The 70,138-nt window shown below is 38.2% G+C and overlaps 7 protein-coding genes, 1 non-coding gene and 2 pseudogenes across 10 annotated transcripts in view; 7 read left to right on the forward strand and 3 right to left on the reverse strand.

The window, feature by feature from the left end:
- Positions 1-14,967: 14,967 nt before the first annotated feature.
- Positions 14,968-16,502, forward strand: LOC149378882 (small ribosomal subunit protein eS25w-like). Its single transcript, XM_089604305.1, has 4 exons — positions 14,968-15,094; positions 15,184-15,258; positions 15,536-15,670; positions 16,124-16,502. Exons 1-4 carry the CDS (start codon positions 15,092-15,094, stop codon positions 16,235-16,237), a joined length of 327 nt encoding a protein of 108 aa, XP_089460431.1. The 5' UTR covers positions 14,968-15,091; the 3' UTR covers positions 16,238-16,502.
- Positions 16,503-22,020: 5,518 nt separating this feature from the next.
- Positions 22,021-23,240, reverse strand: LOC149378883 (ferredoxin, root R-B2-like). Its single transcript, XM_089603443.1, has 2 exons — positions 23,090-23,240; positions 22,021-22,710 (listed from the first exon to the last, which is right to left on the reverse strand). The coding sequence occupies exon 2, from the start codon at positions 22,689-22,691 to the stop codon at positions 22,260-22,262; it is 432 nt and encodes a 143-aa protein (XP_089459569.1). The 5' UTR covers positions 22,692-22,710; positions 23,090-23,240; the 3' UTR covers positions 22,021-22,259.
- Positions 23,241-24,151: 911 nt separating this feature from the next.
- On the forward strand, positions 24,152-26,875 carry LOC149378884 (F-box/FBD/LRR-repeat protein At4g26340-like; annotated as a pseudogene). Its single transcript, XR_016294277.1, has 3 exons — positions 24,152-24,512; positions 25,248-26,463; positions 26,547-26,875. The product of XR_016294277.1 is annotated as an F-box/FBD/LRR-repeat protein At4g26340-like (transcript).
- On the forward strand, positions 24,171-24,273 carry LOC149378885 (U6 spliceosomal RNA). Its single transcript, XR_016294310.1, has one exon. It is a non-coding gene; the product is annotated as a U6 spliceosomal RNA (small nuclear RNA).
- Positions 26,876-29,480: 2,605 nt separating the features above from the next.
- LOC149378886 (iron-sulfur assembly protein IscA-like 1, mitochondrial) lies at positions 29,481-30,966 on the forward strand. The gene is made up of 3 exons (XM_089603259.1): positions 29,481-29,783; positions 30,479-30,596; positions 30,714-30,966. The coding sequence occupies exons 1-3, from the start codon at positions 29,603-29,605 to the stop codon at positions 30,817-30,819; spliced, it is 405 nt and encodes a 134-aa protein (XP_089459385.1). The 5' UTR covers positions 29,481-29,602; the 3' UTR covers positions 30,820-30,966.
- A 756-nt stretch (positions 30,967-31,722) lies between these two features.
- On the reverse strand, positions 31,723-33,583 carry LOC149378887 (uncharacterized). The gene is made up of 2 exons (XM_089604500.1): positions 32,964-33,583; positions 31,723-32,197 (listed from the first exon to the last, which is right to left on the reverse strand). The coding sequence occupies exons 1-2, from the start codon at positions 33,505-33,507 to the stop codon at positions 32,016-32,018; spliced, it is 726 nt and encodes a 241-aa protein (XP_089460626.1). The 5' UTR covers positions 33,508-33,583; the 3' UTR covers positions 31,723-32,015.
- Positions 33,584-46,751: 13,168 nt separating this feature from the next.
- On the forward strand, positions 46,752-48,189 carry LOC149378888 (putative polyamine oxidase 5 pseudogene; annotated as a pseudogene).
- A 546-nt stretch (positions 48,190-48,735) lies between these two features.
- LOC149378889 (akuammiline synthase 2-like) lies at positions 48,736-50,043 on the forward strand. Its single transcript, XM_089603896.1, has one exon. It carries the CDS (start codon positions 48,736-48,738, stop codon positions 50,041-50,043), a length of 1,308 nt encoding a protein of 435 aa, XP_089460022.1.
- An 8,918-nt stretch (positions 50,044-58,961) lies between these two features.
- Positions 58,962-60,910, forward strand: LOC149378890 (uncharacterized). 2 transcript variants are annotated; one of them, XM_089603362.1, is made up of 5 exons: positions 58,962-59,163; positions 59,428-59,560; positions 59,704-59,939; positions 60,088-60,236; positions 60,414-60,648. In XM_089603362.1, exons 1-5 carry the CDS (start codon positions 59,048-59,050, stop codon positions 60,503-60,505), a joined length of 726 nt encoding a protein of 241 aa, XP_089459488.1. In that variant the 5' UTR covers positions 58,962-59,047; the 3' UTR covers positions 60,506-60,648. The 2 variants fall into 2 exon arrangements, with proteins under 2 accessions (XP_089459488.1, XP_089459487.1); XM_089603361.1 differs by having other exon boundaries at positions 58,974-59,163; positions 60,088-60,259; positions 60,414-60,910.
- Positions 60,911-61,455: 545 nt separating this feature from the next.
- Positions 61,456-70,138, reverse strand: part of LOC149378891 (uncharacterized) — a 9,924-nt gene continuing 1,241 nt past the window's right edge. The window contains exons 2-16 of the mRNA XM_089602571.1: positions 70,016-70,138; positions 69,512-69,755; positions 68,854-69,119; positions 68,239-68,391; positions 67,296-68,078; positions 67,123-67,217; positions 66,416-66,478; positions 66,196-66,284; positions 65,462-65,527; positions 64,168-64,749; positions 63,992-64,066; positions 63,825-63,895; positions 63,619-63,676; positions 62,587-62,848; positions 61,456-62,292 (exon numbers count right to left, since the gene is read on the reverse strand). The exon at positions 70,016-70,138 is cut by the window's right edge and continues 304 nt beyond it. Coding sequence (XP_089458697.1) covers positions 61,688-62,292; positions 62,587-62,848; positions 63,619-63,676; positions 63,825-63,895; positions 63,992-64,066; positions 64,168-64,749; positions 65,462-65,527; positions 66,196-66,284; positions 66,416-66,478; positions 67,123-67,217; positions 67,296-68,078; positions 68,239-68,391; positions 68,854-69,119; positions 69,512-69,755; positions 70,016-70,138 — 3,535 coding nt within the window. The 3' untranslated portion in view covers positions 61,456-61,687. The remainder of the gene's footprint in view (positions 62,293-62,586; positions 62,849-63,618; positions 63,677-63,824; positions 63,896-63,991; positions 64,067-64,167; positions 64,750-65,461; positions 65,528-66,195; positions 66,285-66,415; positions 66,479-67,122; positions 67,218-67,295; positions 68,079-68,238; positions 68,392-68,853; positions 69,120-69,511; positions 69,756-70,015) is intronic.

The raw sequence follows: 70,138 nt of genomic DNA on the forward strand, positions 1-70,138 counted from the left end.
GAGCTCTAGGGGCTGAAGGACGCTCTTGAAGAGCTCACTCGGATGAAGAGGACGGCGAATGCGGACCGAGATCGGGCAGTGCACGCGGCGAAGAAGGCGACTTCGCTGCGGTACAGGGAGCACATTCTCAAGTACCGAGCTCAAAAGGAAAAGACGGCCGAGGCCATCCTTGTCTTAAAGAAACTTGAGCAGTGCCGGGGAAACAGGGAATTGATCTCGGAGGCCTTGAAGGTTGAGATCTCGGACTGGGCGGGCAAAATGAAGGACACCGAGGATGACATCACCCCGTACGAGGCCGAATATGCAGCCATCGCCATTCCCGAGGTTGAGGACGTCCCCTTCACTCTTTACTCGGACCGATCTCCCGTCGATGCCGGCTTCCGAAGCCGAAGTCGAGACCGCCATCATTGATGAGCATGGCTCCATGCTCGATCGAGTTGACGAGGTCCTGCATTCGATCCTTGAAGAGAACGAAAATGCGGCGGCGTTTACGCATACTCCCGAGCGGACGGACGCCGAGGTCGAGCCCCAAGTCTAAACCCATCACTTTTTAGTCTTGAAGACATCATTTCATTCCTTTTTTTAGGGCCCGTTTGTTTTGGGCGAAATTTTTATTCCTTTGGAGACAATTATAGGGGGCTTCGTGTTGTCAATGGTGCCCACAAGAACAGTTGTAGTGTGTATTTATGTACATTTGATGTCATATAGTCTTACGAAGACTCTTGCTTGTAACTGCTTATTTATTAATAAAAGTTGAAACGTTCATTCAATCTTCCTTGTCTGAAGCTTTATGATAAAACTCTAGTCTTTTAGTCCATAAACAAACTAAACAACTTACGAAGAGACAAATGTAGATTTGCATGAACAAGCTCTTCGTAGTTTTCTTAAAACGATATATTCGCAATCTAAGGGTCAAAGGACTATTGACCTCAGTATGATTGTTAGAAGAATCTATGATGTCTGGTTATGAGACATTGAGAGTTGGAGACTCTATAGTTCTTCTAGGTATCTTCTGAAGGTACTGAGTTGACCAGTGCACTTCTAGAGACAAGATAAGAACAAACCATTTAACCTCTTATGTCTCGAAGTCACTACGTATGAATTGCATCGTGCTTACCTTAATCCTGAAATGAGACATGCCATTTCACACCTTACGTATTCTCATTTGAGAAAGTCAGAGTTCGGACTCACTATGTGATTCCGAACAAGGCCTATTGGTGAAGTACTAAGTTGTGAGAATGTCATGAGTAACTTTGTGAAGTTATCATAGATATGGAATTCATGTACAAGATTGCTGAAATGCAATGTATATCACCTCATGCTTTGTTCCTTGGAGTGTGAATAAATGAACTGGCCAGTGTCCAAATTGAGTCCTGACTCTTTTCGATGAAACAATGTGACTTGTTAGCTCCTCGTCAATACATTGTTTCTAACTTATTCACAAGCGACAAAGGAGTTGAGGAAATAACAGCTAGAAGGGTAAAATGGTAATTTTGTAAATCCCGACTAGCTGATGATATTCATGAAGGGTAAACACTGATAATATTCTGTGGATCCACTCATTACAATTAGGTTGAATTCTTGAGTAGAAAATAAATTCATTTGAACCAGGAGATTTTCAGTGTCAACTCTTTAGTGGAGTCAGTTGACATTAAGCTAAACTTGGAAAAGGTTTGTGAACTTTTGAGTCCAAGTATTTAGCTCAAGCTTTGTTCATTTGGATCCATGAGGTCACTGTCACGAATCACATCGAGTAGGAATAGTTAAAATGGAAGCTATGTCAAAACAAGAACGAAAATTGTCAAAAGGGTATTTTTGTCTTTTGAGACATAGGATGAAATGAATGTCAATAAATTTTGACATGGTCATTTGATGACTCAATAACACTCGGCCAATATTAGTCTTATTGGGCCTTGTGAATTAATTTCATTTCATAAGAATTTTATTGAAAATTCTTAATGGGTCTTTTTCATGTTGTCGTGAACAAATGGAAAAGCTTCTAGAAGCCCTTTCTAGAAGGACTTAGGCGCCCAACATACCCAAAGTAAGAGTGATTATTTTGTGCATAAATGTATCAAGATACTTGCGAAAAGAAAAAGAGGAAACAAATTTCCTCTATGAGGAAACTAGAATTTCGGCCAAATGAAGCAAGGAGACAGCAAAGACTAAATGAGGAAACAAATCCAAGGCTTATTGAAGCCTATGTTGGACGTGCAAAGCAAGGGAAAAAGGGGAAATAAGATTTCCTCATAAAGGCTTGGAAAATAAGAGGAAACTACTTCTTTCCAAGGCCAACCCTTCTCCTATAAATAGGACCCTCATTCCTCTCATTCTATTCATTTCACATAAGTTAGAGATTGAGAGCCTCTCTCTCTAGACCTTGTGGCCGACTCCTCTCTCTCTCTCTCTAGTCAATTTCGTTTTATTGTTTTGGCACCTAGGTCCTCATTTGACCTAGTGTTTAGCTCTGCGACTTCAAGACTCGTTCTTAAGTCGTAGTGTTTAAAAGTGCCCACTCACTAATTCCTTTTCTCTCGAGTGATTTAGTGATAGAAACTTTCGTGGTTGCTCGAGTTGCCGAGGAAGGAAGAGAGACGTGCTGCGAGGAGAGACGAACGTTGTAACCTTTTTCCAAAAGCTTCTCAACGTTCAAGCGTCTAAAAAGGTTAGTAGACTTCTATGCTCATAATAGTTGTATTTACATGTGCTTGCTCTTTGTCTAGGTTAGTAAAAACTGTTTTACTTGTAAAAGAAATTTTTAAAAATTCCGCCGCTTAACGAAGCGTTAAACTTTTTCTTAAACCCTAGATCAATTCCAACACTTCGGTACCCCTATTTTATTTGGATTATTGTTATTATCATTTTATGCAACCTATTTCTAAATTTTCGCAGTCTTTTAGTTCGCCAAACTCTTCTGTGGATGCATGGATGTTTAAATATTTGTCTAAGTTATTCAGGTCACCCAATCGATCTGAGAATTTTCGCTTTGCAATATTTTGTTGGAGTTTTAAGTAATTGAGACTTGCAAAATCTGTTAGTCTTTTAGCTCGCCGAGAATCGATCTAAAATGTTTCCCTTAAGATTTTATGCTGAAGTTGTATGAGAATTTTTAAAGAATTTGCTAAGTCTTTTAGATCATCGTAAATCTAAAACGTTTCCCTTAGATCGAAATCTTGTAGTGGCTTTAAAATCTATCAAGTCTTTCGGATTGCCGGTGATCCGAAACTTTTCCCTTTAGATATAAAGCCGAAGTAAACAAATGAATTTAACCAAGATTTTTTCAAGTATTTTAGATCGTCAGAGATCTAAAAAGTTTCCCTTAAGGCTCTTGGACGAGGTCGAACTTGTCGGAGTACAGCCTCTAATTCAGGTGTTTTACAGGAATGACGTTGTGAAATGTCGGATCTTACCACATGAGTCGTGAGGTATTTTCCCTACTGGCCCTAATCCGAGGTCGGGATTGCTGGCCGAGGTGCGAGCTCAATAGCTCAAAACTTCTCTTTTTTTTTTGCCTTTTATTTGTCAAAAGGAGGTTTAATGGTTCTAAGAGGTTGGGGATTGTGCATCTACCAAAGAAAGGCTGCATACGTACCCTTATGTAGGGATCAAGTCGGATGTAGTTCAATTCTTACTGGTTTTAGCAGTATTACTTTTTAAGGTTCGATACGTTCCATGACCTTAAAATCGGGACTCCGTTTAGTGTTTCAAGTTCATAGATGCCGGGATGTGCGATCTTGATGACTCTAAGGGCCTTCCCAATTTGCGCTCAGTTTCCCAGCATTATTCTCGGCAGTGTTTTGAAATGTTTTCGGACGACAAAGTCTCCTAATTCTAATTTTCTAGAACTTACGCCTTTATTATAGAATCTGGCAATATACTGTTTATAGTGGGATAGCCGTATCAAGGCCGACTCCCGTTTTTTGTCTATAAAATCAAAGGCGTCGCATAGCGATTGTTCATTTTCTGGCTCATCCTCGTGCGTGTGCATCGTCCTTAGAGTCTGCACTTGGTGCTCGACTGGGACGACTGATTCGATTCCATATACTAAGGAGAACGGAGTTTCCCCTGTTTGCCTTCGCGGGCTGGTTCGGTAGGCTCAGAGCACACCTGGTAACTATTCCGCCCATCGTCATTTCTTAGTCGTGAACCTCTTTTTGATGGAGTTTACTATGGTCTTGTTTGCTGGCTCTGCGTGTCCGTTTCCCTGAGAGTATCGTGGTGTTGACATCTTCAGTTCAACGTTATTGTTGTAGCAAAATGTTCTGAATTTTTTGGATATAAACTGTGACCCGTTATCTGCCACGATTTCGTAGGGAGTCCCATGCCGACAGATTATATTTTCCAGATTAATGCTTCGACGTCGACGTCTTTGATTAAGACGAAGGTGCCTACTTTGACCCATTTAGAGAAATAATCCGTTAAAATTTGCAAAAATCTTAATCCGCCAGGGGCGGCCGGCATGGGTCCCACGATGTCCATAGACCATTTAATGAATGGGTATGGAGCCGAGATGGAGGAAAACTCTTCTGCGGGTCTTTTTATGTTAGGTGTGTGGCATTGGCATTGGTCGCAGCGGCGCGAATGTGCCTCGCAATCTGCCAACATGGTCGGTCAAAAGTGCTTGCCTCTTTATTTTGATGGCGAGTGCTCTCCCCCTGCGTGACTTCCGCATTCTCCCTCATGCACGTCTTCTAAGATTCGTTTTGACTCATCTGTTCCAACGCACTTAAGGTATAGTCATGTGAAGCTTCTTTTGAACAGGTTTCCGTTTATCACGCAGAATCTTGCACTTCTCAGTACGAGTTTGCATTTCACCATCTTGTCAAACAGGACCGTACCAATCGTGATGTAATGTATGATTTTATCTCTCCAATCCCTCCCTTCTATAGTTATGACTGCGGTGACAGTGATGGCTATGGAAGGTTGTTTGATTGTTTCGACTGGTATGATCATTTTAAAGTCCGGATCCGAAGTGGACGCCAGGGCGGCCAGTGTGTCAGCCGAGGTGTTCTCACCCCTAGGAATTTGCGTTAGAGAGAATTGGTTGAATTGCACCGTAAGGTCTTTTACAACCTTCAAATAGGCTTCCATTCGATCGTCTCGCGTCTCGTATTCGTCGGAGTATTGATTTGCTACGAGCTGAGAGTCGTAAAAAGCGTGTACTTGCTTTGCTCCGACGGTTGTAACCAATATTAGTCCGGCTATTAGCGCTTCGTACTCGGCCTCGTTGTTGGATGCAACGAAGTCGAGTCTAAATGATTGCTCGATGATATCGCCGTAGGGGGATGTTAAGTGTATTCCTACTCATGCCCATTGTTTTGACGATGCGCCGTCCACTTTTAGTGTCCAGGTACCCTCGTCTTTGCTCACGGCAGGGTCTTCTTGGGAGTTCAACGAGGAAGTCTGCTAAAACCTGGGATTTAGCGCACGTCCTGATTCGATACTCGATGCCGTATTCACTCAGTTCTACGGCCCATTTGGTCAATCTCCCCGACTGATTAGGCATGTGTAAGAAACTTCTCAGCGGCGTTATCACTATTATGGAGTGGGATTGGAAGTACGGTCGGAGCTTTTGCGCAGCAAAAACAATGGCTAAAGCAAATTTTTCCATAATAGGATACCGAGTTTCAGCATCGACTAACGACTTACTCACATAGAATATGAGTCGTTGGTCCCATTGCTCTTCCCTGACGAGCACTCCACTAACTGTCGCTTAGGAAATGGCGACGTATAGGTAGAGTGGTTCTCCTTCCGTGGGCTTTGCTAGGATCGGGGGTGTCGACAAATACTCTTTTAGTTCTTTAAATGCTTCTTCACATTTCTCGTCCCATTCGAGCTTCTTATTTCCTTTAAGGAGTCGGTAGAATGGGAGACATTTGTCCGTGGATCGAGAGATGAAGCGATTGAGGGCAGCGATTCGGCCTGTTAACCTTTTCACCTCGCGTCTGTTACAAGGTAATGGCATCTCTCGTAGGGCATGTAACTGGTCCGGTTGGTTTAAATTCCTTGTTGGGTGACTAAATACCCAAGGAATTTCCCGGAGGATACCCCGAATGAACACTTGGTGGGATTCAGTTTCATTTGATACTTATTTAGTACATCGAAACATTCCTCCACATGTCCTAAGTGGTCATTTTCCCTTAGAGACTTTACGAGCATATCATCGATATACACTTCCATTGTTTTCCTTATTTTCTCTTTGAACATTTCGTTGACTAACATTTGATAGGTGGCGCCAGCGTTTTTTAGTCCGAATGGCATGACCTTGTAGCAATACGTGCCTCGGTCTGTTATGAATGCCATTTTTTCTTGATCGTCTGGATGCATAAAGATTTGGTTATATCCTGAGAATGCATCCATAAATGATAGTATCTTATGTCCCGCGGTTGCGTCGACCAGTTGGTCAATATGCGACAAGGGGAAGTTGTCTTTGGGGCAGACTTTGTTCAGGTCTGTGAAGTCAATGCATACCCTCAATTTTATGTTCTTTTTCTATATGACAACGGTATTTGCTAACCAACTCGGATATTTAACTTCGCGGATTGAATCAGCTTTGAGGAGTCTTTCGACTTCCGTTGACCACTGATGCTCTGTCGGGACCGAGCTTGCGTCTCTTTTGTTTTACTGGTTTGAAACTAGGAGCAATGTTAAGTTGGTGAGACGTAACGTCGAAACTAATCCCTGATATATCTTCCGTTGTCCAGGCGAAGGTAGATTTGTTTCGTTTTAGGAAACAAATCAGCTCTCGCCGTATACTTCCTTTGAGCTCGGCTCCGATCCCTACACACATGGAGGGGTCGAGGCCGTCGAGCTGTATTTGTACTGTCATCTCAGTACTTGGCGAGTCTGACTCATCTAATTTAGAGCTTTCTTTTTTAGTTGGCTCTACGTTCATTAATTGTTATAGTTTCTTGTTGGCCTCTTTGGCAGTTTGCTTTGTGGCTAGTGAGATAACAGCTACATGAGATTGCCTAGTTTCCTATGATCTATCCTATCTCTCCATGCGTGGGAAATCGAATACACTGATGAAAGGTTGAGGGAATGACCCTCATCCTATGTATCCATGGTCGTCCCAAGATGATGTTATAGGGGGAGAGACATTCCAGAACCTGGAATTCAACTATCTTGCTTACTCCGTTTGTCTTTACGGGCAACTTAATGGTCCCTAGTGATAGAGTAATCAATCCATTGAAGCCTGTTAACATGGATTGTTCCCTCTCAATCTCGGATTCTTCAATCCCCATCCTTGTGAAGGTGTCTTTGAAAATGAGATCTACGAAGCTTCCTCCATCAATCAGGACTCGGGCGACCTCGCAGTTAGATACGTCAATTGTTATCACGAGTGCGTCGTCGTGCAGGTCTGTTGCCCCCGAGGGTTCCTTTTCAGAGAACAAGATTTGGACGTCCTGTTCTGCTCTGATCTTGATGATCTTATTCATTAGCTGACACTGATAGCTTTAATCGAGTTGACTGAGCTGTTGCAAAAGTTTGAACCGCCCATTATGTAGTCAACTCGATGTTTTGCTGTGGTCGGCGAGGATTCAGGTTCCCCTTCATCGGTGGGCCTAGATCTCTTAGGTGAGGGGTTACCCCTCCCTCGATTGTTGTTGAAGGCCTTCTTTTTGGGCTAGGGACCCAAATCGATGTTCTTTAGTTCCCCATTCGCATATTTCTCAGCCAAAACTTTGCGCATATTTCATCTCCTATGTTGAAAGCGAAACCCGGAGGGGCGTGTTGTTTTCAGACTTGCGGTACGGCCTCCTGGGGGTTGGCCCTTCGGGGGTTGCTCCCAGCGCTTACAGGCCGCACCCATGTGTTTCCGTGTGGTTTCTTCTCGGTCGTACACTGTTTTGCTAAGGAACTGAATTCTTCCTCAGCCTTAGCGTAGTTTGCGGCCTTGTGGATCGCGTCTTCCAGTGTAAGGGGGCGGTTAACAGTCATCTCTAGTTAGAATCTCGATTCATGCCACAGACCGTTCCTTAGAGAGGTTATGGTAGATTCGGGATCAACGTTAGAGATTTTTTAGAGAACGTCCTTGTAACGAACCATGTAGTCCTTCAAGGACTCGTTCTCATTCTGCTTGACCCCCATAGATCTGCTATCGTGAGTTCGTCCTCTACGAACATCGAATAATGTTTTAGGAATGCTGCCGATAGTTTGGCAAAACTATCGATAGAGTTAGGTTCAAGTCTAGAGAACCACTCCAAAGCAGCTCCAAACAAGCTTTCTGCGAACAGTTGGTAGTACCCCGCCTCTTGTTCTCTCTCTGTCAGCATAGCCCGTCCTATTGCAATTCGGAAGGATATGATATAAGCCTTCGGATTCGACGTTCCATTGTACCGAGGAAGGAGGACTTTCCGAGCGTCACCGATGAGCACGTCAGTGATGTTTTTAGTGAAATGAGTCATTCCCGTTTCTGCAATGAATCGGTCTATTTCGGGGGCTGAGCTGGTCGCACTGTGAAATTTTGAGTGGACTGCTCTTAGTTCGGCCATCACCGATTCCTTGAATCTTTCAAACTCAGTCATGCTGGGTTCGCCCCCTTGAGAGTGGCGAAGTCTCGTGCGCACTGGGGTGACTGTAGTGACTTTGTTTTGATTATATTGGGGGGTGAACATCCGAGAGGTTGTCAAAGGGCGAGGTCCGAAACTTGCTGGAAAGGATCCAGGGGGTGCTGCTGCCGGCGGGGGCGGGGGCAGTTCGGCTGGATCGATCGTAGCTTCAGTGGCGGCCTCTTCTGCAGTCCCTCCGAGCTAGGAGCTCGGACCCGAGGACTGATCTATCCATTGGGAGACCTGGATCCTGGTGAAGTCCAGGCAGACTCTAGGAGGAAAAACTCCGCTCGTCTGCGCGATTGACGCCGCGTTCCGAGCAGATTCCGAGGGGGTCATTTCGCCGGATCCCGGCTGGAGATCTGGAGTATTCTGAAGGGTCGAGAGGGAATCCAACCGAGCATTAAGAATCCGGTTGGTTTCTTCCGAGGCGGTCATTTTTTGTTTAGCATATCCAAGATTGCCCTGATCCCTGGAGAGATTTCATCTCCTGGTGAATTTGCTTTTTTCAAGGTTGGTCTTTCTGAAATTTCCCACAGACGGCGCCAAGTTGTTGATGTCGATTTTGGGATCGCCAACAATCATAAATTATAATATGATATAAATTTGATTTATTTAAATATGGGTCTCAGAAGACTTCGTATAAGAAACAAATATTTTAGCTAGAAGAAATGAATAAGAACGAGTAAAAGAATTACACTATCTTTTTTGATGAACGAATAAATTACAAATGGGCGAAGTGCCGAACTCAAGCAGGCGAACTCAGCGATGAGAAAATAGTTGAGAAATAATGAGAATAATTGCGTAGGCTTGTGTGTGAAAATCGGCGTATCGGCTTCTATTTATAGCAGAAGAGAATTGTTGAAGAGGACACGTGTTGATTAGCTCGGCTCTGCCACGTCGCTAGTCGAAATCATCTCAGATCCGGTCTTCGCGGCGAAATCTTATATCTGATCCGCAGTCGACTCGTCCTTCCTTTGGCAAATCGGGCTGCTGATTGGGCTTGAGCCGACCTTACCTGGGCTTGGATAAGTCATCGAGAGTTGGACTAAGTCGACTGTTGGGCTTTGGTCGAACTAAAGCCCAACCAAAATGATTTTATTTTTAGAAAATTTATTATTAACCCCCGAGTATTTTGAAAAATATTTCAAATATTTTTTAAAATACTTGAGCGAATTTTCGAAATCCCGAAATAAAAATGGGAAATTTTTTGAATTTTCCTTTTTGGCGCGTGGCGCGCATTTTCGGAGTATTTTTGACATGTGGCATCGCGTGGAGATGCATTTCTTCACATGTGGCGCGATATGATTGCAGTTCAGAAGTTGAAGTCGAAGAGTCGCGAGCGTCTGTCGATATCTTCGGAGATATCGAGAGAATATTTTTTTATTTGATTCGATTTTATTTGAAATCATTAGATTTTCACGGGATTTAGTTAAATGTAGAGACGTATAAATAAGCGTGCCGAAGAGTCATTTCCTCTCATTTATATTCTCGTCATTCGCAGTAAAAAGGTAACTCTCTATTTTTCTCGTCTTCTCCGAATTCGAGTTTTCTCTCTAAGTTCTTTGAATTTGTTTAAACTTCGGCTACTTTTCGTTCTCAATTCGACTAGCGAACTGAAACAAGTTCATACCTTCTTTAAACACTTCGTCCTTAAAAATTTTAGTTTTAGATGTCGGACTAGTAGCTCGTCTGTCGGGGTCTCAGTCTTTAGGAACCAAGCTTCAACTGCAGCAGCTACTGGATTTAGGGTAAGTATTTTCGGCTTTAATTGTCCATGATCATATTACATTTCATTCTTTTTTTTTACTAACTATTGTTTTTACATTTTCAGAGAAGCCCTCGGCTTAGGACTCGCCGCAACACCAACAACGTGCGAATGGAGCGTTGGTGACTTTTTCTGTGATTATATTCTATCTATATTATAAAATTTTGATATTATATAGGCTAATTCTATCATTTTGGAAAGCTGTGTAAGCAAACTATATTTTGAGCTTACCCGATAGTTTAAGTATGTTTGTTAAGAATTGTAAGAATGGAACTATGTTGTTTGTGTTTTGTAAGCAAACTATGTGCTTTATATTATGTATCTGTGAGAATTTTGAATTATGCTTTGAATTATAATAGATATATTGTTTGTGTTTGTGATTGTGTTTAAAGTCTTTCTCAATTTTTTTCAGTCAATAATCACTTACTTGTGGTCAACAATATAAGTAATGTTATTAAATACAAGAATACGACATTTTCACTGTCACAAAATATCATTATAACTTCATTTTCAATTCCACTTGATTTTACTTGTTCAAAACCATACATATAAGATGACAATCACACAAAATAGTATCTTTATTTTCAAATATTCACTACCTATCAACATCATCATGTTATCGGTGATCTTCATGTCATTTGCCAAACCTGGTACATCAATCCCGTCTTGAACTTCCGACGACTGTGATGTAAGGGGTCCAACCATTCAAAGAAGCCGCAACCTTGTGAGTTTCTATTCTGATGTACAAGCAATAATCTCAAATATTACTTTCGAAATACATTGTCCAAATCAAGGTTCTAAACGACGGCGAAATTCACCAGCAAAGTCGCTGCCGGAGCACTGACGGCCGACGAAGGCATGTTTTATCATTTCGCCGTCGGATGTCGTCGGAAATCGGTGCAACGATGCGCCGTTCGGCAAAAAAAACGGCCGACAATTTTCGTTGTATTTAAAGAACAAAACTCGTAGGTTGTCGTCGCTTATTCGGGACCTTCAGGGGAAAAAGAAAGTCGTCGGAAAGGTGTGTGAAGTCTGAAACAAGAGAGAGAAAATAGAAGAGAGAATAAAGAGTAGAGAAGAGAGATGTGGGGGGGTAAAATCGGGTGAAAAGAAATAAAAGCAACTGACAGTACTTTTTTTAGTTTATTCTTTTTCATTTTCTTTTTATTCCTTGGCTCATGTTTAGCTATTATTATAATCTTATATATCAACACCACGTAAAATGTTATATTAAAAAATGATGGCATGTATTCTTCAAAAAAAAAAAATTAATGGCATGTATGTATAATATATATATATATATATATATATATATATATATATATATAATGAACGGTATATATATATAATGAACGGTTGTCAGATTTTTCAACTTCTCCCTTGAGGCCTTCCCTTATATATATGTATATATATTTGTTCTATTTTTTAATATCATTTTTCTAATCCTCTTTTTACAAATATATATATATATATATATATATGAAAAATAAAATATTAATTTATAATTTAGTTGTGTTTATTAAATAATTTTAATTTGAATAAAAGATTAGACCAAATTATATTTACATCATTTTTTCATTTATAATTTAGTTGTGTTTGTTAAATAATTTTAATTTGAATAAAAGATTAGACCAAATTATTAAATATCATTTGTGTTATTAATTAAATTTTAATTGCTATCACACTGAATGTACATCCGTCAATGTATACTTTGAAAATTAAAGTATTATACAAAAAAATTAAGTTTTTTTAGTATATAGAGTTTAGATATAAAAAAAACTAAAAAAAAAATACCAATACGTAATACATATGTAGATATTATTAAATCTTAAATATCATATATTTTATATGTTTAAAAATTGAATACTTATTATTTCCGTCTTTTAAATATTTTGTGGTGTGACTTTAAGTGTGAAATATATGTGGTTGATATGTATGATTTGTAGTGTTTTAAATTTGGATTATATTTACAAGTATTTTCTATGAGTTTATTTTGCAACATTATTTTCATTCGGTTTTCCATCGGCATGTCGATTTTCCATCGAAAACGGCATTTGAAAAGACATTTCATTTGCCCATTTCCACATTTTTTCCGTTCGATTTTCCGTCGGCGTGTCGATTTTTCGTAAATCGGGAGTCTCGAAACGGCATAAAAAACGGCATTTCGAACCTTGGTCCAAATACAAAAACTCATTCCTTAAAAAATTAAATACATATTACATCTATAATTGATAATCGGTACATGATTGATTCCATATTCAAATATTTAGTTGCTTTCAATTCTATGAACATTATAGACATTGGCAGGTACTAAGAGTCCTTTCTCTACCAGCAGACATACATACATCAGACATATTGAAAGTTGAGATCATAAAATGCAGTAAGAAAATGTGTCAAAAACAACAAACGAAGCCAGGAATCAAAAGCTCACTCAAACTGTATTACTTCTAGTTTCCTTTTCTTCTCTTTTTATTACCAACTTTCTTACATAGGAATCAATAGCTTTCAACAAACGTAATACACAGACTACATAAATCACAAGCTTTCCGGAAGGACATCCGAGAAATCAAAACTTACCTTGTACAAAGGACATCCGATAAATCGCCTTGAAGGGTTATGCCCAGTCTGTGATATCCTCTCGACGGCACTCAAACCGCACAGACAAGTTGGCCGCAGCACCACCGCCTGGTCAACAATCACACGGCCTTTCTTGCGAGTTGACGCGCTGCTGTGACTACTCTCTATCGCGACCGCACCTCGAACTCGATTCATCGCTCACGCCACGTCACAGAGACCTCCAGCTCGAGTCTGAAAATGAAGAACGAAACCCTAGCTGATTCAATTTGGGGAAGAAGGAAGAAATCGATTTGGGGGAGATGGATTCAAAATGTTATGCACGTGTTATGCGACATAAGGAGATTTTGGTAATATCCTTAACATGTGCATAACATGTGCCATTTTAACTGACGTTTTGGGATTCAATTAGACGAAAGGTACATAATATTGAGGTCAAAAGTGGTCGTTTATGTATATTAGGCGGTGGATTATCAGGACCACCATACACCAGGGGGGCAAAAGAGTCATTAATTCAAAAAACAATGATGATGGTTGATAGAGAGTCGAACTAAATTGTGCCGAGACAATACTATATAGAAACTAGTTTTTTTTTTCTTTTGTAAATTGTGTTGCATTATTTGTGCATGGGGAGTTCAAATAAGTTGTACTGTTTTTTTTTTTTTTTTACTTTTGAGAGTGTGTATAAAGTATTGGACACTGATAATAAGTTATAAGTATGCTATTTTACTTTTGCTTATTCAACTGCCATGTATTTTTTTTTTGAAAGTTTTGGGGGCCATTGGCCCCACTTGGGCTATTAACATCTGCCTCTGGTTGGAAATGAGGAAAAAATTTATCACATTTAAGAAAACTTACTTTATGAGTAGATAGAGAGGGTATATACAGTTTTTAATTTTGGAGCTTGAGTGGGCCTTAGGGGCACTTTGAGCCTAATACCATTTTTGGCCGAGTATTTTTCTTAGTCGGTAGTCATTGTGAAACCATCGGAATGTACACACTTTGCTATTGATTTTGCTACGACAAAATGACATGCCGATAGTTATTTTACGACTATCGGCATGTGTTCGCTTTGATGTTGATTTTGAATTCTTTGATGGTATTACTATTATGATTATCATATATAAAATTTACTTCACGTGTATTTAAAAAAAAAAAACCCTATTTCATACTATTGCTTTCAGCCTCTAATTCTTTTAAGCCGGTTTTGGTCGACGTCTTCGAATCACCACTGGACTACCAACAATACTTTGCAGTAGAAGTGCGTGCCCTTCATTTGACATTTTTACCAGATGACATTTGTTCTCATACATTGACAGTCCGCATTTCTTTTCATATGTATTTCTAGTTAGTTGGCTTTATTTAATGTTTTTGATATTTCTTAAGTAAGGCTTGTAGTCTCAGCATAAGCCTATTTTCTCCATCTACCAACATATGTATTTGAATTTCTTCGCACACTAGCATTTTAACTATATATTGACATCTAAAAAATTATTGACAAACATTTCCTTAAATCTTCAACCATAAAATTTTTCCACATTTGAAAAGACTTAAAAAACATATCGAAGTCATATTTTTAACTTTGCATATCACTTGATTTCGTATATATACTGAGTGCAAAACTCTAAACATTCAAACAATGAAAAAAAGGAAGACCGCAATTGAAGATCAAGTAAATTTGAGAGAGAGAGATAGAGTGGATTTTAGTAAAATTTTTTCTAAATAATTAGTATTTTCAAGAATCTTAGTATTTTCAAACATTCAATGAATAGTTAGTTTTTCAAAGTTTTCATACTATTTTTTTTTTTTTTTTTTTGTATTTAGAAATGAGAATGTGAATAGAAAAAGCTAGATAAAATAAAAAAAAAATCAAAATAAAACTGTATAAATATGTTGATGATATTAGTTAATACGATGTTCAAGGAATTAAATTTGAAACTGAAAGATGACAGGTAATTAATTTTTAAAAAAGTTATTATTGCGTACCCACCTTTGCTGGGCTGGGCTGTATTGATTTAAACGGGTCGGGTTTTGAATTTTGAATCCAATCGTAAGTCTCAAAACCCTAATTCGCATTGTTCAATATATACAATACAGATGTACCATCTCCGTTAAACCTAATCATCCGCATTCTGTGACAGAGCTCGATCGACGCCGTATCACCTTACTCGGCGACCTCAGGAGAACCTAGATCCCAATGGTGAGTTTCTATATTCTCGCCGGGAAAAAGATTTAGAATTTGAGAAAATCTCGGCATCTAATTTTAGTTATTGTTTATTGAAATCGTAGGCGCCGAAGAAGGACAAGGTTCCCCCGCCGTCATCAAAGCCCGCCAAGTCCGGTGGAGGCAAGCAGAAGAAGAAGGTAATGTCATGGTTTGAATTAGGGTTTACATTTATATTTGTATGTACTGTGATTGAGAGGAAATTAGTCTCATTTGTTAGTACTCTCTTTTCCCGTGCTGTTTTGCGAAATTAGATTAGTTTCTGTTCGAATGTGATACTCCGGTGAGTAAAAATCACGACTTTAACAGTATGTGCTTGAACACTTGTTGGGTGGGTTTTCGATGAAGCTAAATATTGTACTTGTTTGGTGATTGGATTTTGGGTCACTTGTTAACTGTGTGGGTTTGGGTTTGCAGAAGTGGAGCAAGGGAAAGCAAAAGGAAAAGGTGAACAACATGGTTCTCTTTGACCAGGCGACCTATGACAAGCTTCTCGTCGAGGTTCCCAAGTTCAAGCTCGTCACTCCCTCGATTCTTTCTGACAGACTGAGGGTATGTTTTCTCACTTGTTACACGTCATACAAATCCTGAAACTATCCGAGCTCTGTATGCTTCATAGAATATTTTATGCCATTGAACTTTGTACCTTTGGTGGGTGAAGTTCTAGAACCTGATAATTCTATTGATAAAATGCTCCGGAGTACGACATAAATGGATAATAGAGAGCTCAAAACTCTCCCTTCCCGAATCCTAAGCTTCACTAAAATGTATTCAGAAGCGTCTGCAAAGGATTATACCTGAAACCCTAAGATCTTGAATTGCATTCAGATGGAATGATGATCTATTTTTTTTATTATGAATTTGGGGCAGTTTGACATTGGCCCCCAAGTGTTATTGGAGAAAGGAAATTCTTGTTTTGCTGAATTCTTGAGCAACAAATTTGAATTTTCCTTTAAATTCTGCTTCTAGTCTTACATTGTGTTGGTTATATTTTTTTTCTTTCAGATTAGTGGATCGCTGGCACGCAGAGCCATCAAGGATCTGATGGCAAAGGGTTTGATTAGAATGGTCGCAGCTCATGCGAGTCAGCAGATCTACACCAGGGCCACCAACACCTAAACGTTATAAAGGTCTAAAAAAAAAAAACAAATGGAGGGTAAATTAGTTTTCATGTTTTGATTTCTGATCTGCCGAAAGGAGATGCTTATGTTCGACCTTTAGCCTTAACTAGTCAGGCTGTTTAGTTTATTCAACGTTTAAAATTTTGGGTTGGTGTATCGCTGCCGATGAGATGTTCCTCAGCAGTTTTAAGATTTTTGACTTGATATTTATGTGTTATGAGTTCAGTTGAGCTCATTGTTATATGCAATTTATTTTTTGTTCTCTTCCTTGGCTCTTTTATAATATTGAACTTCAGTCTATCCTGTATTATAGGTGAAAATCTCTTTCCAAACATACATGTGAGAAAACTAGAAAGTAGTTTCTTTCCTTGGTAGTTTTTGTCTTTTAGAGAACCAACATTGCAAAACAGCACATCCACGTATCATAGGAAAATAAAGCATAGCTATCAACACACACACACGCACGCACACGCACACACAAGGACAGAGATAGAGAAACAATGATGGTCAATGGAGATCAGATTCCTTGTTCGTGTATATAACACAATCTGATTTCGGATAAGAAGCACACATCAAAATGTATCCTTTCTCAATCTGATCCTACACTCTGGGGAGACATTAGGGAACGGCGGTTTTGAAGAAAGAGTGAACCAAGTGCTGGTCGCTTCATTGCTAGCATCATTTTGATTGCGGTCACCTTATATTCCTGAAGCTGTATGTATAGATTGATTAGACAGGATAAGTATTTAGGTTGGAAAGGGGTTACAGGTCAAAGGATTTGTTAGCATTGAAGATCTTAATTTATATGTTGAACTTTGATAAGGATCAATTAGAACTGATATACAACTTAGAAGCCTACAACGATAAAGCTTTAGAAGATACTGTGTTTAACTGAAACAAAGCTTGATAGAGAACGAGGCGCAAGAAAAAATAGAAAAGAAGTGGGAAGTGATGATCAAATAAGAAAATTATTAGAATTTAAAATTAGTGATGTGAATTATTGGCAGAACGTGGTGGAAATGGGGAAATATCTAAAAGTGGATTTTTGACCCAAAATCGGAAAAAAAAAAATTGCATTTTTAGTTCATTTTTCCCTCTTTCACTCTCTCCCTCGTTTTCAGTTGCAATGATTTTTTCTTTTTTTTTTTTGGATTTAGAATTGCGACGATCAACATGACAATATTGGTAAGATTTTCATCTTTATTTCGTGGTGGAATTGTTGTAGGATAGTTTTGATAATGATTATGGTGATTATTAGATTATTTGGATTGATTTTGATCGGTTTTGGAAAAACTAAGATTTTGAAATTGAGATTTTTTTTCCGATGAAATACGATGATTTAAGATGAAATCCTATGCAATTCATAGATTTCTTCGATGAAATACAATGATTTACGATGAAATCCAAGATTTTAAGATGATTTTTGATGATTTCGGATGAAATTCAAAGATTTAAGATGATTTCCGATGATTTTGAATGATTTCCGATGAAATTCAAAGATTTAAGAGGGAAAAATTAGCTTAGAAATTGCATTTTTGTCTGATTTTAGGTCAAAAGTCCAATTTTAGGTATTTTGCAACTATGACGTTTAGTCTTGATATTTCTCCACTTTTGAGGCACATAAAATAAAATTTATCTTTCCTTGCATGTTCTAGAGAAAATCAAGGATATCCAAATCAGCTTAAGGAATTTCGTGGTGGAATTGTTGTAGGATAGTTTTGATAATGATTATAATGATTATTAGATTATTTGGATGGATTTTGATTGGTTTTGGAAAAACTAAGATTTTGAAATTGAGATTTTTTTCGATGAAATACGATGATTTAAGATGAAATCCTATGCAATTCATAGATTTCTTCGATGAAATACAATGATTTACGATGAAATCCAAGATTTTAAGATGATTTTCGATGATTTCGGATGAAATTCAAAGATTTAAGATGATTTTCGATGATTTTGAATGATTTCCGATGAAATTCAAAGATTTAAGAGGGAAAAATTAGCTTAGAAAGTGCATTTTTGTTTGATTTTGGGTCAAAAGTCCAATTTTAGGTATTTTGCAACTATGACGTTTAGTCTTGATATTTCTCCACTTTTGAGGCACATAAAATAAAATTTATCTTTCCTTGCTATGAATGGCAACAGGTACGGGTTTTAGCGGGTACACCATTATCATACCCGTACCCACCAAAAAAAATACCCGTTAGCCCATACCCGTTAACCCGTCTATTTAAACGGGGCGGGTAACGGGTGCCAAAAATATGCACCCGTTAACCCGTTTTTTTTAATAAAAAAAATTGACTCATTTATAAGAAAAAAATTGTCACTACTAAATAGGTTATATAGTAGTATAAAAGCTGAATATGTGTAAGAGTACGTATAAGTTATATCAAAATTCTAGGATTTTTTTTTAATGTTTACGGATCGGGTTAACGGGTTAACGTGTCGGGTATGTTATTTCCGCCACCCGACCCGTACCCGTTAAAAATGATAACGGGTATTAGTCGTTAACCCGTTAACCCATTTGAGCGGGTATCACCCAACCCGTTTAACTCGGATACCCGACGGGTTAACGGGTTTCGGATTAAACTGCCATTCCTATTCCTTGCATGTTCTAGAGAAAATCGGATATCCAAATCAGCTTAAGGAATTATTCGTGGTGGAATTGTTGTAGGATAGTTTTGATAATGATTATAGTGATTATTAGATTATTTGGATTGATTTTGATCGGTTTTGGAAAAACTAAGATTTTGAAATTGAGATTTTTTTCTGATGAAATACGATTTAAGATGAAATTCTATGCAATTCATAGATTGCTTCGATGAAATACAATGATTTACGATGAAATCCAAGATTTAAAGATGATTTTCGATGATTTTGGATGAAATTCAAAGATTTAAGATGATTTCCAATGATTTCCAATGATTTCCGATGAAATTCAAATACTTAAGAAGAAAAAATTAGCTTAGAAAATGCATTTTTGTCTGACTTTGGGTCAAAAGTCCAATTTAAAGTATTTTGCAACTATGACGTTTAGTCTTGATATTTCTCCACTTTTGAGGCACATAAAATAAAATTTATTTTTCCTTGCATGTTCCGGAGAAAATTAGGGATATCCAAATCAGCTTAAGGAATTATCCAAGTTGCAACCATTAGCTGATTTTGCACCTAAAACCTGAAGTTCATATTCCTCACGCGTGTACTTTTGTCGTATAGTTACGCGAGTCATTCGTGTTACAAGTCGAACAAGACAAGAGTATCAAAAAGAAAAGCTTACCATTTTGAGACATAGCATTAGCAGGTGAGACCCACTCAATATTCTTTTTAGAAACATGCCTCGATTAAGCCATGTACGCCATGGTTCCGATATTATATACTCACCCAGACTCGAGTCACAAGAGAGATGGTTAGTGATCAAGAGAGTCCATGTGGGCCATTCAGTTGAGAAGTTGTTAGACTACTCAGTTAGGCAAACAAATCGATGTAACAATATTTATATCAACTGTAATCATCAATGAATGATTAATGAGAATTCAAAAAAGAGAAGGCTTTCTCTCCGAAATCACGTAGATTTGTTCGTTTCTTATCTCAAGACAGCATTCACACCGTTAACTGGTTTATTAGTTAATCGTACCATTTGGTTAATCTCAACCAATCGACTAAATTAGCCTATCAAAATCTTTTGAACGGTAAAAAAGCTCACTATTGTCTATCCATACGTGGCCGTTTCAATTCGAGGGAGAGGAGTTCCTTCCAAGAAAAAACTTTCGCACAAGTTTATCTTAATGTTGTATCACTAAACATTCAAAACAAAAGAGGGTATTCTCACCTATACCCGTGAGTATTATATTGTCATTGGACCATGTCATGGTATCCAACTGAGAAATATTGGATTTTTAGGTATGATAGAGAAATCGAATTGGGAAAACAAGCTCTGAACTTGGAACAAAAAACATAGTGAGAATTTTAATTCGATCCTACTTCATTTTGTACAGAGAATTCAGCTCATATAGCTGCAACAATAAACGACACATACAAGAAAAGATTGAATAAACGACCTACAAATAAAAGACTTGTTGAACGAGACTGTTCAACGATACAACAAGATAATTCAACGACTAATTGTAAAACACACAACTAAGTATAAACCACAGGGTTCCAATACACCCCCTCAAGATGAACTTTCTTAAAAGTTTATCTTGGATTGACATGACACGTAGGCACGTAGGAGACAAACAGCTTGGTGAAGAATGTGAAGAAAGTTCTTCTCGCTGTTGAAGAACAAAAAACAAATCCAAAAACGTCATTCAGTTGAGCTCGTCATCGTATTAATCGCCCACTTGAGATTGGCGAGTGAAGGACAGGTGTTCAACATCGTCAAGAACAAATTAACACGAGCAACCTTCCTTTGATAATCCTGGCCCTGAACACCACGAATTCCCTCACTCTTTTCACCACGGCGGCGCTGATCCTCTCCCGGGCCCACGGCTCCAGACCGCGGTTGAACCACACCAAAAAGTTTGGACATTTTGGTTTCGAAGTGAGATCGTCGGGCTGATATCGATATCGGCGACGAATCGGCGCGGCTTTGCAGGTGAGGTAGGTGGAGCAGCGGAGGATCTTGATGGCATTGACATGACAAGACTCGCCGGAGAAAGATTTTGGCAAGAAGAGTATCCATGGCGTGGGTCAAGGTTGTGGCCAGCAACGGTTTTGATCCTGAACGCAGCGTCGTCAACCTGTCTTGACCGCGACCAAGAGACATAATCGTCTGCACTGAGCAGCTTCGAGACCAAGGATTTCTTTGGCATATCGAAATTTTCCAAATAGAAAAGGTAGGTCTGAACTCCGAGAATGGAACGATGTCTCGTTCCTACACTGGATCAAGAGAAGGGAACGCCATCTCATATCTTCACCGGATCGTCAGAAAGAGCTCTCCGTCGATGGAACTCTTGATTCCACCATGGACGCAGGGGAAAGGAATCAAAATGTCCAACCGAGAAAAGAGAGGAAGATAAACCTTAAATCGATGTGAGATTATGCAGCGTCGTCAATCCATTTTCCATCGAGGTTTCTTGTATCGTCACTAAAGGGAAGATGAAGAAGAAACGAATCTTGGAATTGGGGACTAATCGAAGACCTAATCTTGCTAAAAATCGCTCTGAACCGTCCGACGCGTCTCCTTCGATTAAGCCTTTTCCGCCATTGAAGTGATGGAGAAAAGAACTTGAAATCGAGAAGAAGAGATGCTGAAGAATCAGAATTCTCAAGAGGGTGCGAAAATTTGACCTTCGTGAGTTTTCACCGAAGCTTGCGTCGGAGATCTCCGTTTCCGTCTGAGTCGCCATTGGAGTCCTTGAGAGAAGGAGATGCAGAGATCGATTGCCGATCCCAGGTAATCGTGGATGATGAAGGAATTTGTTTTTCTTCTGACCTAGAAAATCAAAAGTGAAAAATCTACTTTTATACCATATTGAAAGTGTGGGCATAACTGACACTCAAAGGGTAGATCAAAAGTGGAAAGATGTCGCACTCTTATAAGGAAGAGAAAACAAAGTTAGAATGTTTATTCGATTCTACTTCGTTTTGTACAGAGTACTCAGCTTACATAGCTTCAACAACAATAAACGACATATACAGGAAAAGACTGAATAAACGACTTACAAATAAAAAATTGATTGAACGAGACTTTTCAAAGACACAACCAGAGAATTCAATGACTAATTGTAAAACACACGACTAAAGTCTAAACCACAGGATTCCAATAACAGAGGCCAAGTCTGAGCAAAAAAAAAAAAAAAGGAACGCCTTTACCACTTATAAAATGCTTGTAAACAGCTAGTATGCATACAAACGATGGAATAATATTACATTAAACACGAACGAACGGATAAGAAACATTTTGATTTTGCTGCCATTTAATTTTCTGTCACTTTGATATAAAGCACAAAGACAAAAACAACAGAAGCGGCTTTATTCATTGACTAATCGAATCACCCCTTTTCCTTTCATCGATGAACTCAGAAGAGATCTTCTTCCTTGTGGGTGTGGATGACACAGTCCGATTTGGGGTAAGAGACACAAGTGAGCACGAATCCTTTTTCGATGAGGTCGTCGTCGAGGAACGAGCCGTCGGATTGGTCCACCGAGCCCGACTCGAGCTGGCCTGCGCACGTCGAGCACGACCCCGCCCGGCACGAGTACGGCAGGTCTATCCCAGCCGACTCTGCCGAATCCAGAATGTAAGCATCGTCCGGAGCGTCGTACTCGAATTCCTCGCCTTCGGGCCCGATCAGCTTCACTCTGTACACCGCCGATAACCTGAACGACGGCCGAGATTTCAGCCCCGGCGGCGTGGTGGGGTACGAAACCCTGGTCGCCGACCACCTCGTCGTTGGGACCGAGGGTGTGAGTGGAGACACTGTTGGGAGTTTCATCTTCATTCCAGCCATGTTGAAAGAGGTCAAAGCTCTGTACAGTCGTCATGAATAACTAGTTAAAGTCCACATTCAAATTCGTATTTAATCTGACTATTCTCGGCTACGGAATTTATGCTTCGTGCTTTTTTTTTCTATTGAAGAAGCGTACAAACGAATCAGCGATCTTGAAAACCTGAGGTAGTTTTTCAATTCATCAGCTTTGTTTTCGTTTTGTACACCGAATATCTCTCACAATCATGTGGAATTTTTATCATCAAACAAGATTCCAAGTGACATCTATGTCAAGACAACGCAAAACCTAAACACGATATTGAAATAAGAGATGCTCACCTCTCAACAGATCAGAAGTTGAACACGGTACAGAAACCCATAGAGAGAAATGGTTAGAGAGTTACAGAGGGTTTGATTACCTGGAGATAGAAGAACTAGAAGAGTGGTGGTCAGACTCTGAGGGATCAATCGGTGGCTAGGTAATTGTTGCCTGGAAAGTGATCGTATATATATAGACAAACACACCCATATAATTAATTAATATATTCCAACTGTTCATTCGTCGAATTGTGGTAATTTCTTACTAATTTTTTGACAAAATATATAACACTATTATTCTCAATTATTTTGTCTGGTGATGGAGCACTGACTTCTCAGTTCTCAAAAGGCCCCCAAAAGTTATTAAAAAATTAAGTAGAATTAGTTGATTTTTACTAGTTTTTAAATTGTAGTATATATATATATATATATATTTTTTTTTTGCTTGAAATATATTGAGTTTGTACTTTGTACGAATTTTGATACACCTGTTGCAATTAGCATTGAAGTTTTATTTTATTTATTTTACAAGTGACTCCAAATAGGAAAGTAACAGATATTTGAAAGGGAGGTTGAATGACTGGATCTATCAACTTGATTGGTGCACTTTTGGGGCAGGTACGCTGGACCAGGCGCCGAGGCGTCCCATTTTTAAATCACTTTCTTCTTAAAATATTATGTAGTTTATATCAACTTGATGATGGTTTATTAATTTACAAGTATGTGACGATGTTATGTAGTCTTTATTATGTTAAAAAAATTATATGAGTTTACCTATTTAATATAAATTAAAATTTGTACCGTATGATGATTGTTGAGCTTATTAAGCAAGCTCTTTCTATAAATTCGAGATGCAAAGTAAGTCAAATTCAGATTTTTGTTATGTATATGAATCTAGACTTCTTTCTTTTCATACTTGTTAATTAGATATTATATGTACCGTACTAATGTATCTATTCTAAAGTTAAAATAATAATCATCATAAGAATGATTAGATTATTCGTTCAATTCCCTACATTCTTGTAGGAGACTAAGGATGGGCTAAGCCCTTTTTACTTCAAGCCCAAAGTAATGTTAATTAATGTGGCCCAAGAGTACAAGAGATTATTCATCAAAAATCCCACATCGCTCGAATAGATAATATTGAAAAGGTTTATATAGCATTGTTTCTCATGAGAGCTTGTCTCTTCGGAGACACCCGATAAAATTGGAACGATACAGAGAAGATTAGCATGGCCCCTGCGCAAGGATGACACGCATAAATCGAGAAATGGTCCAAATTTTTTTGTATTTTATTTCTCTACTGCCCCTTTCACACTTTTTTTTATTCAGTCATACCCTTTATTTCTCTGCCGATCTCTCTCCACCGGCAATCCCGTTCCCAACCTCTTTAAGAAAATAAGGAGCTAACGTACTTCACGTTTGTTGTACTTGTATATACCAAATTTGACGAAAAAAAACATCAGTTTCAACCTTGGCATGAAGGAAATAACTTGGTTTGAGTGAGCGAATGAAGAGCAAGAGGTAAACTTTTATTTTCGCTTTCTTCGTTTACTCTGATGCTTACTTCAAGTTTAGGCTTTTTTTTTTTTTTTTTTTTTTTTTTTTTTTTTTTTTTTTTGAGAAATGAAAAATACGACAAGCAGACAAGCCTGTATGTCCTTCGTTCAGGTTGTGATTGATATTCATTTGGGCTTTGTTTGGGATTCTTGACATAATTTTGCACTTAGGAGCTCAAATGGAATTGAAAAGAGGATGTTAGGCTTTTGAGTAAATAAGAAATTTATTGGAACGGAGATTTTGAGATCATTTCAACATAAGAAAAGTTTTTTTTTTTTCTCTACGCTATCTTCACAACGAAGCTTAATCCTGTGAATCGAAAACGAATCATCCATGAGACAATCTTTCCATTGCTAATCTCAATTCTCAGCAAATGGAGTTAGTACTAATTAGAAAAATGAAAATTCATGTGCTAAAAACACTTTGGGAATTCCCAAGCATTTTATACCTTAATGTCTCAAAAAATTTCCCCCTTATCTCCATTATAAACTGACTCCTTCTGCTGGATAAATTTAAGGAAGTAAGTTACATGCAAAAAGTCTAATAAAAAAGATTTTCACTTCTAAAACAACTTTTTATTTTATTTTGTATCTATCATTATTGTTTATGTATGTATTTTGTTTGTACTATGTGGTAATTGGCTACCTTTGTGCTTCCAAGAAATATTTGAAAAACAAATCTTTGTTTATTTTGAATCAGGACTTTTGCTTGTGTAACACCTTCAATGGCAAAGAAAAGGGAAAAAAAGCACGATCGAGGAACGATCGATGCTGGCATCTCAGAATGTGACAGGCTGTCAAAACTAGCGGACCCTCTGATCCATCACATCCTCTCATTTGTTCATACCGTCGATGCCGTTCGGACGAGCCTCCTCTCAAGGCGTTGGAGGAGGGTTTGGTATTCGGTACCCACTCTCCGATTCAGCGAATTCACCGATTTCAATGAATCAAAAGCTTTTGAAGTGTTTGTGAAGAAGTGTTTGATGCACCGTTGCAATGCCGCTCGCTACATAGCTGATTCTGCTCCGACCACGATGAAGCTCGACGTGTATCTCTGTCAGGAAAGGTATGATGTGGTAACGAAGTGGCTGAACTTTCGTGTCATTATGAATAATGTCAAGGAATTGTATCTAGGGTTTACAAACTCCGACTGCTTCGCGAACACCTGCTAATTCTTACCGTACGCGGTGATGAACTCTAGATCTCTGACACGCCTCGTCTTACGCGACGATATACGGATCGGCATTTCTTGCTCCGTGGATCTCCCGCGTTTGAAACATCTTGTCATGATCGGCGTTGATTTTCAGAAAGAGTTCATGACTTATTTTCTGAAAGGATGTCCGGTGCTCGAGGAGCTAGTCTTGATCGATGCCGGCGGAAGGGATCGACTATCAATATCGAGCTCGAGCCTCAAATCCCTGGAAGTTGATTCCGATTGTATCAAAGTGGATGTCGAAGCCGTAAATCTCGAGACTGTCGTGTTCTCAACTTCGAATTTGGATTCCGTTTTCCATTTCACAGCGTGCAGCTCGATCAGAGATCTCTCCGTTTCTCCAGTTTCCAAGGAATCCTGTCGGAATTTCGGGGAACAGATCTCTAAACTCGCTCTCCTCGACAGTTTGACTTTGACATTAGGCAATGACGTTGAAGAGATGAACATCTCGAATATGAAGCTAAAGCGTTTTTCTGTGCATAACTTTTTCGGCCAGGAATTCAAGCTCACAACAGACACTCCAAATCTGGTTTCCTTTCTTTACAGAGGTGCCATGAAATTAAGCGTGTCGATGAAGGATCCGGATCGTCGATTGGAAGGCCAGTTCGTGATTCATCTTGATAACCCCGATCAGCTGATGACTTTTCTTTCAAGGAATGATTGCTCGTGGAATAGTTTAGTCCTGTATGTCAAGCAAGATGAGGTACGTACAGTGGTACGTACAGTCTTAGATTCATATTAACCAATAATATCACTGTCTCATGTTTATTATGCCCGATTATGAAGGTTTTCATTCTTCCTAAAGATCTCGAGAAAGTTTCCAATCGACCGAAATGGCCAAACCTAAAGCATATGAAGGTAATGATTCTTGAGGAGTTGATGAGAAGATCCGAGGCTAGAAAGTCGTTGGAATGGCTATTTCCATGTCTGGAGACATTGTCCATCGAAAAAGATCACAATGCTTATACCGAGCCACTAGCTAAGTTTGGTTATTGCTATGAATTGGAGGTCTGTTCGTTCCCGGGCTGATTCAAGTTAACTTTGAAATGATTTACTTTGATATCAGACTTGCTTCAGACACAATTTTCAAACCATTTTATTGTTTTTCTGTTGTTCTTGGTCATATTTTTGTGGAAATCCAACTCAAAACCAATTGGTATTAAGTGGAGGGTCCCAACCAATATATAAACACATGTCAATTCACACAACCAATGTGAGACTCATTTCCCACTTCAATAATTTTCAGAACAGAGCCAACATCTTTTCTGCTTGGTATTAGAAATTATAAAATCACTGATAAGTGATGAAAGGGTCACTCTGTAGGAATTTTATTTTTTCTTGTAGGAATTAGATTTTTATTCTGTGGGATAGTATCTAGTTTTCTTTTCCAAACACTTTGTTCATCTGAATCCCAACTATTTACTATGGTGGCATAAATATAACGTATAAATCGATTCTGCCGTCAAAATATCTCTAATACGCCATGTTCATGCAAAATAATGGCCGTGGCCAGGTTTCAAAATATCTTTATTTTGATCAGCCGAGAATATGTTTGTTCTATTTGAATGGATATTGATATGCTCTTGAGTTGATACCACAACGTTGAAGTTCCTACAAGAAAATGGTCAGCCATATATAGAGATACATGTACCTGGGTTCCCCAAGTAATTTCAGGAGTTTATTTATTTGATTTTTCTTTCTGTCTTTGAAAGTTTCCATAACATAGCACCTAATACCATATTTTTTTTTTTTGTATCATGGATCAAGAAGACATGGATGAGTGTGTATCGGTAAATTCATATGTAAGGCTGTATGCAATGGCTTGTAGAGATCAGAATCAGTTTGGTATAATTCCAAATTGTTGAACTCTAGCAATGGTTGATTGCGAGAAGTTGTAGCCACAGAAGGGTTGTTGCACTTCTTGTATTGAGATTCGTCTAATATAAGAACAATCCGGTCTTCACACTTGTTATAAAACCGAGTCTGTTCGGCATATATGTGTGATCGCCGAGACAATTGTTTTATGTATTTTATGACATCAACAAGAAGAAAGAGAGATCAAGTTTGATGTAAATTTATTAGTTTCATATTTATATAAAAAAAAAAAAAAATCAAAACTCAACTTTCAAGTCTAAACCCAAAGTAACCCTATTATGTGTAGACGGTAGTGATGAAAATGAATACGATAGAGAATGAGACACAACGTAACGTACGGTCATATATTTTTCTTTATTTGGAATCAGGACAATATTTATGTTATTAATATGTCGTTGAGACGGCCGCCTTCTATAAAAAAATTTACTTATTAACCGTTATCACAACACCACGAATACCTATGAGGATAAATATGCTATTTATCATGTACCGATGTAGCGCCACATATTCCGAATGGATAAGTCAACATCCACATAAAAAAGGATACACAATGATCGTGAATAAGACATGACAAAATGTTCAGTTTCTTGCAAAACAAGTCACACAAGCAATTGAGGAGAAGGGGGTTAATCATGGGTAATTTTTCCGTAAAATACTATAATTAGAGCCCAATACGGGCTTACTTTTAGAAGACTATGCGGTGCTCGACGTTCATCTCGCACGTCGGCCAGCCTTCTCCATACGGACCATTTCGACTGGTTTCGCCTTGTCTTGGGCTCATCGGGGAACAACTCCAATTCCCGACTTGTTTGTGCAAGAATGGTCTAGTCGGATGGTCTTGCCCTTCTTCAAAGTCAGATCCACGATAAGCGACAGATGCCCCAAACTCAACTGGGTCGGTCCACGTAACTCAAAAGGGTCTTTCCATCCTGGGTCCCGCACTCACCTGCCAGTCTAGATGGTCCAACGGAAGCAACGCTACGGGTCACGAATCGTGCTGAAAAACGGGCCGTGACATCAAGCTAAAAAACAACAGCAAAAAGGAAAAAAATCAACACTATGACCTCGAAACACAAGGTTCTGATATTAGGACCTCAATTAAACACAAGATCCCACGAGTCACACAAACGCGAGACGTGGAGCTACACGGATTTAACGCCTCCTTCTCATATGTGACGCCTCTTCACCACATATTTACATTTATGATACTCCCCGGATTATTATAAGCTTTTTTCTCGTTCTCTATAAATAGATACGCAAGGCATGAGGAAAAGGTAAGTTCTTTGAACTCTAAAAACTTAGCCGAAAGTCAATCTCAGTTATTCCTCTCTAAAACGACTAAAGTTTGAAGACGAGATGAGCCTCCCCCCACCTCGACACTGCAGCAAATCTATTCGCACTCTTTGAGTTCGCGGCTTCTGTCGAGCGTCGTAAGTTACCTCTCTTACGAGGTCAGAGTATACCGATGACATGGGACCCACGCTCAAGGTCCGACTTTGAGTCGAATCGGAAGTCTTAAGCGTCGGCCTGAAACCGATCATTAACATTTATAAAATGAAATCGCGGTCCGAAGTAAATTAGTTAACTAAAAAATAAATTAAATTTACTATTTAATTAATTAATTAATTTATTGCATGTTGGGTGGATTATTTTTTTTAATAAAATGAAATTTTAGCTATAATATTTTAAAAAGTTAGGAGAATGATTAATTGCAATAAATATTGATTGTAAGATTTAAATCAATGATTACATTATCAAAATTGACTATTTCATTTTAAAATCTGGGAGCATTGGTAAGTTACAATTTCAATATTAAGTATAGGTCATTTATTAGGGATGAATTATTTATAAATTGAGGGATGAGGTGCCGAAATTCTAGAAACTGTACCATGCCAAGCCAAGCCCAAGGAACATACCAGAAAGAATTCTGACTTACTTCGTCCGTTAGAGAGAGAGAGAGAGAAACTATGGCGGCTTCAGCGTCGTCTTCGGTGATGGCGAAGGCTCTGCGACGGCAAGTTCTGAGCTTGACGGACGCCGCCGCTGAGCGAATAGGCCACCTTCTCCGGCAACGTCAGCGCTCCTTCCTCCGCCTCGGCGTCAAGGCCCGCGGCTGCAACGGCTTATCCTACACCCTCAATTACGCCGGTACATTTACTATCTTACCCTTTCAGCCATTGTTATCGATTCTGAGGATCCATGGAGATTTGTACTTGTGTATATGCTTATCAGATTCAGATAAATATACCTAGAAACGCCGAGCGTAATCTGATCCCAATCGTTGCTGGTAGAAATATCGAGAAGAGCTTATGTTGCGTTCTGATTCAATTCAATCATGTTCCTGATGGTTGTAGTTTATGATAAAATCCTCTTTAGGATTTTTATTTTTCCGCAATTTTTCTATCCCATAGTAAATTAAAAAAATATCGTAGGGAAATGCTGGGAGATGAGAGGAAGTAAGAATATTTTCATCTAGTATCTTGAACTTGGGGGAAAATTGAGGATGAAAGTAGAGATGGAGAACATTAGTACTGAAAGTCGGTTAATTTTTTTTTTTTCATAAATAATTCATGAGGTATATGAAATCCACGCTTCCGTTGTAAGTTTACATTGTAATACTTGTAGTTCTAAACCAGGGTAATGAGAGTAGTGTCAATTCTGAACTCCAAATAACTATTGCGCATAATTATTTGAATGTTTCCGTCCAAATGAGTACCAATGGAAGCTAGTTAGGACGAGCTTGTGCCTCTCTGTCATGAATTTCCCTCTGGTTGGCTTAAAACTTTTTATTCATCTATAATATCATTGAATTAGAATGTTTTCTTGGTTGTTCTTGGTTACAGATGAAAAAGGAAAATTCGATGAGTTGGTCGAAGACAAGGGCGTGAAAATATTGATTGAACCCAAGGCCCTTATGCACGTCGTCGGAACAAAAATGGATTTTGTCGACGATAAGCTCAGGTACTAATTTGCATATATTATGGGAATCGTTCATGGTTTCCTCTGATCTGAACATCTGAATCCTGATCTGTTACATTAATTTGACTATGGTCATCTCTTGTCTTTGTGTTCAAGCAGATCAGAGTTCATTTTTATAAACCCAAACTCAAAAGGCCAGTGTGGATGTGGAGAATCCTTCATGACGACAACCAATGCAGAAGCGGCCAAGCGAGGCGGTGTATAAAGACTCGAAAACATATTTGTAACACAAGTTAATTACTTTTGCATTGCTTAGCAAATTTTTGATTCCCTAAATAAATTAAGGAAAAAGATGTCTGAATAAATATACCCTCTTATGCACTTGTGAATGTATATGTACCAAGTTTTTGTTCATAGGAATATCTCAAACTAGCTCGTTGTAAATGATAATTAATGGATAACTCCTTGTTTTAGTTTTACTGGTGGTGCTGAACCAGGGATTAATTTTCAATAAACAAAATTATTTTCTCTGGTACCCCATCTAGTCCAATAGTTTCTTTCGCCTTGGGCTTCAAGACCCCCATAGTAACAAAAAAGAGTGTTCTAAACTATTAGCAGGCAGCATTTAAGAAGGGTGCAGAACTTGCTAATCTATGGGTATACCATGAAGTTACATAGTTTGTACCTGTGAACCATTCTCCAACCTACAAAAAGAGAAGGGTCCCTCTGCAAATAAATCATTTTCATCTTTGGTAAATTTATCAATGGCTATAGTCGTAGTGATCCTCCTATTTAAATACTTCAACAATTTTGGAACATCTCATATTATTTTTCGAATATTAGAGGCTTCATTTTTTGTGTATGATTTTTTTCCCGTACCCCTCTTTCGAATGGGCTTCAATTTGCATATCTTTTCCTATTTTTAATACCCGCTTGAACCATAATTGTTTTTTGATTCATCAATCAGATCGGGTTTCTTTTTTAAAGACCCGTTCAAAAACAAGTAACCTCATTTCTCGTTACCAACGGATCCCTATACATATTACTCTCGTTCCTTCACCTAATTTTATTTCAGAACTCCTTTAGAAAATTTAAAAAACTTCATCTAAAGATTATTGCAACTGATACTAAAGTCACTCTTTTACATCTTGTATAATACCCAAATACATTGGAAATCTAAACACGTCATATATAGTGATAACCCATAAATTTCACATGGAATATTTTTACATTAGTGAGATCCAATCCAACAATGAGGTAGTAGTGGGTGAAAAAAGCTAAAGTAATATACACGAAAGAGAAGCAAATGTGATGGAACTGTTTACTAATGTTATACTTCAAACGTTTCACAGTTTTGATGTGGTAATCCAAATTTCAACCTTACCTTGAATTAATTATAGGGAGAGCATCAAATATGGTTTCAAGTCTGAATCTCAGTCAAGCAACACATGAACTCTAGAGTCAGTTCTTCTTGAGAGGAGATAATCGGTGCTTAGACCACTCTTCGAGAGCAGAACGGTGAAGAGCATTCATACGAATGTAGGGTCGTTTCTGTTTGATTAATTTCTCAGCATCTTTCCAATTCTCCACTACGCCAATGGCCACCAATAAAGCACACATTACAGCAACACTTCTTCCATGCCCTAAAAATGTTGTAAATCATAAACATTCAATAACATAAACACCACAAACATCGCGTAATAGACATTATATATAAGAAATCTACTTAATCGAAAAAATTTAAACAGGAAACAATATTCACAATTTCACCGGCTATCACACATTCAACAAATAAATATTTTTCAATCTTGATTTGTCAAATTCAGTTTCCATTGAAGGCTGGCTTTGAGTCCCGCTGATACGAATCAGCCTCATAAAGCATTTATCCTTCCAATTCAAAGGTAATTGAAGGAACAAAGTATTCAATTTGCTATTACGTTGATCCCAATCAAACATCAACCACACACACATACAAGGATCTGATTGCTAAACTGTTTTCTTGATAAACTGATTGCAACTGATTGCTAAGCTGTATCTCATGAATCTGATTGCTAAACTGTTTTCTTGAAAAAATCTCTTGTCATAAGTTTTTCATAAACGCTTTAGTCGAAGAATTATATATTTTGAAGCTCTTCTCAGTTCTGAACTTCCTATCACAGCTTAGCAGCAGAAACACTGTCAAAACCTCATAGAGAGGAGGAAAAAAATGCACATGATCCACACACACACACATACAAGGATCAAAAATCCGATACTGCATCTAGTTAATGACACTTTTCAAGCTTGACTTTCTAAAACTAACGGTGGTTAGAATCACTACACATCTAGTGTTGTATGGTCAAACAAGCATGCTTACCTATCTAGAAACAATCAATGGATGAACGAGATAAAAAAAAAAAAATCACATACCATAAGCGCAGTGAACGAACACCGGAATATTCATCTCCCGCTTCCGACACGCCCACTTCACGGCCGACTCGATATCCGCCGGCCGAGGAGACCGCGTGTCCCAAGTCGGCACGCACAGATACGCGCTTTTCGAAAACTCCGAAACCCTAGGAAACTCGCACGTACAGTCCACCACGGCAGGGTTTCCCGGCGGCATTTTCTCCGGCGAGCACGGCCATCCTCCGACGAACACGCCTTCGGAGACCTCCGTGTACGGCTCCTCGCCGCTGAAGAGCCTCCGGAGCGCCGAGAAGGCACGCGCGAAGTAGAGATATGGACTGAAGAGGATTAAGGACCAGATCGGAAAAGTTCCGTCTCTCCTCTTGGCCAGAAGCAATGGGAGGTCGATGAGCGGGATCGAAGCGATCGAGACCAGGGCTGATATCAGAGAGGCGTAGAGAAACGGGATCGATACGAGTCCGAATTCCAAGCTTCTGAGGTAGACGAAAGATGAGAACAGAACCAAGGCTTTTAGGCCGATCAGGAACGAGATTCCCAAACCCATTTTCTGAGTCTACAGTCACGGAATCGAAAGGATTGACATGAAATTACACCAAGTTAATATAGTTTAGAAAATCCGAAGTAAATATAAGAAAATTAAATTTAGATTTAAGAAGTTAAGTCGATAAAATCATAAAAGTAATACTTATTTATTTTATTTTTTTCTTGTAGTAAAAAGATGGGAGTGTGGGGGCGAGGAATTAAGCCTACGGAAGAGGTTGAGACCATTATCGGGGCAGACGTATCACCGCGCCTCGATCGGTGGAGGATACAGGTAGGCGGTCCCACCACCCAGACTGTAGGACCCACCAGGCCGGTAGTCACGGGACACCGAATTAGCTCGCTCACTAAAGACGGTTTGTCCGGGATACATTCCCTGCCAGACTTTCACAGGTCCACAAGCTCGTTCCGCTCGCGAGTTAGACTTACATATTCGGACCCACATCCAAAGCCCACCTTAATGCTCCGCTTGGTCACAGGCCCGCGCTACCAGGCCCAGCGATACTTATTCCTGCTTCCTCCACTTATATACTCCCTCTTTCTATTCTTCTTTTTCGATGTGGGACTTGTTGCTTCGTTGCGCTACCCAAAAAAACATAAAGGAAAACGGATTTAAAACGAATATTGTGAACGAACACCTTAATAGAGTCGAAACACTTTTATTTTAACCAAAATATGTTCTGAGGGACTATGTTCTGATACTTAATGCCATTCATTTTGACAACTTTGCTCACTCTCGCCCAGCAGTTTTTTAAATCCTAATTTTGTTGAAACAAATTTAAAATGGGTATTGTAACGAAATAGTCAAAATGAAACTACGAAATTTGTTTTTAACCTATGTTTCACAACTTTTACGAAAATAGCCAACATGATTATATGTAGGGATGGCAATTTGACTCGTTACCCGCGTTCCGGCCCGTTACCCGAATTATTCGGGTCGGGTAATATCCGTTCTTTTTGGGTAAACGGGTAAACGGGTAATACCCGTTACAGTTTTTAACGGGTCCGGGTACGGGTAACGGAATAGTCATCCCGTACCCGGTTACCCGGGACCCGACCCGTTAACTTTTAAATATTTAAAAAGATAATAAATTTTTATATGTTACAAAGAAGATGACCAAATTACAATGAAGATGATCAATTTGTATTAGCACTTAGATATTTTTCACTTAAATTTTATTATTTTTAAATTTTATATTGTTGATGGATTTTTATTTTATAAACGGGTAAACGGGTAAGTGGGTCTACCCGACCCGCTACCCTTTTTTTAAACCGGGTAAATGGGTAACGGGTCTAATATTTTTAACCCGCTTACCCGGCGGGTATCCCCGTTACCCGGCCCGTCTTAAAATCAGGGTAAATGGGTCCGGGTAACGGGTAAAAAATTATAGCGGGTACGGGTAACAGAATAGGTGTACCCGGCTTTACCCGTACCCGTTGCCATCCCTAATTATACGTGGCAATAATTAAGGTATTATTTACCCTTATTTATTAATAAATTCGTCATTTTCTCTCTCCTATTTTTTTATACACTTTTTTTACATAAAAACTTCAAAAAAACCATATCTATCTTATATGAACTCGAAATTGAGTGATTCCAAATCCTACGGATTCGTGACGCCGAGATCTTCAAAAATAGATCCATTATGTTTGATGAAACATAATGTTTAATACCATAGATGTAGAAAAATCTACCTTAAATATGGAAATAACGGAAATTTTTTGAAATTATAAAAAAAATTGAAATGTAAATATGATGCATTAAACATAATTTTTCATCAAACACATTGGGTCTATTTTTGAAGATCTCGACGCCACGAATTTGTAAGATTTGAAATCACTCAATTTCGAGTTCGTATGAGAAAGATACGAATTTTTGAAGTTTTGATGCAAAAAAATTATTTGAAAAAAAATAGGAGAGAGAAAGTGACGAATTTATTAATAAATAAGGTCAAATCAGACCTTAAAAATTGCCACATAAGCCATTTGGCTAGATCCCTAAAAATTGTCAAACATAGACTAAATCCAAAATCACATGTTTAAAGTAGCTTAGTTAGTTAGATATACACGTCTCAAGTATTATATTCTAGCAATAGTATGATTTTTAAAAAAGCCACAACATCAGTTGTTATTTTATCTTACCAAGTACACCAAAAACAAAAAAAAATTACAGGAATAGGAGTAAGCAAAATACAAGAGAAACATCAACTTAAAGATTTTTTTTTTTTGTAATTTAAATTTAAATCTTCCAGATAATAATATATACGAAGACGGTGTCCTTATCTAGTTTTACAATAAAAAAATCTTGAGAGAAGAGTTCGAGAGAGAGAGAGAAAGCAAAAATTGAAAGGGAAAAAATAAGAATTCTTCTATTGATTTGAAATTTGAAGGAAACTACAGTAATAACAGAATACGACTTCAGAGTCTCAAAAATACAAAAAATCAAAATGACATCACTTAATACAAGCGTATTTTCCTAAAAAAGAACACCACATCAACAAAGTTTAAAGAAACCATTGGATTCATTGGTGTTGACAGAGGCTTGGCATCTATAATCAGCAAGCAATTAAAGGGCATATTATCTTTGACTTGTGACAATCCCATATGCTGATCTAGCTATCACAATTCGAAGTAAAAAAAAAAAACTTTAAAGGACCTAAATCTTTAAGTTTAAACTTGAAATGTAAGAAAGGTTTGACTCCATCTAAAACGATCTTATGTTTAGACCTGTCACAATAATGTCATCAACATATAGAAGTGTAGCAATAAAATTATCACTACTGCCACGCTTGAACTTAGAATAATCAGATTTATAGATTGACAGAAACCAAAAGAAACAATAGCATGAGTAAAAGTGATATTCCACTACCTTCACGTTGCTTAAATCCATATATAGACTTGTGAAGCTTGCGTACACTTCTTTGCTCCCCTTGTCTACCATAACCCAAAGGTGTTTCCATATAAACTTCTTCAAATAATTCACTGTTCAAAAAAGCATTTTTCAGGTGGCAGCGACCATATCTCTGATGGACGAGCACGCGTAGTGGTTGTATTTCATAGCCAAAGACGTTGCCTTCATATGGGTGTACAAGACAAGGGCTTAATTTATTATCTAAGAATTAATTCATTTTTTACCCCTTGAACTCGTACCTCGATAACGTTTCACCCCTTGGACTCGGAAATGTTGCAGAACTAATCTCAGAACTTAAACACGTGTTACAACTTGCCACTTCCATCAGTATTTGGACGTTAAATTTAACTTTTTGATGACGTGACAATATTTTAAATGATATAAGATTATTTTCTATTATTCTAAATACTTTTAATATTTAAATATTATTATCAGATTAAATAATTAAATATTTATATTTCTCTCTCCTCTCTCTCTTTCCTTTCTTCTTCTTCTTCTTTTCTTCTCTGCATTTTTTTTCTTTTCTTCAATAATCAACAGAAAGCTTCGATCATTATTACTTATTGTTGTTGTTTTGTTGCATCTTTTCGAGTGAGGGCAACCTTGGGAGCGGCGTCACCGAGCCCAATCTGTGGGAGCTGTTCTCGCAGTACGGCGGCGTTGAGAGCGTCACCGCCTACACCTCCCGCAGGTACGCGTTCGTGTTCTTCCGCCGCCGCCGCGAAGGTGGGCCTCCACGGGTTCCCCCTGGGCGGGTCCCCTCTCAAGATCGAGTTCGCCCGCCCCGTCAAGCCCTCCAAGCACCTCTGGGTCGGCGGCCTCAGCCCCGCCCTGTCCAAGGACCAGCTCCACCACGAGTTCCTCCGCTTCGGCAACATTGTGGACCTCAAGTTCCTCCCAGACCGCAACACCGCCTTCATCGAGTTCGCCCTCCTGGAAGACGCCTCCCGCGCCGCCGCCGCCATGAACGCCAAACCCTTGACCGGTCTCCCCATTCGCGTGGATTTCCTCAGATCCCACCCCAGGGACGAAGACGACTCTCATCAAACTAAAACACAACACCCCACTCAGCTCTTGTCCATCGCTTATCCTCACGACTCGACGAGAAGGGAGGCAAATGTGGCGAGGGACAAGGAGGTTGCACTTTCGTAGACCCTGGCTTCGTGCTGTGGGTTGGCGGTGAAGGAGAGGCGGGGCCAGGATGCCATGGGGTTCCTGGGGAAGTTGTCGCAGGAGACGGTGGAGAAGGAGTGGTCGATGGGGTTTTGGGAGCCCCACATTTGGCTGAGGGAGGAGATGATGACGTGCTTGTTGCCGTTGCTGTCGGAATCTTCTGGGTCCTTGCTGCGGTATATTTTTGTCACTCCGAAACCCGTTCGAGCATCAACATATATTAATTCTGGCTGAGATATGTTGGAATTTGGGGCTTTCAGATTTTTGTGATGTTTTTATGGATTCAGGTTGGTTTTGATTGTTGAGGTTGTGATTAAACTCGAATTGTTTGATGAGTTTTGTTCATTATTGAAGAAAAGAAAAAAATGCAGAGAAGAAAAGAAGAAGAAGAAGAAAGGAGAGAGAGAGAGAGAGAGAGAGAGAGAGAGAGAGAGAGAGAGAGCGAGAGAGAGAGAGAAATATTTAATTATTTAATCTGATAATAATATTTAAATATTAAAAGTATTTAGAATATTGCCACGTCATCAAAAAGTTAAATTTAACGTCCAAATACTGACGGAAGTGGCAAGTTGTAACACGTGTTTAAGTTCTGAGATTAGTTCTGCAATATTTCCGAGTCCAGGGGGTGAAACATAATCGAGGTACGAGTCCAGGGGGTAAAAAAGGAATTAATTCAATAATGGTGTTTCATGAGAATTTATTTGAACGAAGTAATGAATCAAACAAGTGGCAGCTGATGAGGAAAGTTGATGAAGCGGAGGATGGAAGCGGCGCCAGCGACTAACGAAGCCCACTAATGAAGAATTTTGTTGTTGTTGTTGTAGAAATCAGGTAAACATAATAAAATAAACTTGATTTTTACTCAATGGGGTGTCAAAAAAATTGTTGGTAAAACTTAAGCAAAACTTATACACAATTTTGTTAGTATAGACCATATGCAAATCGTGGTATTTTCATAGAGAGAAAAGTGTTTTTTTATCATTTTGAGAGGTATTTTGATCCGAATAGTGAAAGATACACAAATCTTTTCGATTTCGAAAGTATATATATCTCAATTTGTGATGTTTTGACAGATGTTGTTTTTAGATATGTCTTTTATGTATAAAAAAAAATATAAAACCTTAGCGCTTTAGTTGGACCCTTTATGAATTTTAGCTATTTACATTGCATTTTTTATCAATATTAATTTAATGGGATTTGGATATGAATATTAGTAAAATTGAAGTTTTTGTTCAAAATCAACAAAAAAAAAAACAAAATCAAGAGAAATATATTAGTATGCTTCATAGATATATGTCAAGCTAGGATCGAAATACAGTTACCACCGATATCGTACCGGGACTCATATTTTGCTGGATTACCAGGAGATACCAATGATTTATCGGGGTATCCAGTGAGGATAAGGGTAAACTGTACCGATGAAGTTATCGTTATCGACGTGGCTTATCGACAAATACCGGATTTACCGAGGGGTATCCACTTAACACATCATTATAAAAAAATAGTGTTTTCATACATAGGATAAAAAAATGTATATAGTCTACAATATCTTCGTTACAATATATCACATTTAGCAATTCAACATACCTATTAGAGCAATCAACCCTCTATTATTTAATGCCCAGCTTAAAATTTCAAAATTTTCAAAACTTGGCCCACGATCATGGGTTGAAATTTTTTAAAATATAAAAAAAATTGGCTCAATTTTTTAAAATTTAAAAAAATTACCTGATTTTCGGGATTTCGGTAACCGATCCGGCTTTTTTGCTGGTAACCAACGGTTTTTTAGGTACCTAGCGGTTATGTTCATATTGCTACAGGAAAGTGTCAAAAACCATTATACCAACCGGTTTTCTCTCGGTTTTCTCGGTATTTCAATCCTTGAATTAAACAACAAAAGACTCTCATGAAGTTATAGTCAACATTGGTCTGGAATAGGATCCCATATAGACATTTGTGTGATAAGAGAAAGGTAGGTGTTCTGTTTATCAGATACACAATAATCATCACACACTCTGACCAATATTCTATAGGTATTTGTGACTGAAAGTATAAGGCTCTAGCTACATTTGGCAAGTGTTGATGCTTCCTCTCAACTGAATTTTGTTGAGGAGGGGGTTTCAACACAAGAAAATTGATGTAGCACTCCCAATTTTGAAAATAAATCAGAAAAAACTAACTCCTTCTCATTATTTGACTTGAAATGTTTGGTAGTGCAAGGAAATTGATTAGTCACCATAGCACAAAAACGAGGAATAATCTTGTGAACATCAGATTTAATTCTCATATGATATATCCAACAAAATCTACTACAATTATATACAAGAGTGAGAAAATAAATCTAAAACCACCATATGAGATCACTGAATAGGGACCCTAAACATAACAATGCACAAGGTGAAAGATCTTTTCTAATAGATCATTATGAGAATGAAACGGTAATCTAGGTTGTTTAGCTAAGGGGCATATGTAACAAGGGACATTTTTATTGCAAGACATGTAAGATAACTTGGTTTTTCAGGACTCTAATCTTTTGAAGGAGAGATGTCCAAGCCTGTAATGCAATGTCTGAGCTGTGAGATTGTTGACGTGTGATTCTGAATCATTCATGAGCATGTATAGGACACCAAGTCTCTTACCCTTGCCAATCATCCTCTTGGTCAAGATATCATGCATATCAAAACAGTTATGTGTGAATAACACAATGACTGAAGGATCTGATGTCAAAGATCTTATTGATATTTAACTTGAAATTAGGAAATAATAAAACATTTTTTAGCACTAGATTCTTGCTAATAGAGATATCACCATAAAAATATAAACATATCACTGTGTGATTTGGTAATGTCACAATAAAATTAGTCAAGGTTTCAAGCTATGAAAGAGAGACTTATTGGCAAAAATATGACGTGACGCTCCTGAATAAAAAATCCAACTATGACTAGAATGAGAGGTACAACCTGATTGTTATTATAACAGCAAGAACCTGTATGGAATAATTTCATGTTGATAGCATTTTGACCTTTAGGTGTGGTTGAAATTGTGTGTTGGCTGGAGAGCATGCTGATGATCTGGTGGATTTGATCATTTTTCAACTTCGATGCAGAAACTCAGCTTGATTCTTGCTTTCCTTTGTGATGGTTGAACGAGCCTTATGCTATGTTTGCCCGATTCTTTGACTTTGTCTTGTAACCGGTAGGAAAGCCATGAAGTTTGTAACACTTGTCAATTGTGTGACCAATCATCTTGCAGTAAGTACAAACTGGACGATCCTTCTTGTTGGCTTTTCTTTGGTCATTCACAGTCATTGCCACTGAATTAGGTGTTGTCAATGGTGCCCACAAGAAGAGTTGTAGCATTTACTTTTGTACATTTGATGTAATAAAGTCTCACGAAGACTCTTGCTTGTAATTGCTTATTCATTTATAAAAAGTTGAAACGTTCATTCATTATTCCTTGTGTGAAGCTTTATGATAAAACCTTAGTCTTTAGTCCATAAATAAACCTAACAACACATGAAGAGACAAATGTAGATTTGCATGAACAAACTCTTCATGGTTTGCTTCAAACGATATATTCGCAATCTAAGGGTCAAAGGACTATTGACCTCAGTACGATTGTTAGGAGAATCTATGATGTCTGGTTATGGAACATTGAGAGTTGGAGACTCTATAGTTCTTCTAGGTATCTTCAGAAGGTACTGAATTAACCAGTGCACTTCTAGAGACAAAATAAGAACAAACCATTTAACCTCTTATGTCTCGAAGTCACTACGTATGAATTGTATCATGCTTACCTTAACCCTGGAATGAGACATGCCATTTCACAGCTTACATATTCTCATATGAGAAAGTCAGAGTTCGGACTCACTATGTGATTTTGAACAAGACCTATTGGTGAAGTACTAAGTTGTGAAGATGTCATGAATAACTTTGTGAATTTCTCATAGATATGGAATTCATGTACAAGATTGCTGAAATGCAATGTATATCACCTCATGTTTGTTCCTTGGAATGTGATTAAATGAACTGGCCAGTGTCCAAATTGAGTCTTGAGTCTTTTGGATGAAACAATGTGACTTGTTAGCTCCTCGTCAATACATTGTTTCTAACTTATTCACAAGCGACAAAGGAGTTGAGAAAATAACAGCTAGAAGGGTAAAATGGTAATTTTGTAAATCCCGACTAGCTGATGATATTCATGAATGGTAAACATAGATAATATTCAGTGGATCCACTCATCACAATTAGTTGAATTCTTGAGTAGAAAATAAATTCATTTGAACCGAGAGATTCTCAGTGTCAACTATTTAGTGGAGTCAGTTGACATTAAGCTAAACTTGGAAGAGGTTTGTGAACTTTTGAGTCCAAGTATTTTAGCTCAAGCTTTGTTCATTTGGATCCATTAGGTCACTGTCACAAATCATATCGAGTAGGAATAGTTAAACTAGAAGCTAAGTCAAAATAAGAACGAGACAAGTTTTACGAAAATTGTCTAAAGGGTATTTTTGTCTTTTTAGACATAGGACGAAATGAATGTCAATAAATTTTTTGACATTGTCATATGATGACAAATGAAACTTAAAACACTCGGCCATGAAGAATTTATTGGGCCTTGAGGATTAATTTCATTTCATGGAATTTTACTTGAAAATTCCTAATGGGCTTTTCTTATGTTGTCATGAACAAATGAAGAAAAATCTAGAAACCCATTCTAGAAGCCTTGCACGTCCAACCCTAGGAAAAGAAGGCTAAATTTCGTTCATGCTATAGTGTGAAAGAGAGTTTATTTTGTGCATTAATGTATGTAGATACTTGTCAAAAGAAAAAGAGGAAACACATTTCCTATTTGAGGAATCCATATGGGCGGCCAACTAGAGTCAAGGGAGAAGCAAAACAAAAGAGGAAACAAATCCAAGGCTTCTAGAAGCCCCCTCTTGGCCGTGTGACTTGTGTGGAATAAAGGCAATATTTGCTCATGAATATGTGATATTCTATAGAAGAGGAAACTACCTTATTGAAGGTAAAACCTCTCCTATAAATAGAGCCATCATTCTTCACATTTCATTCATCCCACATAAGTTAGAGATTGAGAGCTTCTCTCTCTAGAACTTGTGGTTGCCGCCCCTTCCCTCTCTCTCTCTAGTTTTCTTTTCATTTTTGTTTTGGCACCTAGGTCCACATTTGACCTAATGTTTTAGCTCTTCGACTCTAAGACTTGTTCTTGAGTTGTCATGTTTAAAAGTGCCTACACACTAATTCATTTCTTTCTCGAGGATTCTTGTGATAGAAACTTTCGTGATAACCCGAGTTCTTGAGGAAAGAAAAGAGACGTGCTGCGAGGGGAGACGAACGTTTCAACCTTCCAAAGGCTTTTCAACGTTCAAGCTTCTAAAAGGTTAGTAAACATTTATGCTCATAATAGTTTTTAATTTACATGTACTTGCTCTTTGTCTAGGTTAGTAAAATCGTTTTACTTGTTGTAAAGAAATTTTTTAAATTCCACCGCTTGCTCGAAGCGTTAAACTTTTTCTTAACGCTAGATCAATTCCAACATTAGGTTGATCTTGGCCGGAAAAAGTATCAGCATTGACAGATCTTTTGCTTCTCATCTTGGAACACCATGGCAAACACCTTGTTGATTGGCGGTAAAGGATCCATGAGAAGAACTTGACAGTGCATGGTAGTGAAGAAATCGTTGAACCCCATCCAAAACTTCATAACATACTAATTTTTGCATAAAATTGAGCAATTATTTTGATCCTCCGCAAGAACATAAACATGTTGGCCTATAATTGCTCAACTCTTCCCACAATGTCTTGAGCTTTATGAAATACACACAGACGGACTTCTGATCTTGATCTACGTTCATGATCTTGCTCCTCAGATCAAAGATCCTTGGTCTGTGGCTATGTTCATATTTTTCGTCGAGATCTTTCCATATGTCCTTCACGGACTCTCCATAGATCACACTTGAAGAAATTTCTTCCGTGCAGGAATTGAGAATCCACATGTCGTGGCGATGTTGTTTTTCCTTCTCTAAGAGCTTAAGAGACTGCATCAGATTCATTAGGTTTTGGAATCGAACCGTCGATGAATTTGAGCTTGTTCTTGATGGAAAAAGTGATCTTCATAGACCGGCTCCAAGACGGATAATTCTTGCCACTCATTTTCTGCGTCACCAAGATCATTCCCGATGAATCTGTGTGATGCAAAAAAAAGGATCAATCGAATCATCGATTTAGACTCTTCGCGATGTGACTCCAGTTACAGATCGTTCTCCGCTCAAAGCTTCTTCAGTCGCCATTAGCGAGGTTGGCAAAGAAGGAAATTGAAACAAAGATGAGAGATTGAACTCCAATGAAGATTCGATCAGATTATGAGTTGCAGAACTAAGAGCTCTAATACCATTTCATGGCCAGAAATCTTGAGAGATGAGTTCAGAGAGAGAGAGGGAGAGAGAAAGCAAAAATTGAAAAAAAATAATAATTCTTTCATTGATTTGAAATTTGGGGGAAACTACAGTAATAATAGAAAACGATTTCAAGGTCTCAAAAATACAAAAGACCAAAATATCCTAACTTAATACACTGAACTGAGAACAACAGAGTAAAACAATAAAGAAACATAAAACACTGAAACTACTCAAACAAGGAAAACTTCAGCGATTACGTATGTACTAAGCTAACCCAATTAACTTAGCTGAACCAAACCTAAGCCTACAATTCCAATATCTAGGATGAAAAATTGCTAGAATTTCTGCAAACATTTCTTAACATTGTTACACTCATGCTTGTTATTTATATGTCATTTATCACCACACATTCTCCATTTATTATCCACTGTTACAACTTACCGATCATTTTCATGAATACATGAACTATCCAAAATTTCAAGATTGTATTGATAAAATAAAATATTTTAAATTATTAGGGTGCGAGAAATATACATTTTTATAAGAATGGTCCTAGTAGTAAATTTAAGGGATGTTTACAATATATTTAAAGGTTAAAATGTTATTTTTGAAGAAAAATGTTACATTCCACTTGGTCGCCCAAACGGTGGTCGATCATTTATGACCTTTGTTGAGTTTGTAATGGTCATGTGTGTGTTGACTCCTGTGCTCGAGCTTCCTCGGCCCTCTCGCCCATCGGCCTCAAGGACGCCTTTTTTATACTACAATGGCTTGGCAGCCAAGGAATTTAATCTCCCAATCATATCCAAGAGATGCATTAAGTTCTCAAAGTTAACGATCGTCTCTCATTGAGATCAATTGTTACAGATTGGACGATAACCGTGACGTTTTGGCATGGTGCGGAAGGAGTACAAATGGAGTTTTTTTCACTTTTACACGTGTAGAACGTGACATTTTACCATATCCGTATCAACTTTTTTTTACGAAGCCACATGTAGCAGACTCAACCACGTTCTCGATGAACATCAAACTAGTTTAACTCCAAAAATGGTCAATGTTATAACAATTTTCAAAGATTGGTTTTAAGCCCAAAAAAAAAAAAAAAAAGATGAAGAACAGTGCATGAATTATGATTTGTCAAATGTTACCTTTTACGCTTAGATGTAAATCAATTTGCCAATTTTAATTAATTTTGTAATTTCATTTTATAAAAATTTGATTATTCAACTATTGATTAGTTAGTTTAATTCAATTATACGAACTAGTTTTTATATTATATACATTCATAAAACTTTCATTTTGACTCCAAAAAAAAAAAAAAAACACTTAAACTCAATACATTTCAAAACTTACAAAAATTTTCTTTATTCCTCGGTCCGAAATTCCTTCCTGTGGAACGCAAGAGTTTGATTATTTTGCAATAAAGGCTAACAAAAAAAAATAGACACAAATATAAAATTTGGAAGTAAAAGTATTCCACGTTTACTTAAATAGAAAACTCTTGCGTTCCACAGGACTTAAATAACAAAGACGGATGCTTTTCATTTTTTTTGGCATTATAGACTTATACACTAATGTTTACCATTTCTAAGTAAATACCTTAACTTACATATTTTATTTTTATAGCTTTTAAGTATTCCGTTAAGTGGAGAATGTGGATATATGGATGAGCAAATCTACGTTTTTTATTTATAGATTGAAATACCAATTTTATTATACGAAATCACATATTTTGTTGAGAAAATAATGTATCAATAACTAGTATTAATAATAAGCTAAAAACCAAATTAAACCCAAAATCCAATATTAATTAGGGCCGGCTAAAGAACTAGCCAAAATGACACCCCTACTTTAAAAGTATAGCCAAACTATTAACATATTTAGGAAAATAGCCAATTTATCATGACAACATTTCAATATTCCAATTATACCCTTAGGTTAATATTATTAACTATCATAGTAAATAATATCATCCATAACAAAAAAATTAGTAAATCTAATTAACAATAACAAAAACTACATTAAATCTTATTTGTCGTAACAAGAATAATAGTAAATCTTATTTACCGTAACAAGAACAATAGTAAATCTTATTTACCGTAACAAGAAAACAATAAATTTTATTTACCGTAATAAGAACAACAGTAAATCTTATTTACCATAACAAGAACAAAAGTAAATTTTATTTACTGTAACATTTTGTAGTTAATCTAACAGGAAAAGTATCAGAGATGATGACTAGTTAATCTAACAGTAAATATGATTTACTAATTATTTCCGTGAACAATCGAGGACTAACAATTCGACAGTAAATCATATTAACCATTGAGTAAATCATTCGTTTCTATGGTAAATATGACTAGTTAATCTAACAGTAAATACGATTTAATAATTATTTCCGTGAACAATCGTGGACTAAAAATCCGACAGTAAATCATATTAACCATTGAGTAAATCATTCGTTTCTATGGTAAATATAACAGTAAATCCTACTTCCGCAAGTCCGTCTTCGAGAACTTCCACGCCTCCATCGCTAAGACCTTCCCAATCATACAGGAGATCAAGTTCTCCGGCGTCGAGCTCCCGGAGTTCCGGCAATCTCAGCTCGACAGGTTCTCCGAAACCCTCCGCGAAGGTCTCGAGCTCGTTGACACGGCATTCCGTTCAAACCGCTACAACGTCTATAAGAACCTACAAACTCACGCAGAAGATGGAGAAGATCAGCCGCCGACGAGCGCTTCGACCGCATCGACCGCACCGGCGATCGCCGCGGCCAGCAGCTCGACGAGGTTCTCCGAGCCTTGACCATTGGCTCTGGCTCCGGAGCCGCCAGGATGGTGGCGGAGGAGGTAGCGGCGACGATCGCCGCCGCCGAAGCGGTGGAGGACACGACTCCCGGCGTGGGGATAGAGTTCGCGGTGAGGAAGGTGAAGGAAATGTTGATCGGAAGGGATGACCTAAGCTTTAAACCCCACAACAACGTATAAATAGAATACATATTTACCAACCGATTCTGAAGATTAACTTGATTCTAGGTTAGTTAATCAGATTAACTTACTTAGTAAACTAGATTAACTATCATATTTACCAACCGATTTAAACATTTGCTTAATTCCAGGTTAGTTAATCAGGTTAACTTACTTAGTAAACTAGATTAACTAACATATTTACCAACAGATCAGATTAACTTACTTAGTAAACTAGATTAACTTACATATTTACCAACCGATTTATACATTAGCTTGATTCCAGGTTAGTTAATCAGGTTAACTAACTTAGTAAACTATATTAACTAATATATTTACCAACAGTTTGTGAAAATTAGCTTGATTATAGGTTAGTTAATCAGATTAACTACATAAGTAAATTAGAGCTTCAGTCAATCAATGCGTTCAAACAGATCAGCGAATCAAACAAATTTTAAGGCCAGATCGACCGGGAGTGCGCGCGACGGAACCGATGACCGGCGAAGGCTGGGAGCAAGCCGCGTCGGAGCGATTGGTGGCGCAAGCGAAGGAGATCGTGTCCGACGAGGGTCGGGAAGCCGAGGGTGTTGATAATCGGGGCGGGGATGGGCGGCATCACGGCGGCCAACTGCCTCCACTCGGCGGCTCCGGGGGCGTTCGAGCTCGCCGTCGTGGAGGGCGGCACCCGAATCGGAGGCCGGATCCGCACGGCGGAGTTCGGCGGCGACCGGATCGAGATTGGCGGAAGCCCCGTCCACGCCATCGCCGCCGACATCGGCGCCCTGGACTCCGACCGCCCCTGGGAGTGCATGGACGGCTCTCAGGACGACCCCGCCCACCTCGTCACCGTCGCCGAAGGCGGCTTCGTCCCCGACGGAACCCTAGTCGATCCAATCTCCGACCTCTTCAACTCCCTCATGTCCTTCGTCCAGAACAAGGAGCTCGCCGGAGCCAACACATAAATCGCCGTCAAGGCCTATGAATCCCTCCGCGAGGAGGAGAGCAACCGCCTCAGCGTCGGTGCTTTCCTCACCAAAGCCCTCGCTCTCTACCAGGCCAGCCGTGACGGGGACGAGATAATCGCCGGGGACTGGACCAGAAACTCTCTGGAGGAGGCTCTATTCGAGATAGAGAAAGTGAAGTTAAAAAAAGGCATTTTTGGTACTACGTGTAATATTAGCTATTTAGCTAAATAAACTAATAGATTGGCTACTATTTTAATATCCCCTCTAACTATAGTCTAGTTATTAACAAATCTCTATTAATTAATTAAAGGAACCGACGAAGACGAGGGTTAAAGATGATATTGGCAATCGATACCTTATCTCAAATTGATAGCTTGCTTACAGTCATATGAGCAAACTCACAGAGTATTAATCAATCCTATCCAAATACCTGCTACAAATCTTTCCAAAACCCAAACCCCGCCCACGCATATATTTAGTAATTAATAGACAGTTAATTCTAGCGACATCAAGAAATAAATACCACGTGAAAGTTAGATATCTTAATCAGATAAACGATGACAAATACTTATTTCAAACTTTAAGACGAAAAAAACAAAAAAAGAAAAGAGTTGCTCTACAAAGCTGCTAAATAATTCCTTTTAGAAAACTTCAAAGATTCATTTATTATAATATCCGTCTTCAATCAAATCTATATGTGGGCATGGTAGCGTAATATTTATAGAAAAACCAAAGTACGTAATTCAGAAGATATACATACCACCTCGAAGTTACGGAATACAAATATTAGAGTTTCGATAGAAATGAAGATTGAAGTGGAAGTAACCTCGGAAGAGATCATCAAACCGTCGTCGGAAACACCTGACCATCTTCGCCGCTACACACTCTCTTATCTCGACCAAATATCTCCCAAAATGTACAGTCCTCTAATCTTTTTCTACGAGTTGAAAAACGACCGAGCCGACGAGCCTGGGATCGGCGAGATATCGAACCGAATAAAGAAGGCTCTCTCTGACGCCCTATCCTTGTATTACCCGCTCGCCGGCCGTGTCAGAAAAGACCGGTTCGTCGACTGCAATGACGAGGGAATCTTCTTCTCCGAGGCCCGAGTCGTGAGCCCTCACGAGCTCTCCGAGGTAATAAAAAACCCTAACCCTAGCGAGCTCTCGAAGTTCCTTCCGTTCGAGGTCAACAAGATGAACGAGTTCGCCGCCGGAATCCGACTCAACATGTTCTCCGGCGGAGGCGTGGCGGTCGGAATCTGCGTCTCCCATCAGCTCGGCGATGGTCTCTCTCTCATCAGCTTCATCAAGTCCTTGGCCGCCTTATCCCGGGGCGGCTCAACCGCCATCGAGAAGCCAGTTTTCGCGTCGGCGGAGCTATTCCCTCCTCGGGACGAGCTGGTTCTGGACCCCACCTTATCGATCACGACCCAGGTCACGTTGCAGATGTTCTCATTCGACGCTCCGGCGATCGAGGCGATTAGGGCAAAGTACGGAAGTTGGGTCTCCCGGGTCGAGGCATTGTCGGTTTTCATACTCTCTCGCCTTCTCTCGGCGAGCGAGGACGGGGCCGAGGAAGAGAGAGAGAGGGTGATCATGTTGGCCCACCCGGTGAATATCCGACAGAAGCTCGACCCGCCACTCCCGATGAGCTCCTTCGGAAACATCCACCGCGATGCGTTCACGATCATCCGCGGCAGCGTCGTCGCCGATGGCGGAGAAGTCGCGAAGAGGATAAGGGAGGAGATAAGGAAAGTGGACAAGGAGTTTCTCGAGAAGATGAGGCAATCCGGTGAGGACCCGAATCTGAAGCGTGTGGTGGAAGAAATGAGGAGGGTAGAGATGGAAGGCGGCGAGTTTCTAGAGTTTAGCTTCAACAGTCTCTGCAGATTTCCTCTTTACGACGCCGACTTTGGGTGGGGCGAGCCTGCGTGGGTCAGCGCGGCGGCGTTGAATTACGACAACGAAATTAGCTTTTTTGACTCAAAACGCGGCGGTGGAATTGAGGCCTACGTCAGCTTGAAACCCGAGATTATGGCAAGGCTCGAAGCTGACGTGGAGTTTCTTAAATATGCAAATTTTTATCACGAGACCAAGGATTTGATTTGAAAATTTGAAAAACATGCAACTTACGCATGGTTTTTTTTTTCCTTCTATCTCGTATTTCATGATTAATGCCGTTTTATTATTGAGTTTGTTGTGTGAGTTCTTCTTTATTTCGTTGATGATTTGTCGTTATTTTGATCTCTTTACTTTTTCTTCTTATAACTTCTTAGTTCTTTATCAGATTATTTCAAACGTGTAATGATTTGTTAATGTTTTTGTATCATTTAATACGAGTTATTTTATCCAGGACTATGATAACAAATGTTATTAAAAATATTTTTTTAATGAAATTTTGTGATTAATTGGTTAAAAGATTAAGTACATGAATCCCCTGAACTCTAGCTCAAGTCACAAATCATCTCAAACTTTACTTTTCCATAAAACTAACTATAAACTCTCATTCTACTGCACCGTTGCCCCTTTCGTCCAAAACAATTCTCATTTCTTTCGGCGGGAAGCGTCGCATTCAACGCTCGGGCACGAGCAGGCCAAGCCCAAGAGAACGACGCCGTCCGAGAGGAGGCTCTCCTCGCACCCGTACAAGGCGATCGAGACACACGAATGGCGCGAATCAAGACGAGTATCTTCCATCTCGCCGGCGTTGTCGGGGAGACTTTGAGGACAAGACGTCCTCATAGACGACGTCTCGACGAGCAAGAAGCACCGGAGTACCCGTTAGGACCAGAGATTGAAGACTCAGAGCAAGCTACCGATGACAACCCCGAAGGTGAAGCACCCGAGCCCCTTCAAGAGGAAAACAATGACGTCCTCGATCCGATCATTTTTCTTTGTATATTTAAGGTGCATATGGAGAAAGAGAGAGAGATTTTTTTTTATCATAAATAAGAGGGATAAAATTAAGTTTACAAAAATATGTTAAGAGTCAAAGTAGGGAAAAAATCACTAAAATATATATATATATATATATATATATATATATATGATTAATTTATATTTCGAAAGTATGGTTTTGTTATTTTACCAAACTGGAGCTACAAACTTGATATATTTAAAAACTAAAAGTAGAAATACAATATTCTACTTAAACTCATATTATATATATGTTATTATTTTCTATTATTCATTGTTATGCTTTTATAATAATTAATATAGACTCTTATTAAATAATGAAAAAACACTTGAAATACTCAAATACAACGTGAAAGCCATACTCACATATTAAATTAGAAAATAAACAAAACCCATTTAAAATAATGATACATCATATCAAGGTTTGAGTTACCAGAGTGTTCGATGGGTAACCGCGCAGTATAGCACTTATTACCATATATCGGTAGCGAAACGTACAAAACCATGAAATATCCGTAAAATTGAGATTAGTCGCATCGGTATTGGTAGAGAATTTCGTGATGCAAAAAATCAACCCAACCTAGTTAAAAACTTCATAAAAATCGAGGTTTACTGTGAAAAAATCAAGATTTACCGCAATTCTAAATAAAAATATAAATAAAATAAATTTAAATAAAAAAAATAAAAGTCATGGAAACTAATTTTATATTTATTTATTATAGAAAATCTATCTTTTTCTCTAAAAACTTACGGCCCTTGCGATAAGGAGTACATCCATAAATCTTTGTCATGGCAGAATAGATAGTATCTCAAACCTTGCATCATACGTCACCCAAAATAAAATGAAAAGAAAAATAGAAAACAAGTTGCTTCGTATAAAATGACTATGCTGTATCCAATCATTTATTCATAGCTACTAGCTCTAATTAATTTCTATCCACATCTCTGTCTATTTCAAGGCGATCCACTGAAATCACCTGATCCTCTATTTAATTTGGTCACCAACTTAATGACCAAATTAAGTAGCTCGTGTGGTGAATGTCGGGTATGTCCCAAAATCAAATATTTCAATTCAAGGAATAGGGAAAAGACAATCATGTACTTACAAATGAAACACACACTGCTGGAATGAGGACTACAAAATAAAACGATGGTTTTTCTTGCAAAGAGAACAAACACACGCTGGACGTATTGCTTTAAATAGACACAAATATAAAATTTGGAAGTAAAAGTATTCCACGTTTTTACATAAGTCCCGTGGAACGCAAGAGTTTCATTATTTTTTTGGCGTTATTCCACGTTGATATATGTTAATATGTTTTTTCGAAAAACATTCAAAGACACGTGGCGTGAACGGACTTCGTCACGTGACTTGTCTTGATGGGCATGAAGTCACTTTTCTAGGGCTCGGAATGCTCAAGGAAAATTGGGGTAAGAACCCGAATGACCGAGAGTTCCGGAAGACCTTTGACTTATGACTAAAGGGGTGGAATAAACTCCTTTTGAAGCTGAGAAGAGAGATCACTTTAGGGCCTAAACCCGAAACGTCATTCAATTCACGGTTCTAATGAGAGATTATGAGTGCGGTGGTGGGATATTACTTTTATTAAGTGAAGAACATGAGAATCGATTTTTCAAGCTTTTTTTGGACAATTTGGAGAGAGAATATAATTTAGCTTTGTTAGCATTTGTTTGTGAGAGAAAGTATTAAAGAGAGAGTGAATATTTTTTCTCACATTCTAGAGAGAATGAAAGTAGATTATTCATCTTTTGTGTTTTTTGTCTCAAATATTATTGTGGGAAAATAATCAAGGGACAGAAGTGAGAGAGATATTTGGCATGAGTTTGTCTTGTTTTTTTTTCTCTTTTTTGAGAAAATATTGGAGTGAATTGGATATTTATAGTGTTTTCGAGGTATTTTGTGGGGCCCATCCGAATTTGGCTTCAAGATGGGTGGTTTGGTGCTTTTGGGTGAGCATGAAATAGTGTTTGGCGAGAGGCTCATTTGGGTGAGGCGAAATGGCTTCCAGGCGGAGAGAACTGCACTTGGGCGGGAGGCTTGTGTGGAATGGGAAGGGCCAAACGAGCGAAGAGGATGGGCGCGTGAAACACACGCGGGCAGGAGAAGAGGGTGCTCGTGGGCGCGTAAAGGCTAATCTGGCAAGGGGGGAGCTGGTGTGGGGGTTTGGGCCAGGTTTTTGGGCGATCCCATTTTCTTATGGGGTTGAGGAAATTTGGGCCTAAGAATGCTAGACTTTTTACTGGATTGGAACATAATTTAGAGAAATTGTCGCAAATACTAACATTTCATAATATTTTTCCTATTTCCCACCAAAACCATAACTTGGTAAAAAAAATACTAGTAAAAGGAGGAGAGAGAATATTTTTTTATCCATTTTAACCCTCTTCTTTATTTTTTATTTTTTTTCTTTGAGTCTCGTTTGTATCAAGAAATCTTTTTTTTAAGAAATATGAGTTTGTTTGACGATTTGTTAACATATATATGTCAACAATTGACATATATATGTCAACAAATGACAACACTGAAAAAATGGTTGATTTGTTGACATAAATGTCACCAATTGACACATATATGTCAACAATCGACATGATTTGTTGACATAATTGTCAACAATTGACACTTTTCTCTAGTCATTAACCGGTCAATGAGAAATATTCCTACTTCAAAAAAAATTACCGAACCTTGTCCCATTTACAAACGACCACCGAAACTTGTCTCATGTACAAAATTTAAATTTGGGAGTTGATTAATAATGATACTATTACTTTTTCTTTAAACAGTTCACTGACTCTTTACACGATTGGTATGGTTCTTTATAGTTTATAGCAAAAAAAATCATTCTTTGACCAAAAAAAAAAAACTCAAAGCCATAAATGATGAAACCGTATATACAAATAATTAATTACACTAAAACAAACCCTTGCAAAGCCATCAGTTACAGTGATTGATATACACATAAATATATTTTTTAGAAAGAGTTTTGAAACAAGATATAAATCATGTTGATTGTTAACGCCGTTTTTGGGTCAACACTTAGAACCGTCTGTGGTTCGGTCTAGGGCCGGACCCTATGACCGCACGTAGGTTGGGTGTGGTGAAATCTTCTCGTCTCGTAGTCTTTGTCTCGCCGGAAAGAGGTTTCCGGTTTCCCGTCACTCCGTGATTAGTTCACCTTCGTGTTCGTCGAGTTCGTCGGGTTCTTCGCGATCTTCGGATTCGTCGAGTTCTTCGCGTTCTTCGTGTTCGACGAGTCCTTCGAGTCCGTCGTGTTCTTCGGGTTCTTCGCGTTCTTCGGGTTCAACGAGTCCTTCTAGTCCGTTGTGTTCTTTGGGTTCTTCACGATCTTCGGGTTCTTCGCGTTCTTCGTGTTCTTCGCCTGAAAAGACAAGAAACGTGAACTAGAGGGACGCGGAGGGGTTTCCCCTGGCGCGCGCTCCGACGCTCAACATTAGACGAGGTGGGGGGGCATATCTCGTCTCGAGTGTCGAGAGAGGAAAATATAGTGAGTCGGGAGTGAAACAGAGATTTTCTAAGTCGAGAAAGACTTCCTTGTGAATGAATGGTAGATGGGTATTTATAGCTTTTCATTTTGGAGTGTGAATGGGCATAGAGGGCAATTTAGACTAAAGAAGCCACTTTTGGTCGTGGCCCAAGTCCATGGCCGATGGTTTTACTTGGCCATTCTTGCTATGCCTATAGTATTTGGCCGATGGTATCATGCCGATAGTATTTGGCCGATGGTATCATGCCGATAGTATTTGGCCGATGGTATCACGCCGATGACGATGGTTCATCTCGCCGAAGGTCTCGCGTGCCGATAGTCCGAGTTCATGCCGAAGGTCTCGTAGGCTCGCCGATAGTTTTATGCCGATAGTCTCGGCCATGAAGCTCGCCGATGGTCTAAGGCCGATGGTTTTGCGCCGATAGTCTCGGCCATAAAGCTCGCCGATAGTTTCACGCCGATAGTTTTATGCCGATAGTCTCGGCCATGAAGTTCGCCGATGGTCTAACGCCAATGGTTTTGTGCCGATGGTTTCAACACGTCGATAGTTAGGTCTTGAACTTTGTCAATTCTTGTTGTTTTTGCTCTCGGGGTGTCGTTTTTACATTGTTAAAACGACGGCATAACATTGATTGTATCTTGTTTTTTCATCCTCCTTTTGTGCCTCTCATAGCCAGACTATTGCAACGGTCGCCACCAAAAGGACGTGTTGAGCTTTTATGTAGAAAGAAGAATGAAGGGATGGAGAAGAAGTAACCGGAGAGAGAAGGGAAGATAATAAACATGAAAAAGTGGGTATTTTGGTTATATTGTACATTTGTTCCACTAATAAATCTGTTCAAATTATAATTTTGATGAAAAATGAGAAAAATATTATGAGATGGTAGTACTTGTGGCAATTTCTCCATAAATTATGTTCCATCCCTAGCCCTAGGAATATTACATGCATGATATCATTTTGGTACCAGAACTTTTATGTTTATAGTGTTTTGGTCCTTAATCTTGTTATGATCAAACAGATGGTATGAAACAAGCCTACGATGAATTACACGTTCTTTCCCAGCCAAGAACTACACATACAAAAAATACAAAGATCTATGCAAACTAAAACAAGGGCACAATTACATTTAAATATATCATTTTCCATCCCTTGTACACGTCTCGTTGAGCTATATAACAAAAAGGAAATTATGATCATCATTTTCTCTTCAATTTGGACTGTACTTGTTGTTGTTGTTGTTGTTGTTGTTGTTGTTGTTGTTGTAATTGTTGTTGTTGTTGTTGTTGTTGTTGTTGCTGCTGCTTAATCTCCCTTGCCAATAGCACTTTCTCTATAGTCTCTATGAGGTTTGATTTCCTTGGCGTCTCATCGCAAATAAAATATTCTTCTCTTATTTCATCATTCTTTTTAATTTCCTTCCAACAGTGCTCTGTTTCCGGCATCGAAAGCGGCTCGTCTTCCCCTGGATATTTCTCCTTCCGAAGCTTCATATACTTTTTTGTGAACTTCTTCATCATAATTTTCGAGAAAAAAAAATGTTATGATCTATCTTGATCAATATAGTTTCACTGAAACAATAACTTATTTATAGGAATATTATTTTCTCTTGGTGTGTTACAGACACAAGTTTATTGTCATGCCAATCGTAACCACATATTGGTTTGTACAACAAACCCTCTAAATAAAAGAGTACAATTCTGTTTAAATGTATACTATTTTAAAAATTCACTTGGCCGTGTGGATTGCATCGAATCTATGCGCTATAAATCTCTTTTAATCATTCATTTTCTTTACTTATCCTTAAACAAAAACAATATGTGTGTGTGTGTGTGTGTGTGTTAATCTAATTTTCTGATTGGCTTTATATTTTGGGTTTTCTAGATTTGTAAGTTTGTTTACAGTTTGGCCAACTAATGATAATTCCAACCTTAATTGTCAAAAAAGAAAAAGAAAAAGAGCATATTGGGTAACGTATTTTTCCGGAATTTTGCTCCTCATTTTTCCAAAATGCTGACTTGTAGTCTTATACATTAGTAAAAAGAATTCATAGTAGACCTAATAATTAGAAAAATATCAAGATTACAGTTATTATTTGAAAAATATCACAAAGTAGACTTTTTATCTAGATTTTTGGACAAAATTATCTCTGAATTATATTGGAATTATCTACAACGATCTTAAACTATCAGAATCCATCAACCACCTTAAACCATCTCCAACCATCGAATATCATCAACCATCTAAAATCATCGGAAAACATTTTAAATCGCACAGAATGAGTGAAATAAGATAGAAAAAAAAAATATAAGAGAGGCTTAAATAGGTCTAGGGATATATTTTGTCCAAAAATAAGTCAAAAGTTTTAATATCTTTATAATAAATCACTCTTGATGTTTCTATAATTATTAGGCTGTCCATATGAAACTTATATATGTGGTTGATTTATTGAGACAAAGATAATCTTAAAAGTAGAATTTCCTTTATACATATAACTTACATAAATTATTATGTTTTATTATCATACTTACCTAGAGTATTAAAATATAATATGTAATGGTGTCAAAAGGATCGGATTGTCGTGACCCTTTTTTCAAAGCTCAAGAGACACTCGGGTCCATCTCAAGTTTTTTTTATTGAGGTCGGGCCAGACTTTAGGAGTACGATTCTTGACAAAGCCCTCGACCCTTAAAGTCAGGACCGGCCCAAACTCACCGGGGGCTTTAGGCGATTCAATATTTTGGGGTCTTATACTACTAATAAATTTAAATTTTCAGGGTAAAAAATGTAAATTTTTTTAGAAAATGGGTCAAAAATGTAAATTTTCTTAAAAATAGGCAAAAAGTGTAAATTTTTTGGGGCTCATCCACATATGGGGCCCTAGGCTTGGGCCTACCCCGCCTTAGCCCAGGGCCGGCAGTGCTTAAAGTCCGTTTGAAACAAAAAAAAAAAAAAAGAAAAAAAAAGAGGAAAATGTATAATTGATGAACGGATTTCATGTTGTGTGAAAAAATGGGTGGAAAACAAATCCATTCAAATTTATACAAGCTTGGACACAATTTGTGTATATTTTCTCACTTTTCACACTTATTTCTATCTCATTTTTCGTGACTCACAAACACAACATAAAATTTTCTCCTTTTCGAAATCATTGGCTGCGTAGCCATCTTAAACACTAGCAATTTATTTTTAGCCAACCTTTCGTTAATTTCCTGTAAATAACCATATTGCTTACGTGGTAGCTTATTAATTAAATTAGGTTTATATTTTTTCCCTTATTTAATTCGGCAGATTGAATTAATTAGGCAGTTTTTTTTCAAATTTCGAATTAAATAAATAAGGCAGTTTTTTTATTATTTTTTTTTTAAGGAAACCGATTAGGAAAGTAGTTATAGGTACCGGTTGACCTTAGGCAATCTGTTTCTATTTTTGTGGCAAAATATAATATTCAATTTGCAAAATATTCCTCATTTATTGATTTTATTCTGGAAAACAATTCAAATATTACAATTACGATATTCATGATCTCAGTTGGTCGCCAAAATATTTTAGAACGTCCAAAATATTTACATAATTTTTTCCAGTTTTTATTTACACGAATATACTGTAAATATGCTTTGTATTTACAATGAATATACTGTAAAAATATGCTTTGTATTTACACGAATATACTGTAAATCAGTTTTGTATTTACACGAATATACTGTAAATCAGTTTTATTTTTATAATGCTTTACGTTGAAACAATTGATATTAACTGTAAATCAACGTCGTATTTACAATACTGGAAAAGAAACACCAAAACTTAATTCTCAACAAATTCACAATCACTAAAACATATCTCACACACTCAAAACCACCAGCAATGCCGATGAAGAAGAAGAAGAAGAAGCATGACCACGGCGGAGAACACCATGGCCGACATCACGGCGTGGACAAATGAATATTTTTCTCTTTTAAACGAATCTTTTCTTCTTCTGCCATCTTATTTATTCTCGTTGCCTCCACGGAAAAGAAAGAAGATGACAGAAGAAGAAAAGATTCGTGGTGAGCCTGTCGACGAGGGTGCATCTCGGCGTATTCCGGTGCGTTTGTTTTGAATGGATTTTGAGGTGCGTGATGTTTAAATTCGTTTGTTAATGCATTTATGGAGTATTAAATGCTCCCTTGATTTATGCAAGGTAGTTATGGTCGAATTTTTTTTTCCATTTAAATTATTACGCTGAAAATAATGGGCGGGAATAACAAAGGGCAATCCCGTCCAAATTTGACTGTTAATAAATGATACTGGCTATTTACAGCATATTAACGAAAGGTGTGCTAAAAAAATTGCTTATTTTCGGGAGGTCATTTAACTTAATTATCCTTTTCTTATTCGTCATTCAATTTTTTTTTTCTTTCATTTTCCACGCATTTTAGGGGTTCCAAAATGGAACCAGGTGCAGAGGGCTGGGCCAGGCGTAAACCAAGCTCAACCCGAAAACCTTTAAAAAATAAATAAATAAATAAATACTTTTAAATTTTTTTTTTTTAACAAATAATTTTCACCGCAAGCAAAGTTGAACCCTTCTCCTTCGAGCAAAAAAATAAAAATAAAAAAAAGTTGAACCCTTCTCCCTTGTCTTCGTTTTAAAGGGTTTTGTTGTACTTGTTGCGGTGATTTGAGTGAGGAAGTTATGGAGAGAGGAGTTGAGAGATGGGCAGTTGATATATCAAAGTGGGACCCATCGTCCCACCACTTTGCCTTCGCTCTCTCCGCTCTTCCATTTCAACACCATCACTCTATTTCCAGGTTTCACTTCTTCTCTCTCCCTCTCTCTCTCTCTCAACATTACTTTACCTTGTCAAACCAAACAATAAGGTAACATTTACAGAATTTTTTTTTTTTTTTAAAGAAGATTACATTTTACAACCATCAGTGTAATCTTAGATTCCTCCTGTGAATGATTACTTTAAATGGCCTTTCAAAACCTTTAAACGATTGGCCAGTGGAAAAAGAGAAGGAACATGAATGTTGACTTTGTATCCGATCACAGACAGTGATTATCGTCAACAGGTTCGTGCGATTGGAGGATCGAAAAAGAGCGCTTGTAAGCCTGTTACTTCAGTACGCTCTGATTCATCAAGTCTTAGGAATCTCAATCGATGCGATCATCATCAATCGCACGCCCGAAGGCAAGCCATACCTGGTTAGCGCTTTTGTCCTTGCATTGAGATAATGGAAGATAGTACTTGAACCGAGTATCATTGCCTTCATTCAAGATTCATGACATTGTAAACTATCTTGGTTGATACACTATGCTCGTGGTCTTCTTTAATATTAATTATCAAGGAAAGCAGCGAGGGTGGTGTTGAATTTCCGAATTTCAATTACAATGTGTCGCATCACGGAGACTATGTAGCGATTGCTTCTGAACCGCTGTGCCTTGTGGGTTTGGACATTGTCTCTCCTTCCATTCCTTGCAAAGACAGTGCTTTGGATTTCGTCCGAAATTTCTCTTCCTATTTCACACGCTTGGAATGGGATAATATACTCGCGGCTGATGATATTCTGGTCGAATTTTATCGGTACTCATTTTACCTGTGAATGAAACATAATAGAAGTATATAACTGTATAGGTAGTGTAACACTATCTTTGTGATTGTTCAGTATGTTTCCTTATTATTTTATTTTTTATTTTTCATGAATTAAGTTCTCTGGTCACGGTGATTGTAGGTATTGGTCTCTGAAAGAAGCTTATGTCAAAGCAATCGGTAGCGGAATCTCATACGGCTTGGATAAACTGGAGTTCCATCACAGCTTTTGGACAGATATTCGCGTCGAAATTTCCGGGAAGGCTATGCCAGATTGGAGATTTTGGCTTTGTGAGTTAGGAAAAGGGCATTTGGTAAATAATGTTTGGCATTCCTCTATGCAAAAAAAAAAAATATATATATATATATATATATATATATATATAGGAGAAAAATCTGTTAAATTTAAATGATGAATATGATATGTTGGTGTAGCATGACTGATAATATGGATCAACGGAATTACAGGTATCGATAGGAAAAGGACCGCCAAGGTCAGGAAGCGAAAGTTACAAGAGGGCACTAAAATGTACGGAGTTTGGCGAAGAGGAATACTGTAGAGGCCTTGATCTTCGGAACGCAGAGTTTGTGTTTTGGACCGTTGAACAGCTAGTTCAAACTTTGTGCACACCAAATTACAACACACCCAGAACAATTAATGGCACATATGATTTAGAACAAACACCAAAATAGTGTATACAACAATCTTAGATTGAAGAAGAGCTTAGATGCTCAATGAAAGAGAGAAATTTCTTGCTCAGTCCTATGGCCTCTGATATCAGGATAATCACATCCTAACAAAAGGTTGAAGAAGAGGCTTGGTCTCGGGGCAGATATGTACTGTTTCCCCACCGTGAGCTCTTTCGGGGAACTCTTTTTTCATGGCCGTGAGCTCTCAAGCTCGTGGTTGCGTCTTCTGTTCTTTCTTTTGATTGTCCGATAGATAATGTTGAATCCCACAAAAATGGTAAATATACCGATCTATCTGTGGATACAAGACTTCAATAAAAAAAACGACTAAGATTGGCCAACAGACACTGGTACGGGCTTCAGATAGATTATTAACACTCTATGGAGACACTCCAAGCTGATATACTTCTCTTCCCACCCCTCAATTTTCCATGTTTATTTGTTAACGACAAAACTAAACCCGATATGTTTTTTTTATCATGACGACAAAATCCTTCCATGTGTTTTATGATCAAGAGAGATCATTTGCTTTTTAATAATGGGTAACCTTGATCACGTTTCGTTGTTCCAACATTTCAGCAGAAAGAAAAAAAAATAAAAAACCAGAAAAATTAAAGACAAACAATGGAGACGTGCAACTTGAATAGTACAGTTTTCATTAATCACTTTGGGTTTCTTTTTGTCCATCCTATTTCTTACGTTTCTAAAATAAAAAACGCGCCGTTGAGCAATTCCATTTTCCCCACCACCAATTACGAAATAACGGCTCACACCATATAAAAAATATTTACATGGAAGCCCTAACCAAAAATATTCGATAGATCACATAAATAGTTGAGCTTTCCATCTTTAACTGTTTATACGAGTTACCACAAAAAATAATGGCCATAATTACAAAGTGCCTGTTGCGAGAGGGGATAACTTATATCATCACTTTGCCCTCTCACAACAAAAGCAGCACCACCTAATTTTTCTCTCCTTGAAAATATTAATAAAGCATATACAGAGTGTGTTTGTATATATATATATATTGATAGATAGATACGCCGTCCTTACGAAAGCACTTCGGACAGATCATCCATCGGTATGTCGAGCCCCATTGAAAAATCTTCTAGCAAACCGCCATCTTCCTCCTCCCACCACGAACTCAAGTCTTGATTCTCGTCGATGATCCCGTTTGCGACGCCCAACTCGGTCGATAATTCAGCGAGGTCCGCCACTTTCCCCTCCTCCACCAATGGATTCCCGTTCGCTTTGGGTACCGACTCGGCTTCTCTCTTCACGATCATGTTGTTGCTTCCGTTAACGGAGACATTCGCGGAAGCCGAAAGCGGACCCGCCTTCTGCTTCGGCTTGGCCTTCACTTTGCGGTCGCCTTTGTTGTTGGGTCCGCGGCCGGCTTTGGTGTTCCTGCCCGAGGGGTCTCTCTCGCTTCTCTTGCCCTTTGCTCCGCCGAAACTCGGCGCCGCTTTCGGGAAAGATCCGCCGACGTCTTCGAGCAGAAGCTCCTTCTTTCTCCCTCTGTTTGTTATCGGCCCAGTTTTGGCGAAATCCTGTTCGGAGGAATGGTTGGGACTTGCGAATCCGTTGGCGAGGTTCGTCGTGACTCTGCCGGCGTGATGATGATCGTCGCGATCGGACCAGTTCGACAAAGAACCTGCCAGAGCATAGTGTAATAATGTCAGCCTGAAAATTGACTAAAATCTGACCGTTTATTTTCTGTAACAAACTCGATAATTGACACGAGGCAGACGATTGACAGAAAAACATGACACAACGATACCAACTATATGCAAAACTACATTCATAATCGGAGTGTAATATACTTTGGAATCTTTTTCCCATTCTTTCGTCAATCGGTTGCTTGTAAAATAAAGAGCAGCGAGTTCTAAACAACAGATGTTTGTAACTCGGTTGAGATTAAAGTAACCAAAACGGATAGATGGGAAACCTGATAATCTGGGCCCCTGCTGAGAATTCAATTCACGAGGAGGCACATTCATCGCTGAGCTTATGACACCTGTCGATTCTGGGTCATTTTTACGAGGAGGAGCAGCGTAGAGGACGTCTCGAAGCGCAGGCTCACTGAAGCAACTTTTACCGCTTTCTTCGAGTCTCCGACATCTCGCAAGAGTCCTCTTCATGAAAGCAACAGCAACTGGTTTTGGAACCTTTGCAAGCCCATGTTTTGAAGCATAACTTCCTCGAGTGGCCTGCCAAATTCACAAATAAAAAAATGTAACCTTTGTCATCATTATGTACAATGCATTAATTGAGATCCGATACACACATTTAATGTTAAAATATTCAATATAATATTGGCCAGCCTGCTATCAGGCAAAGTTTTGGAAAAATATAACTAAAATGGAATCCGATCAGAAAACATTGCGTTGAAGCTCGTTTAAGTGCACTCTTTAACCTCATTTCAGTTATGGTCTTAAAATTTTGGACCTTAATATTCACGTGTTGAGCCTTCCATTTAATTCACTCACACGCTTACCCATTTCACCCCACAGAGGGGAAGTATTAATCGGAAGGTTCTCCCATCACCTTAGTCTAAGAAAAGTGACAGACTGGGAATTATCATTTATGAGAAACTACTAAATTACATTTTACAAGTTACTAAAATATTATGTCTGGAAAAGCACAAATAATATTTACTAGACTATGTTTAAGATTTCTTGGTCATCCATTTTATTAACAGTGAACTATCAATATTGTCCATAAATGAAAAATAATATACTAGTGAAAGCACTCTACCAGCGCATCCCAGAGTCATGTTAATAGATTAGACACAAATACAATATTCATCATAATCTTGCAATAGGTGTTCCATTAGAAATACGGCACTGGTAAATCAAACTGAATATGTAAGAGAACAGGCAAATAATGTTCTCCATATTTTTAAAAGTGTATACACACACACACACATATATCTATATATATATATATATAGAGAGAGAGAGAGAGAGAGAGAGAGTACCAGCAATTTTTTATATGACAATTCAATAAGTCTATCCATGGCAATATGTTCAAGGCACCTGTAGAAAAATAACCATGCACTGAAAGTCAGCAAATATCAAATCCCACTAGCAGATATTCATACATAGTGATTGAGATTTGCATATAAAACTAAAAATAATAATAATATAAAATAGACAAGGCATGTATAATCAGAGTATGTCCCACCTTTTCTCTATTTCATGACCTTGCCCAGTTGCTTCAACAATTGTTTCTAGATGCTCCCTAGTTTTACCTACCTAAACAATCAAAGTGAATAAAATAAATAACATGTAAATATATATAGCACATGTACCATAAGAAGCTCAACAATTCAGCATTAATGCAAAGTAAACCTGTTCAGAAAGTCCGTTTTGTAGTTCAAGAATATCAGAAGAAAGTGATTCATCTTCACCATCAGTTAGATCGGGCTGCCACAACGACAATAAAACCGTAAAGGAAATCAATATCCGGGTATTAAAAAAAATAAAAGAGGAATAATCATTGGCAATTCCAAGCGAAAACGGCTTACCACTGTGTCTGGATATAGGCCAACACTCTGAAGCTCCAATAAGAGCTTGTCCTCCACGCTCAGTTGCTCATACGAACAATCAAAGGAATGAACTCCATTGACATTTGTGCATATCGACAACGGACCATCAAATCCATTTTCAGAAAATCCATTATTCAAATGTGTAACTCCCCGGTTGCCTTTAAGCTGATCCTCGGGGGATAATAAATAAGGGCTAATCGTATCCGTAGTGTTGTTACCCCGATCATTATAAGAAAATCCATTGACACTGCATTGCTGTAAACATTGAGGACCCCTGATCATATTTTGTTGCTCAAGATCAGCATCCAAAGAATATCCTCTGTTGTCTTGGAAATACATAAATCTGGATCCATTGTCTTCTTCGAACTCTTCAGTTTCATCTTCCATGATCAGAGCTGATAATACTCTTTGGTAAAGCGGAACCGCTTTCTTACTTTCTTCTGAATCAAATTTCCCTCCTATAATGGTATTCAACTCTTGACCTTGATCCAGTAGACTTTTCCCTCTTCCTCCAGAAACATGTGCGAGGGACACAAACTTATCTTCTTTCGCACAATTATCCTGAAATGTGAACAAAGTTAAATAAAACAACATATAGAAACTACAAGACCATTGACAAACGTGAAGGTAAAAAAAAGAAAACAAAAGAACTGTTTAAAACCTTAGAGAACTTGTGCAACGAAGATGATGTTCAATGCATAACTAGCTAAGAAATAAAACCAGATATGCCTGGTCAATTATTAAACTAGCTACGAAGTTGACTTTTACCTCTCTTTTTTTTCTTTTTTTTTTCTTTTTTTTTTTTTTGCAGCATAGACCAACTCGAGTTTTAAATGGTAAACAGTGTTTTTATTCCACAGAAGTAAATAGTTCAATATCCCATTGTTTATCTAACACATGTTTTTTGAAAATGATAATATGCACTCATCCATGTTGAAAATCAGAGACACTCTAAAAGACGATATAATTAATGACAGGCAGAGAAGCAACTAAACTCTTACATAACATATAGAGCCTCAAGAATCTCACGAGATTACTTTTGGAATTTCTCAGGCAAAGTTCTAAGAAAATTGAATATTAACCGACAAATATATGAGACAAGCAAGCATCATCTCTGTGATCAGAGGTACACTGAAATAGTCCAAAACTTTCATCATATGCAACGACGAATAAGACCTAAGAATATTTATGGTAGGCTTAAGAGAATTAAAGAATAAGAAATTGACCAACTAATAAACAGAAAAAAAAAAAAAAAAAAACACCCCACACATACCAGAATAGCATTGTGAACGCCAACCATTCGTGGGGAGCTTTCATAATTTAATTCCATGAGCTTTAACTGTTTAAAGAAAAAGAGAACCGACATAAAGGAGCCTTCAAAATGTAAGATAAAAGAATATCTCATGGTTAACGTAAAAAGATAAGGGATATAAAATAGGAATGGTATTCAGGGAATCACTTCTGTTTTGTTTTGTTTGGTTTGATGAAAATAAAATACATTTCATAAATAATTACTAATTAACCCCAAGGATTGGGTCTAGTGGTTAGGACGATTCTTGGAACCTTGTATGTCCCCGGTTCGATTCCCCCTAGACGCAACAATTGGGGCCCCGTGGATTTAGTCGGGTTTATCTGCTACTAATAATAATAAATACTAAATAAATACTAAATTATTTGCTAGATTTTTTCTTATTTAATAATATGGATTAGAACGAACGCACACTCACTTGTGTAATGAAATTTTTTTCCTACAATTTCTCCTTCCCATTTTTTTATTTAATGTTACCCGCCTGACCCCACAAAAGTTGGGGAACTGGAAACAGACAAACAGTAGCAAATGCTAGGTGGGTACCCATATGTACATTTATTTTCGCCCATTAATTTTTTTATTTTCCTTACAATTTCCTATTAACCGAATATGTACATTTTCATTGTCCATCTCAAAACCCTTGAAATTAATTCCTTACTTCCAATTTTCACAGCGCTAAACATAGGATTAAACGGTACCTGCTCTTTAAGGTAGGAAATATCCTCCGTGCTGACGGGTTCAAATATTGGTTGCATTTTCTTCCAGAACGGGCTACAGCTGGCAAAATCTGAAGAGGAAATAAAATTCTTGTATCATAAATATGTGCAGGTCACTGGTCAAATAAAAAAGGAATAATATAATAATTATCATTATTATTATTAATTACTAATAAGAAGAATACTGATCCCAGAAACATACTTCTAAAGTTACGAGCATAATTTGCTGCTTCTAACAGTTCTTCACGGTCATCATCTTGTTCCCCTGGAACATCAAGCACAAAAACTGAATCATGCACAAAGTACAACGGAAAATTTGAATGCTACATCCAATTTTTAGCTCACTTTCAAACTTTTGACATAAATCTCAACTGATCATCTGAATTTTTGCCAGGAACATGACGGTATCAACAATGTAATATTAAAAGCACCAAGGCAGACTTTTTGACAATCATAAAAATTCTTCTATTTTTGGAATGCAAAAACACGTGAAAATCACTGCCTTCTCTTGGTTTGCTTATAATATACTCATCGAGCAACAAACTGAAATGGCTTGAATCACAATACTTATAGTGCCTTTATAAAATTAAAGCTTTATCCACCACTTGCTCGAGCATGGAAATTAAGAACTTGTAAAAAATTGAAGCAAGCACGAGAATGGTAAATGGTAAAAGCATGATTTGCAAGTTTAACTTTTGCAATATTTATACTTTTAGCATGACTTCATAACAAACAAATGTTTTGCAGCACTCGTTCCTCACAGCACAACCACCTGCTTAAGTTTTATAAAAAAAATTCAAATAAATAAATATATCATCAGTGAAAACTGGCAGAACCAGAGTAAATGATTCCAATCAAAGCAAAAGTGTTGCTTAAAGTTTATCATATTGAATGCTACTTAAGTAGTACCTGAAAAATCAGGAGAGCCAATGCCATTAATATGACCGAGACGAGCAATGCCTTTCCGCTCTGACATTTTCTTGAGAGGAGGACGGCCTGACTTACTGAAACAGAAAAAATGACACACATCAGTATGCCATAAGAAAAAGACATTTATTAATTGAGATAAAATGCTTCGCTACCTGCCACTTCTTTCAGAGCCAAGCCTCGCAATTTTAGCCGGTTTTGCAGAGGCTGAATCCTCCAACTTTGCCTTCACTGGTGAAATGCTCACCTTCGGAAACGATGAGCCCCTACCACTTCTTCCTTGTCTCCGAACACCATCTCCAGCTTCTTCTTTAACGATCACCTTACCTTTCTTCGTATTCAATGCCAAAGGAACAGTATTCTGAAAGGCATTTGAACCCCTGCCCTCTATTTCAGCACTTGCAAATCCCTTCTCTTTCGACCTGATTTCACGATTTTCACATGCCCCGGACTCCTCAGCTTCAGATATTCTAGCAGGAGATGAAACCATCTCTTGCTTTACTTTGAATTGTTGGGCACCGTTCGGAACGCCCTTGGAAAAAGAACCATTGGCCGCAAAAACGTTAGTTCCCAAATCAGAGGGAGAACAGACTTCCGGTGATATCTGCGCTTCGTCATTGTTTGAGATAGGAGACACTAAGTTTGATCTTCTTGTGCGGGAAATTTTCTGTGGTCTCTGACCAACCCATTGAGCCATTGGAGGGGATGGCGACCCCGCTGTCATCGGTCTGTTACGATTCATAACGCCATTCACTGAATGAACTTTGCTTGCACTTCCAAGTTGTTCCCAGCCCTCCAGTGGTCCAGATGCCGATGCACGGGAAAGATTAGGAGATAAATTTCCTGCCATCAGAGGACCACTTCGTGGTGCCCTTGAAGCCTTCCCTTTTATTGATAAATTAGGGCTTGGGATTTGATTGTCCTCGTGAACATTTAACCTAATCATGTTACCATGAAATAACAATTAAACGGGTAGTTAAACCACACCACCGAATAGAAAATAAAAAGCACCAAAAACAATCCCCACGTGGATAAGCACACAAATGACAATATTTCTGTAAAAGACAAGCGAGATTGAATCACAGGAGTAAAACATACTTATTGCTTCCCATGGGGCGCTCTTTACTCCCTAGTACTGAGTCCTTTGAATTAGGGACTTTATCCAATTCATTTTTAGGAATTGCCCGAATCTTTGTCGTAGCAGGAACTGAAGCACCATCATACTTGCTATTACCAGTTAGTGATCCTGACCTGAAAATAATTAAAAATCTCAAATACACCACATACTTGCTAAAACGCACAACATATGTGAGTAATGATAAATACTTCAGAAATAATTATAAAGGCTGTTATTTCCAGGCTTGGCCAAAAACAAGATAACAGAAGTACCTTAGTATACTCAATTCCAAGATTGTCAGTAACATTCATTTTGCACATATTTGAGTTAATCTCAAAACCTAATGAGAAAAACATTTTAAGTAAAAACACGTTGTGCAATGTTTATCTTCCATCTCAGAGCTCATGTAAGACTGCTGTTTCTGAATCCAAACCGAATGCGCATACTAGCATAAAATTAGCTTGGCATCCGTGTATGAGGCCATTACAGTAATTCAAACTATAATACTCTAATATCAAGGCAACGAACCCAGATCATTGTTAAGCTTATAAGAAGAGGAAAAAGTAGTCCCAAACCGAACAAATGAGGGAGATTACCTTTGGGCATCACAAGACGTTGAGCCCAGATCATTGTTAAGCTTGTAATGCATAGCTCGTTTAGGCTCTCCATCATCAGAGGGTCGGCCAAGAGGTCCAACTGAACGCTTCCTTTTCATTTTTATGTCCCAGGTATCCCCTGCAACAGGCAGTCTTCGAATCTTTTCATCCACAATATCAGATCCTTCACCGCAATCTCTAAGCGCACCCCTGTCTTTTCCCGGCGTAACCATCCGCCTTGCAATGTTATTGGTTTGCCCATCAGCCTACAAGAAAATAAGATATAACAGAGAATGATCAAAATCCCATCAAGAAAGAATAGCACAAACTGAAACGTGAAACAAAAGTCATTAGATGTGTACATCTTACAAAGGTAAATATAAAACGTATTTCCCGCATTATGCCGAACAACTTTTTGTCTGACTTATTCAGTGAACTCTTAGAAATCAACTAACTTTACAAGAATTTCATCTCCACATCCGCACATAAATCTGGATATGCCCATGTTCAAACTACGAAGTACATGCATGACTGAACAGGCTAGAGGGCTATTATTAGACAGGTCACGATAACGGTATGCAAACATAAAGAAGAATAAAACTTGAAGAAAAAAAAAAAAAAACAAAAAAACAAAAAACAAAAAAACCAACATACATACCCTTGTTTCTGCAACTGACGAGCGAACCCGCTTACTGACAACAACATTCTTAGCCTTTTCCTCCAGTTTCTGATTCGCGAGCTCTGCAGAGTTGCGAGAAATTTGAGCTCCTACCTTCGATAAATTAATCCCGCCTGACCTTTCATTCATCATCATATCATTCCGTTGTTGTTTCTTTAAACTTAATGCTTCACAATACTTGTTTAATTTGTACGATGACTCTTCATACATTCTTTTCCTACCCCTGGAAGAAAAAAGAAAATGCAGCACTGTTAGCAAGGAGATATTTACATGACAGCAAGCTATTGCATGAAATAGGTTTAGGACAAAAAAAATGACACATGCAACTAAAATTCCACCCCCGGTAACATATTATATCCACTCGACAGCGATTAAATGTAAAGTAGAGATTAACTATGACAGCCAAACACAAAGGAACTCTTTAAAAATGAAATGACAGATTAAGTGTGAGTTCAAGTATCATATGGAAAATATTATATTTACTTGGCCTTGTTAGAGGCATCTATCAAAGTGGCTTTGAACCGTCTGAGCTCCTCTGTAGCCACAGTAGGCGCAGGCTTTGAATGGGCAGCCCCGAATGAATTGTCTTCTGCGATGCTCCCAAAT

Source organism: Urtica dioica, chromosome 12, assembly GCF_054948205.1.
Source record: "Urtica dioica subsp. dioica isolate 48M chromosome 12, U.dioica_male_clone48M_v1_H2, whole genome shotgun sequence".
In the NCBI taxonomy this organism is placed as follows: Eukaryota; Viridiplantae; Streptophyta; class Magnoliopsida; order Rosales; family Urticaceae; genus Urtica; species Urtica dioica.

What these genes read in the sequence shown, in the direction of transcription:
- LOC149378886 (XM_089603259.1), top strand. Translation starts at nt 29,603, where the DNA reads ATGGCGGCTTCAGCGTCGTCTTCGGTGATGGCGAAGGCTCTGCGACGG. An exon ending in CTACACCCTCAATTACGCCG is followed by an intron (nt 29,784 to 30,478) that starts GTACATTTACTA and finishes TCTTGGTTACAG; the next exon opens with ATGAAAAAGGAAAATTCGAT. An exon ending in TTTGTCGACGATAAGCTCAG is followed by an intron (nt 30,597 to 30,713) that starts GTACTAATTTGC and finishes GTGTTCAAGCAG; the next exon opens with ATCAGAGTTCATTTTTATAA.
- LOC149378889 (XM_089603896.1), top strand. Translation starts at nt 48,736, where the DNA reads ATGAAGATTGAAGTGGAAGTAACCTCGGAAGAGATCATCAAACCGTCG.
- LOC149378883 (XM_089603443.1), bottom strand. Translation starts at nt 22,691, where the DNA reads ATGGCTGGAATGAAGATGAAACTCCCAACAGTGTCTCCACTCACACCC.
- LOC149378890 (XM_089603361.1), top strand. Translation starts at nt 59,048, where the DNA reads ATGGAGAGAGGAGTTGAGAGATGGGCAGTTGATATATCAAAGTGGGAC. An exon ending in CACCATCACTCTATTTCCAG is followed by an intron (nt 59,164 to 59,427) that starts GTTTCACTTCTT and finishes TATCGTCAACAG; the next exon opens with GTTCGTGCGATTGGAGGATC. An exon ending in ATTCTGGTCGAATTTTATCG is followed by an intron (nt 59,940 to 60,087) that starts GTACTCATTTTA and finishes CGGTGATTGTAG; the next exon opens with GTATTGGTCTCTGAAAGAAG.
- LOC149378882 (XM_089604305.1), top strand. An exon ending in GAGGCAAGCAGAAGAAGAAG is followed by an intron (nt 15,259 to 15,535) that starts GTAATGTCATGG and finishes TTGGGTTTGCAG; the next exon opens with AAGTGGAGCAAGGGAAAGCA. An exon ending in TTCTTTCTGACAGACTGAGG is followed by an intron (nt 15,671 to 16,123) that starts GTATGTTTTCTC and finishes TTTTTCTTTCAG; the next exon opens with ATTAGTGGATCGCTGGCACG.
- LOC149378887 (XM_089604500.1), bottom strand. Translation starts at nt 33,507, where the DNA reads ATGGGTTTGGGAATCTCGTTCCTGATCGGCCTAAAAGCCTTGGTTCTG. An exon ending in GTTCGTTCACTGCGCTTATG is followed by an intron (nt 32,198 to 32,963) that starts GTATGTGATTTT and finishes CAACATTTTTAG; the next exon opens with GGCATGGAAGAAGTGTTGCT.